Source organism: Budorcas taxicolor, chromosome 15 (assembly GCF_023091745.1).
Source record: "Budorcas taxicolor isolate Tak-1 chromosome 15, Takin1.1, whole genome shotgun sequence".
NCBI lineage: Eukaryota > Metazoa > Chordata > Mammalia > Artiodactyla > Bovidae > Budorcas > Budorcas taxicolor.
Genome location: NC_068924.1, coordinates 15,511,326 through 15,572,273, shown reverse-complemented (window position 1 = coordinate 15,572,273; position 60,948 = coordinate 15,511,326). Strand labels below are relative to the sequence as shown.

The 60,948-nt window shown below is 42.8% G+C and overlaps 2 protein-coding genes across 2 annotated transcripts; both read left to right on the top strand.

Annotated features, from left to right (window-relative positions):
* The first annotated feature begins 2,837 nt into the window (after positions 1-2,837).
* Positions 2,838-28,322, top strand: C15H11orf97 (chromosome 15 C11orf97 homolog). The gene is made up of 4 exons (XM_052653009.1): positions 2,838-2,979; positions 8,496-8,600; positions 21,286-21,411; positions 28,081-28,322. The coding sequence occupies exons 1-4, from the start codon at positions 2,838-2,840 to the stop codon at positions 28,320-28,322; spliced, it is 615 nt and encodes a 204-aa protein (XP_052508969.1).
* Positions 28,323-55,324: 27,002 nt separating this feature from the next.
* Positions 55,325-57,385, top strand: FUT4 (fucosyltransferase 4). The gene is given in 3 exon segments (XM_052653008.1): positions 55,325-55,622; positions 55,709-55,845; positions 55,847-57,385. Coding segments are annotated over 3 exon segments (1,878 nt in total). The 3' UTR covers positions 57,290-57,385.
* Positions 57,386-60,948: the final 3,563 nt, after the last annotated feature.

Below are 60,948 nucleotides of genomic sequence, written 5' to 3'. Positions count from 1 at the left end.
ATTCTGAAGGAGATCAGCCCTGGGATTTCTTTGGAAGGAATGATGCTAAAGCTGAAGCTCCAGTACTTTGGCCACCTCATGCGAAGAGTTGACTCATTGGAAAAGACCCTGATGCTGGAAGGGATTGGGGGCAGGAGGAGAAGGGGAAGACAGAGGATGAGATGGCTGGATGGCATCACCGACTTGATGGACATGAGTCTGAGTGAACTCCAGGAGATGGTGATGGACCGGGAGGCCTTGGGTGCTGCGATTCATGGGGTCGCAAAGAGTCGGACATGACTGAGTGACTGAAATGAACTGAACTAAAGGACATGAAAACTCTAACAAATTAGCAAGTCACCTAGAGATTATCATATTAAGTGAAGCATGTCAGAAGGAGAAACATAAATATCATATATCACTTATATGTGGAATCTAAAAAAATGATACAAGTGAACTTATTTATGAAACAGAAATAGACTCACAGACATAGAAAACAAACTTATGGTTAACAAAGGGGATGGAGGGGAGTTAAATTAAGAGTTTGCAATTACAGAGGCATACGACTATATATAAAATAGGTAAACAACAAGGACCTACTGTGTAGCATAGGGAACTATACTGTATATCTTGCAATAATCTATAGTGGAAAAAATCTGAAAAACAATATATATGTATATATTATAATACATGTAGTGTTATACACTACATATACGCATATACATAAACCAAGTCACTATGCTGTACCCTTAAAACTATCAAAACACTGTAAATTAACTATCAGTTCAGTTCAGTTCAGCCGCTCAGTCATGTCCGACTCATTGCGACCCCATGAATCGCAGCACACCAGGCCTCCCTGTCCATCACCATCTCCTGGAGTTCACTCAGACTCATGTCCATCAAGTCGGTGATGCCATCCAGCCATCTCATCCTCTGTCTTCCCCTTCTCCTCCTGCCCCCAATCCCTTCCAGCATCAGGGTCTTTTCCAATGAGTCAACTCTTCACATGAGGTGGCCAAAGTACTGGAGTTTCAGCTTTAGCATCATTCCTTCCAAAGAACACCCAGGACTAATCTCCTTTAGAATGGACTGGTTGGAGCTCCTCGCAGTCCGAGGGACTCTCTACAGTCTTCTCCAACACCACAGTTCAAAAGCATCAATTCTTCTGTGCTCAGCCTTCTTCACAGTCCAACTCTCACATCCATACATGACTACTGGAGAAACCACAGCCTTGACTAGACGGACCTTTGTTGGCAAAGTAGAAAGAAGTGAAAAAAAAGAACAAGGCAACTATTAACTCCAAGTAATTTTAAAAGTTATGCAAATGAAAAAAATGACCCTAGGGTATTAGGTGGTGGATAAACTTGTCTGCAATTAGAGTTTACTTCGGAGAAGGCAATGGCACCCCACTCCAGTACTCTTGCCTGGAAAATCCATGGACGGAGGAGCCTGGTAAGCTGCAGTCCATGGGGTCGCTAAGAGTCAGACATGACTGAGCGACTTCACTTTCACTTTTGACTTTCATGCATTGGAGAAGGAAATTGCAACCCACTCCAGTGTTCTTGCCTGGAGAATCCCAGGGACGGGGGAGCCTGTCTTCCCCGTCTTTCGGGTCGCACAGCGTCGGACATGACTGAAGCAACTTAGCAGAGTTTACATAACCATAGTAATGAAAAAACACTAGGAAAAATTTCAGTTTATCTATATTCAGAGTCTGAAAAATATAAAAAGCAGCAAAGTAAGCATTTGGTTATGTGTTGTAGATACTAAATTATCAGCCCAAAGACGTGAAAAGTGGAGTAAAATGCAGGTAAAATGGAGGCAGTTGCATTGGACTACATTCCTTGCAGAACTTTTTAATTCTGCACATTTAGCTTTCATAAAAGTAACACCACAACATTGTTTTAAATAGCTGCAAAAACAAAAGCAACCTCATACTCCAAAAACCCTAGAGTTTCCTATTTGCTATTCAAATTAAACTTTGAGTTTGACTTCATCTGTAAAATCAGTTATTATATGGATTGAAATAGATTGTGAATACAAAAGTGCTTGGACACTACAAGAGTTGTTTAACAACAAGAATTTACAATCCGGAAGTTAGGAATCCTTAACATTGATTTATTCCATCATGTTGTGTGTGTAGCAAGAAGCCAGGACACGACAAACATTATCACTGCGTGAAACCAGTGACCTTGCCTGAACTCACGTGTCCAGTCCCTGTTCCCGCTCTTACCTGTTCCAGGTGGCTATCTACTCTCTGGCCTCTGGGACCAAACTTTTCTGAATTCGGATTCCAGCTTGTGCCACTTCTGGTTGCCGAACTCCAGGCAATGTTCTTAGCTTTTTGAATCTCAAATTCCCTACCAGGCAATAGTAAAGCCTCTCTTGGCAAAACTGCTGTGACAAACACACGAGAAATTAACAGAAAGTCCTTTGCTTTGGTGGGTAAGTAATCGGAGAAGGCACTGGCACCCCACTCCAGTACTCTTGCCTGGAAAATCCCATGGACGGAGAAGCCTGGTGGGCTGCAGTCCATGGGGTCGTGAAGAGTCGGACACGACTGAGCCACTTCACTTTCACTTTTCACCTTCATGCATTGGAGAAGGAAATGGCAACCCACTCCAGTGTTCTTGCCTGGAGAATCCCAGGGATGGCGGAGCCTGGTGGGCTGCCCAGCTCCCCAACTCCAGCGTCTCTCTTCCTGGGCGCGCGGGACACAGGAGACGCCAGCGCAATAGAGCTGCTAGGCGCGGGGAGGATTCCGTCACCATGGCAACCAGAGACGCCTAGCGTTCCCTAGCTGCCCGCGGCAGAGCCGAGAAGGCCAGACAGCGGTCGGCCACGAAGACCCCGGTGGCATGAGAGGGGAGGAGGCAGCGGCAGCTGTGACGGTGCCTGAGGCGGGCCGCGATGGCGAGCAGCCCCGGCCTCCCGCAGGCTTGGGGTGCGCGGTGCGAGGAGAGCCGGGCGGCGGCGGTCCTCAGGAGTCCCGCAAGCAGTGTGAGTTCCCTTCCAGCCGTCGACACGGTGGGAGGGACGTGGGCGAGGGGAAGCCGCGATAGGCGAACGGAGGAAACCGCGGTGGGACTAGCTGAAGCCACAAAGGTTTTGGAGGGAGGGATTGGAGTTGCTGTTTTGGCAAAGCTAAGGGCCGAAGGTATCTGGTCCATTTATCCAAGCCCTCCTTCATTAAAGGTTATCTGAGCCCAGGTAGCCTCCAACTTAATGGGTAGTGGCATTGGCCTGGAAGGTATTGAAAAAAATTGTGCACGTGTGAATACACATACATATAGTATTCAAAATATTAAATTACAAAATATATTTTAATTATAAAATGTGTAAAATATATAAATTTGTTTTTACAAATAAAATATGAAATTAATTTTTATATACATAAATTATATACACATGCATGGAAATACAGGTATCATTTTTGTCAATTCCTTCGTTTTACAAACCGGGAACTGAAAGTCTAGACTAGCGGAAAGGACATGCCTTGCCCACTATTACTCAGTGCAGAAGAAGGCCTTCAAACACTTAAACTCCTATCTCTTGGATTCTCCGTTCATAAATTATGATTACCTGACCCTTTTAGTAGAATCTCACAATTATGGGCCACATGTTAACACACTGCTGCTGTTTCCTCCTGCCCTGCCAAACATAAAAACAACCTTGCAAGAAGTAAAAAGCAGTTCTGGTTCACAACCAACATAGTTGAAAGTTGAGTCCGCCAGGTCGAAGCGCTCATCCATCTTGTTCCATAAATTTACAGATATTTCCCAGCCTCGTGTGCCCCACATGTCTTCAGTAGGTGCTAAGGAATGATGAAGATGAAAATAATAGTCTGAAGAAGGTGAGCAATTCCCAGCCATTCTGCAGAGCCTCGCTGATTACCCCTCTAGAGAGGAAGGGTTGGGCAGAAGCAGCTCGACTTGCACTCCCCCAGGGACCACACACCCCCTCTTGGGAGCCCGAGACCTCCCAAGGAGCCTCAGAACTGCTGTTGCCTGCCTCTTTCCTCAGCGTCAGTCACAATATACCTGATTATGATGCCTCATTCTTGTTCTTGTCAACAGTACGCAGAGACCTGATTTAGAACAACTAAGTTCAGTGTATATGTAAGTATTCAGTATATTTAAGGAATTCCTTACTCTGACTTGAAATTCTACCTGGAAATTTTCTCATAAGCGATATTAGAATTTAGAGGTTCTTTATTCCTTTTGGCTGTAGGAGTAAAAGGTGGAATTAGTCATTTGCTTGTCAGTTGAACAAATATTGAGTCCTGATTGTGTGCCTGCCATTGGGCAGTTGCTGGGAAATGAGTAATGAATTAAGCCTGGTGTCCAAACACTCAGGAGCTGACAGAGACAGGGTGGAAACATATGAAAAGTGCCTGCCTCAACCTTCCTGAGCTCATTGTTTAGGGCCTCAGCTGAAGTAGAGACAGATTATTCACACCTGCACAAGTACCCATTTAATTTTCAAATTTTTTTTTTTTAAGTCTTCAGTCTCTATTTTTTGGAAAGGTCCTCAGTGTCTGTACAGCTTCTACTCCCTAATCACACATCTGCTCCCAAATATACACAGATAAAATGTGGTCCTTTCCCCCTGAAACATTTTTGAATTATATAATGGTGGCTATTTGAGCCCCACCAAATCTTTTATCGCCTCAGTGTTACCTTTATTTATTCATTTTAGTGTTATCTTTAAAATAATTTGTAGTGCTCTCACCATGCTGGCAGAACTATCCCAATATTCTCCATTTTATTAAATTACTGAATCCAGTATCCTAGGTACCATCAGATTAGGGTAGTGTGGTGGGACCATAACTTCCCTTGATCTGAACATTATACTTCTATTAAGTGAATCTATATAAATTCACAATAGCTGTTTAGGCAGACACATTAGATTATTTACACACGACAAATGCAATCTATGACATCCTTAGTTTCTCTTTTCCCGTTTGTCCAATTGAAAACATTTGACCCAGGCCTTTTCTGTCCTATACTTATGCAGTTCCTCTGTTTGGTTCTAAATGCAGGTTGTTATATTATCCCCATCAATACCATCCTGTGGATATGAACACTTCAGTCCAAGTGTGAAAGGCCCTTTGAGTCCTGAGTTTGCCATTCAGCACGTAAACCATTCACCAAGTCTGTGTCATTCTCACATTTGGTGAGTTTGCTGAAAGTTCCTATATTCAGATTAACTAATTAAATGGTGAACCCCACAGTTCAAGTAGAGTCTCTGGAAGCCCGTGATCTGATCTGTCAAGTAGCATCTTTGGGTGGGCACACTGCCTCCTATATGAATGCACTTTATCAAATGTCTTGCTGAAATGCAAATACTATAGTATGGCTGCATCTCCTTAATCTAGCCAGTTTAGTAACTTGCTTTGAGAGGGTCAGCCATGTTGTTCAGTCACTAAATCATGTCTGACTCTTTGTGATCCCATGGACTGCTAGCATCCCAGGCTTCCCTGTCCTTCACTATCTCTTGGAGTTTGCTCAAACTCATGTCCATTGAGTCAGTGATGCCATCCAACCGTCTCATTCTCTGTTGTCCCCTTCTCCTGTCTTTTCCAAAGAATCAGCTGTTCGCATCAGGTGGCCAAAGTATTGGAGCTTCAGATTTAGCATCAGTCCTTTCAATGAACATTCAGGGTTTATTTCCTTTAGGATTGACTGGTTTGATCTTGCTGTCCAAAGGACTCTCAGAAGTTTTCTCCTGCACCACAGGTTGAAAGAATCAATTTCTTTTAATTTTTATGACTAGTTTTTTTGAAACTTACCTTCTCATCCATAAGTGAAAGTCGCTCAGTTGTTTCCAAACCTTTGCTACCACATGGACTGTAGTCCATGGAATTCTCTAGGCCAGAATACTGGAGTAGGTAGCCTTTCCCAATCCAGGGATTGAACCAGGTCTCCCACATTGCAGGCAGATTCTTTACCAGCTGAGCCATAAGGGAAGCCCCTCTTCCATAAAGTAGGAATAATTTTACCGTCCTATAGGCTGATTGTCAAGAAGAAAGATAGTATACATAAGATGCCTAGGGCATGGTAGCATTCAATAAACCGTAGCAATTGTTAGTAGCCAGCTTGTTTGCTTCCTTCCTTTCTTTGTCTTTCTTTTTGTCTTTCTTAGAGCAAGGAACATTTGCCCATACTAGCTCTTTATGAGTTTCCCAGGGGGCACAGTGGTAAAGAATCCACCTGCCAGTGCAGGAGACATGGGTTTGATCCCTAGTCCAGGAAGATCCCCTGGTAGGAAATGGCAACCCACTCCAGTATTCTTACCTGGAAAATCCCATTGACAGAGGAACCTGGTGGGCTACAGTACATGGGGTCCCAAATAGTCAGACATGACTTAGTATGCACGCATGTGCACACACACACACACACACACACACACACACACACACAGCTGTTTACAAGTTTGTCATTTTTCATAGTTCCTTGAAACCTTTGATGATTTCTTCTGTGAATTCTTGTGAGAGAAGGGCTGAAATTTGTCAAAAGACTTGAAATTATAGCAAGTGATCTCTTCCTTTCTACTGAGCTATTATAGGCTTTTCCTCTTAGCCAAATTTCTCAAACCTTTTTCTGCCTGAAGATCATGATTTAACAGAATTTTAAACCAGAGTTACACTTGAGTAATGCTGACCCACATTCATCTCTCATTCGTATGACTCTGAATTTGGGGGAAAACAAGACCAGATCCAGAAAGTATCTCACTCTACCTTGTTCATGTCTGAGGGTGTGTTTGGGTCACACAAGCAGGAATAACCCAGACCCACAGCTAGAAGCACTGGATCTCTTGCCCCATTTGCGCCAGTCTGAACACAAGTCAAATTTGTTCTTTATCAGTTAGTCTGGAAAAGATGACACCTGCCATATCTTTGCATCAGTCATTGAGATTCTCCATGGCTCCCTGGATTGAGCTTTCAAAAAACACCAGGATTAGAGCTACTGGCTGCCTGCTGTTCACAGGGCTGTGTGGGCAGACACACACATAGAGGAATCTGCGCTCCACCTAACTGAACAATGCTTTAGTTCCACTTGAACACATACTTGTTGAGCATCTATTATTTTTTTAATTTGTATTTATTTTTGGCTGTGGTGGGTCTTTGTAGCTTCATGCAGGCACTCTCTAGCTGTGGCAAGAGGAGGCTACTCTCTAGTGTGCCGGCTTCTCACTGCCATGGCGTCCCTCACTGAGGAACACAGGCTCCAGGCTCAGCAGTTGTGGTGCACAGGCTTAGCTGCCCCGAGGTATGTGGGATCCTTTGCACTGGCAGGTGGGTTCTTAAACACTGGACCAGCAGGGAAATCCGGTTGAGCATCTATTATTATGTCACACTCTGTTCTAGGACTCTGATGAGCTGAACAGACAACACCTCTGCTCTCATGGTATATAGCCTGGCAAGGGAGACATACGGTACTAATAGTTACACAAATAAAACTGTACATAAAGTAAATGAGGCTTCATATACATTGCAATAAATCAAATGAAAGCAAAGAGAATACTATGAGAAAAAGTAACCAGGACATTGTGGAGCCAAGGAAAGTTTCCTTAAAGAACTGACATCTCAGCCTAGACCTGACATTCAGGTAGAAGTTACCCAGGCAAAAATAATTATGAGAAAGACAGTTCGGGCAGAGAAAATAGAATGTACAAAAGAGACAATGTGTGGGGATGGACAGAAAGGCCATGTGGCCGGAGCTCAGAGAGCAAGAGAGAAAAGGGCTGACAGGAGAGTCTGGAGAGACAGATGGGCTCAGATGACTCCCTGGGCTGAGCAGAAGAAATGCAGCTAAAGAGTTTAGAAAAAATAGTCCATCCTCAACTATAGCTGTGAAGTCTTGTGGGGCCAGGTTTGGGGGACAGGAAAAGGTCGTATGTCCATTAGAGACACTCCACTACAATGCAGGTTTATTCTTTAAAAAAGATGATGAAATACTGCTAGACTGTTCTAGATCATGTATCTGGATTGTAGGCTCTATGCATGAAAGTGGAAGTTGCTATACAGTCTTTGGAATTCTCCAGAATACTGGAGTGGGTAGCCTTTCCCTTCTTCAGGGAATCTTTCCTACCCAGGGATCGAACCCGGGTCTCCCGCATTGCAGGCAGATTCTTTACCAGCTGAGCCACCATATATCTTTATCATTCACTGCTGCGTCCTCTGCCCCAAATGCCTGGCACAGAGTATGTCTTTAATAAGAATTTATTGAATAAATGACAGTTTTCTTCAAGTTAATGAAGAAAACTTCATCTATTACTTCATAACATTTAAAAGAAGTTATCTGAAACTTAACCGCAAAATATAAAGTTCTCCCCCCGGCAAAGCTAAAGGTTACACTGGAAGGGATCTTTCCAAAATAGAGTCTGCAGGATGAAACACCTGCTGTTTGTATGGAAGGATTTGTCTCTTTAAAAGACAGTTATTTATGTAAATAATGGCTAGAAGTTTGGGCAGAATTTATGAAAAGTAACCAATTTTGTTAATACCTTTACAGGGAAGGAGTTTTTATATTGTGAGCCACATAAGAGAATTAAAGAAGTACTTGAAGAAGAACTTTATATTAAAAGAGATGAATGCCGCATTAAACATCCACCTGCAGGTAATCTCAGTGACAAATGAAGTATATTTACAAAATGGATATAAAATTGCCTGTTTGATGGCAGTGATTATTTATTTATTGCAAAACCATGAGTATTAAAAGAAAAACAGCCCCCTGGGAGGTTCTTGGTTAATTTTATAATTATTTTGCCTTTGCCCAAATAAACTGCTGTATTTACATTGCTGTCCCACATTTTTGGTGGATTTATTTCTATTTAATGATAAGTAGAATTTTTTCCAAGTGTCTGGAAAGCACAATAACATCCTCAATCTTTATCAATATAAGTAGTACCAATAACAGCAATTCTCAAAGTATTGACTGCATCAGAATTATCTAGGAATTACCTGTTAAAAGCAGATAGCTGAGCCCCAACTATAGAGTAACTGGCTTAGAAAGTCTGGGGTGGGGCCCAAGAATTTGCATTTGTACCAAGTCCCAAGTTGATGATGCTGGTCCAGAGACCCCACTTTGCAAATCACTGACTCAGAAGAATCTAAGTCATTTAAATACGTCAATTCATCCCAGGATTTTATCTCACATACACATAGTATATGGGTTACATGGTCTGGGCGTTGATAGCTCATACTGATGATTCATTTGAAAAAAGATATGCTCTAAAGAGGGTTTCCCTGGAGCTCAGAGATAAAAAATCTGCCTATCCATGCAGGAGATTCGGGTTCGATCCCTGGGTCAGGAAGATTCCCTGGAGGAGGGCATGGCAACCCACTACAATATTCTTAACCTGGAGAATCCCTGGGCAGAGGAGCCTGGCAGGTTAGAGTCGCACAGAGTTGGCTATGACTGAAGCAACTGAGCACACACACATGCATGCTCTAAAGAATCCCTTCTAGACATAATTTTGAAACTGCTGGAGCTCCTTATTTTTTATAGTTCCTTCTCAGTGATTACTAGGTGCATATTTCATGATTTTATTGAAACCCTCCTGGATAGCTTCCCTGGTGGCTCAGAGATTAAAGCGTCTGCCTGGAATGCGGGAGACCCAGGTTTGATCCCTGGGTCTGGAAGATCCCCTGGAGAAGGAAACAGCAACCCACTCCAATACTCTTGCCTGGAAAATCCCATGGACGGAGGAGCCTGGTGGGCTACAGTCCATGGGATCTCAAAGAGTTGGACACAACTGAGTGACTTCACTTTCTTGGATACCAGCAGTTGCTTGAAGATATAAAAGAAATGAGACATGACTCCTGTACACAGAGAACTTGACATTTTCCGAGGAGAACTGTTGAACAACAGGCTGTGCTGTGCTAAGTTGCTTCAGTCATGTCTGACTGTTTGCAACCCTATGAACTGCAACCCACCAGGCTCCTCTGTCCATGGGATTCTCCAGGCAAGAATACTGGAGTGGGTAGTCATTTCCTCCTCCAGGGGATCTTTCTGACCCTGGGATCGAACAGGTCTTAGATCTCCTGCACTGGCAGGCATGTTCTTTACCATTAGTGCCACCTGGGAAGCCCAGGCTAGTGGGACCCAAACTAGAGCAGAGGCTGCAGGCCCAGAGGTACAACTTTTCAGACTCTGACACAGTTTCACACTTTATGGGGTTTTTCCTATTTCTTCACTCCCTGTTCTGTCCTGTTGATCTGTTTATTGATCTTAATACCAAGGCCACATTGATACTACAGGTTTTAATAATGTCTTCTTTTTGCTTTAAGAATTGTTTTCCCCCCACTTTACATTTTAAAACCAGCATAGAAATGCCTTTTAAGGTCTTCTGTATCACCCATTCTTATGGAAAGAGAGGCCAAAGGAATGGCGAATTTTGTTCATACAGTGACTTGAAGGAAAGTTTAAAGTCTTAGAGTTTGAACTCTATGGATGGATACAGAATGACCAACTAAATTGTTTCTCTGAAATCCAATCTACATATACTATTTCCCTGGTGATTAAAAAAAAATATTTAAGTCTATGCAATTGTATTTGGGCCCCCTTCATTTCAGAGATTACATAAAAGCTAATTTATACACTATTTGGATGGTGTGTTGATTCTTAATGGATAAATTTATTTATGTCAGTCTGAATAATTAGGAAAAATCATTTGGTTTATAAAAATTCATTTTTCTAGGCCATCTTCTTAAATATTGAAAGTGAAAGTGGCTCAGTCGTGTCCAACTCTTTGCAACCGCATGGACTATACAGTCCATGGAATTCTCCAGGCCAGAATTCTGGAGTGGGTAGCCTTTTCCTTCTCCAGGGGATCTTCCCAACCCAGGTATTGAACCCAGGTCTCCCACATTGTGGGCAGATTCTTTACCAGCTGAGCCACAAGGGAAGCTCGAGAATGCTGGAATGGGTAGGCTATCCCTTCTGCAGAGGATCTTCCCGACCCAGGAATCCAACTTAGGTCTCCTGCCTTGCAGGTGGATTCTTTATGAACTGAGCTATCAGGGAAGACCTCTCACATATTTTTCATACAAAATGAAGACCGCATGGGGTGCCGCATTTTTTGTAGCATCCACCAGAGGTCGCACAGAGGTGCTATTTTAGCCTAGAAAATATCTTTCAAAGCTGAGAATTGCTTCTGTAAGGTTAAGTTTTAAAGGGCTCTAATGATGAAAAACGGAAGCCTACTAAATTTTTTCTTTTTTGTTTCTTCTCCTTTTCACGGCTGAAAGCCCCATGTGGACCAGAATAGGAAACTAGCACCTAGGGAGAGTTCCACACTCTTCCAGCCTAGCCCCAAGAGCTAAGGCTGGCAGCGTGCACCAGCTACTGTAAACTGGAAGGTTTACAGTGACAAACTCTTTTAAATATCAGAAGAAAGATATGGCCTCTCTTGCTGGAGGACACACCTTGCCACACACACCCAGAATTCTGCATAAAACTCTTAGGGACTTTTAGGGGCTTAAATGTAGTCTTCCCAGGTAGTGCAGTGAAGAATCTGCCTGTGAATGCAGGAGACGCAGGAGACAGGGGTTCGATCCCTGAGTTGAGAAGATCCCCTAGAGGAAGGCATGCCAACCCACTCCAGTGTTCTTGCCTGGGAAATCTCATGGAAAGAGGAGCCTGATGGGCTACAGTCCATGGGGTTGCGAAAGAGTCAGACACAACAGCAACTGAGCATGCACGCACCTGGCTTATAAACAGCCATCCCTAGATGATAGAAGTAAGCACACTTGACCCATTATTTCTACTTCTTCACTTATTGGCTCTGTCACCCATCCCCATTAGGCCTTTGCTTCCACACATGCAAGGAAATTGTTCTTTTCCAGATTGCAAATGACCTTTGTTGTTAAGGTCAAATGTAGTGATCTTCAAGGTCAGATCCAATCCACAAACTCAACTTCTCCACAGCATATGACATAACCATTTACTCCCTCCCCGGGAAACACTTTCTCAGCTCAGCCTCCAGGTCACCATGCTCCAGTCTCCTGGTTTCAGTTGTACCACCCCTTCTCAGAGTCCTTGCTGACTCTGCTTCTTCTATGCTCTAAAATGAGTAAAACTCAGTCATAGACCTTTTTCTGTATCCATACTCCCTCCCTGCAGATCACACTTGGCCCTCTTGTGCTGACAACTCCAAAATTTATATCTCTGGCCTCTGATTTTCAAATTCCCAGAAGCCTGGTTGGCTTGGATATCTAAAGGCTTCTCAAATTTAGCATGACTGGAACAGAACACAATAAAAATCTTTAAAAATTTTTTACTATGGACCATTTTAAGTCTTTATTAAACCTTTTATAATATTGTTTTTGTTCTATGTTTTGGGTTTTTGGCCACAAGGCATGCAGGATCTTTGTTCCCTGGTGGTAGTGTTTTAGTTGCTAAGTTGTGTCTGACTTTTGTGACCCCCGTGGACTGTAGCCTGCCAGGCTCCTCTGTCCATGGGATTCTCCAGGCAAGAATACTGGAGTGGGGTGCCATTCCCTTCTCCAGGGGATCTTCCCAACCCAGGGATTGAACCCGGTCTCCTGTATTGCAGGCAGATTCTTTACTGATTTAGCTACGAGGGAAGCCCAAGTTCTCTGACCAGGGATCAAACTTGCACCCTCTGCATTGAAAGGTGAAATCTTAACTACTGGACCACCAGGGACGTCCCTAAATCCCAGCTTTTAAAACCCCACTCTTCAGTGGGTCTTCCCTATCTCAAGAAATGGTACCACCATTCACTCAGTTGATTAGGCCTAGAAGGCAAATCCTCTCTCCATGGTCAGTCCATCAGTGAATCCTGTGAAATCTATATTTGAAAGATATTTGTAATCTCCCCACCTTGCCCAGCTTGCCCATGGAGAAGGCAATGGCACCCCACTCCAGTACTCTTGCCTGGAAAACCCCATGGAGGGGGATGCCTGGTAGGACACAACTGAGCGACTTCACTTTCACTCTTCACTTTCATGCACTGGAGAAGGAAATGGCACCCCACTCCAGTGTTCTTGCCTTGAGAATCCCAGGGACGGGGGAGCCTGATGGGCTGCCATCTATGGGGTCGCACAGAGTCAGACATGACTGAAGCGACTTAGCAGCAGCAGCAGCACCTTGCCCAAGACATCTACTTCTGCCTCATTGACTGTGCTAAAGCCTTTGACTGTGTGGATCACAACAAACTGTGGAAAATTCTTTAAGAGATGGGAATACCAGACCACCCTACCTGCCTCCTGAAAAACCTGTATGCCAGTCAAGAAACAACAGGTAGAATTGGACATGGAACAACGGACTGGTTCCAAATTGGGAAAGGAGTATACCAAGGCTGCATATTGTCACCTTGCTTATTTAACTCACATGCAGAGTACATCATGCAAAATGCTGGGCTGGATGAAGCACAAGCTGGAATCCAGACTGCCGGGAGAAACAGGGAGAAATATCAATAACCTCAGATATGCAGATGACACCACCCTTATGGAAGAAAGTGAACAGGAACTAAAGAGCCTGTTGATGAAAATAAAAGAGAAGAGTGAAAAAGTTGGCTTAAAACTCAACATTCAAAAAATGAAGATCATGGCATCTGGTCCCATCACTTCATGGCAAATAGATGGGGAAACAGTGAGAGACTTTATTTTGGGGGACTCCAAATCACTGCAGATGGTGACTGTACCCATGAAACTAAACAACACTTACTCCTTGGAAGAAAAGCTATGACCAAACTAGACAGCATATTGCCATCAAAGGTCAGTCTAGTCAAAGGTGTGGTTTTTCCAGTAGTCATGTATGGATGTGAGAGCTGGACCATAAAGAAGGCTGAGCACTGAAGAACTGATGCTTTTGAACTGTGGTACTGGAGAAGACTCTTGAGAGCCCCTTGGACTGCAAGGAAATCAAAGCAGTCAGTCCTAAAGGAAATCAGTCCTGCATATTCATTGGAAGGACTGATGCTGAAACTGAAGCTCCAATACTTTGGCCACCTGATGGGAAGGGCTGACTCATTAGAAAAGACCCTGATGCTGGGAAAGATTGAAGGCAGGAGGAGAAGGGGATGACAGAGGATGAGATGGTTGTATCGCATCACTGACTCAATGGACATGAGTTTGAACAAGCTCCAGGAGATGGTGATGGACAGGGAAGCCTGGTGTGCTGCAGTCCATGGGGTCACAAAGAGTCAGACATGGCTAAGCAACTGAACAACAGCAACCACTTTGCCCACAATCACCTTCCCCAAACCCCAGTCATCTCTTGCAGGCTCAGCAACAGCCCCCAATGACAATTTCTACTCCTTCCCCCTGCAGTCTATTCTCTTCTCAGAAACCAGAGGCATCTCTGACAAACATAAATCTTTGCCCATCACCGCCATGCTTAAAGCTCTCCAATGCCTTCTTATTTTCCTTAGGCTAAATTTCACTTTTGTTGTGTGGCCTGCTCACCTCTGTGAACTCCTCTCCCATACTTTCTGACTCCACTTTAACCACACAGTTTTTCTTAAAATTCCCTTGAAAGTCTTCTCCAGCACCACAGTTCAAAAGCATCATTTCTTCAGCACTCAGCCTTATTTATGGTCCAACTCTCACATCTATACATGACTACTAGAAAAACTAAAGCTCTGACTATACAGACCTTTGTCAGCAAAGTGATGTCTCTGTTTTTTAATATGCTGTCTAGGTTTGTTGTAGCTTTTCTTCCATGGAGCAAGTGGTAGAGATAAGAAATAAATTCTTTCTGTGGTATCCATGCCTCCAATAAACGTAGAGAAAGAAAAAACTGGGAGAGCCAATTATTTCTTACCTCCAGCCTCCTCTACTTACTTATATTATTTGCCTGGCCCTTTCTCTCTCTTTTTTAATGTGCATATACACATATGAATATATATTTTTATTTGAATTTAAGCAATATATACTGTTCCTTATATCCCAAGCCTATCTAAATTCTGGGACTCGTTAACTTACTGACCTCACTGGGCCTCACTTCTAGCATTGTTTTATTGTTTGGAGGCATGTCTCTTGCTCTTGTTACATGTGGTTGTTGCTAAACAAGCCTACTTGGTTTTGTTGTTAAGCAAGTGTGCTTCCTTGAGTTATCATTAACTTACAGGAGTCTCCTATACCTTTTACTTTACGTATGGCCCCCAGTGGGATTAGCTATTTAATCTCCTACTTTGTCCCTTTACTCTTTCCCTATCACTATTCTTCCCATTTTGTAGCTCTAGAAGCTGAGACTAGGGGGAAGTACAGTAACTGTTGTCACTCGGTGGAATAACTGATACATGAATGTAGGTTCACCTGAAGCTGATATCTTTGCTCTTTGTCATTGGGTTATACTTTATAAGATTATATTTTCTTAGAGGGAAAAAAGATTTGAAACTGCATTGGTAGCAAATAGTATTCTTTTCAGTTAACACAATGTTGTCATGATCTTATCCAGGTTCAGGTTCAAACCTGAGATAGAACAGGTTTCAGAGGCTTTACACATTCTGTCAGATAAGCCATTGGGCCTGGATCTACAGAAGCTCATCATCCTGAAAAAAAGAAATGCAATTTTCTGATCAGCAGTGCAGGAGACCATCTGTAAAACAGAAGTGTGTGTGTGCTCAGTGCTCAGTTGTGTCCGACTCTTTGTGACCCCATGGACTGTAGCCCACCAGGCCCCTCTGTCCATACGATTCTCCAGGCAAGAATACTGGAGTGGGTTACCATTTCCTTCTCCAAGGGATTTTCCCAACCCAGGGATCAAACTCAAATCTGTTACATCTCCTACACTGGCTGCTAAGTTAAGTCGCTTCAGTCGTGTCCGACTCTGTGTGACCTCATAGACGGCAACCCACCAGGCTCCCCCATCCCTGGGATTCTCCAGGCAAGAACACTGGAATGGGTTGCCATTTCCTTCTCCAGTGCATGAAAGTGAAAAGTGAAAGGGAAGTCACTCGGTCGTGTCCGACTCTTGGCGACCCCATGGACTGCAGCCTACCAGGCTTCTCTGTCCATGGGATTTTCCAGGCAAGAGTACTGGAGTGGGGTGCCATCGCCTTCTCCGTCCTACTTTGGCAGGCAGATTCTTTAGCACTACCACCACCTGGGAAGCCCTGTAATACAGGAGATGTGGGTCAATCCCTGGGTCAAGAAGATGCCCTGGAGAAGGAAATGGCAGCCTACTCCAGTGTTCTTGCCTGGGAAATCTAATAGACAGGGGAACCTGGCAGGCTACAGTCCATGGGGGTCTCAATATTTGGACGTGACTTAGCAACTAAACTGCTGACCACCACCACTTATCCCTTCTGGATAAGTAACAATTTAGCTAACATGATAATTCATGTATTTTTAGTGGTTCCCTGAAATTTTTCCCCTCCTTCCAATTTTTTTAAAAGAAAAGGTAGGTTTATGAGGTATGCATAATGGGACTATTGCATTCATTTTGCCATTTATTTTAAAACAATATCTACATTTCAAAAAATTCTGTAAGAGGACCACACAGAAGTAAATTAATGTACTAATTTAATGTTTTTAAATTGCTAGGATTTTTTGTATTTTTCTGGCTAAAACTAGCAGAGTTTATGGATAAGGTCGTGAAAAATTTGATGAATGAAGTTTACTAGTTTTCTCTTACACAACATTCTATTTACCAATTAATTTTGGGAGTGTGCTACCAGACACATTCATTTATGTCTATATGTGCCTGAATGCATGCAAACTTAACTTTGAGTCTGGTTTATTATGTTTAGTATAAATTTAAGAAATGTAAAATGTTATCCAGCAATTGCGAATATTTTTGCTATTCGTTAACACATTCAACAAAAATGTTTTTTTACCTGCAATATACAAGGAACTTACTAGACACCAAAAGCACGTTAAAATAATTACCAAAAAATAAAGATAGTTACAGAGCTCAGAAGTCACCAAACATAAGTGTAAATGACTTGAAATTTTCTTCCTCTGACCATGTTTACACAAAGGAAGCATAGATAATATGTTTCTAAGCTAGTTTTTCAAGGTCTAATGCTCATCATTCACAGTCTGGAGACAGCTGAAGGAAACAAAAATATTTTTAAAGGGCAGCTTTCTCTGTCGGACCAGGTCAGATCCCATCGGCCAAAATTTTCAGCATAAAGACTTTGTTCTGTAACTTTAAATTCAGGATAAAAACACACCTAAAAAGATTTCTGAGTATAATAGGGTTGGAGGCAAGAAAAGAGGAGAAAGAAAAAAATCTCTATAATATTCCTACCTTCCAGAAAGGACTTAATTATTTTCTCCTGGCTTCTCTCTGTGCCTGCTTCTCTTTTCAGGTTAAGCTGCTGGCATTGAGGTCTCTCTGGCCAGCTCCACCCCTCCCCCTCCTTGTCTTCCTTTCTCCACCTGGAAAGCATTTGCCCAGAGCTGAGATGCTGAAGCTCCCCTTAAAGATGCCGCTGTTTCAAAGGGTATTCATACTTCTTGCTAGTCCTCTTTTCCTCCAGGACAATGTATCACTTTCCGTAACATTTTCATCCAAAAATATCCTATCCGCTCAAAATCATGCTATTTATCCCAGCAGCCTCTGTCCCCGAGTACAATAAATGCTTGTGCCTAACGATTCATGGGGTCGCAAAGAGTCGGACACAACTGAGCAACTGAACTGAACTGAACTGAGCAATATTTTGCTTTGAGAGTTTTCTTTTTTCCCCCAGGTGTTTCTGGGCATATGCATTTGTGCTTCAGGTACTTTCTCTGTGAGGGCTTTCCCGTTGGCTCAGCAGTAAAGCATCCTCCTGCCGATGCAGGAGATTCGGGTTTGATCCCTGGGTCGGGAATATCCCCTGGAGAAGAAAATGGCAACCCACGCCAGTATTCTTGCCTGGGAAATCCCAAGGACAGAGGACCCTGGTGGGCTACAGTCCACGGGGTCGCAAAAAGTCAGACGTGACTTAGGGAGTAAACAACAACAGCAACAAATTTTTTTCTATCAAGGCGTGCTTGCATCCGAAACAGCAAACGAAATTAGATTGGTACAATCTTTCTATCTAATTTGAGATGGGTTCTCTACAGAGTTTTGCCCCCAGATCTTTTTTTTTTTTCTTCATATTTATTTATTTAGCTGTACTGAGCTGCATATGAGCTCTTAGTTGTGGCATGTGGGATCTAGTTCCCTGACCGGGGATAGAACTCAGCCGACTGCACTGGGAGCATGGAGTCTTAGCCACAGGACCACCAGGGAAGTCCCTGCCTCTGGATTTTTAACTGTTTTCTATTTACCAGACCTTCCCACAATATGGAATAAATCTGAACCTATTTCCCTGGTCTCACATAAGGTGTCACAGAGAGTATTGGATAAATGTTTGTGGACTCCTTCATCTGAGAGTGTATTACCCTTTTCTATATCTAGACAGGGCAGAAGAGGAAACTGGCTTGATCAGTTAAGAGAAGATTTGGGCAGCTTGAATTTTGTAAGGTCTTGGCAGAAGGAGGTTGTGGAGGCTTCCTCGAAGGTCTTTAGAAAGGAGGGGGGAACTAATCTTGACAGATAGCATCAGCCACTCCATTAGGAGCAGAGAAGGAGTCAGTTCAGTGAGTCAGTTCAATGACTATGCATGTGGAAACAGTCTCAGTCCATGCTTGGACAGGAAAATCATTGTCTCTGTGAAAAAAAAAAAAAAAGCTACTGTTTATTGGGTACAAAGCACTTATGTCTGTTTCACCCAAATGCAATAACAATCCTTCAAGTTATATATTACTGTCATCCCCATGAGAGGACTGACACATACTGAATTAAATGACTTGCCCAAAGTCATAAAACTGGTAGGTGGTAGAGAAGGGACTGAAACCAGATCGCCTCGGATCCCAAAAGCTGTGCCCCCAGTCATTACATGCTATAGACTCCTTTCAGGAGGGGTCATGTCAGTGTGTTTGCCATGGGCAACCTTACATCTATGGAGAATATTGGATATTAACACTTGTAGCTTTAGAAATGGGAAAACCAACTTATGGCACTTACCTGAATTCACTTCTTTAACTTGGATCACAGTTTTCTACACAGTAAATTCTCACTAAATACTTAACTGACTCCCCAAATCAAAACATGTGATTTTAAGATAGAGAGAAAAGCCCAGTGCAAATCATTACTAAGCCAACACTTATTGACAGTATCAGGATTTAGGACTATAATTTGCCTTGTGCAACAAGTAGACATTCAGTTCAGTTCAGCCCCTCAGTCATGTCTAACTCTTTGCGACCCCATGAACCACAGCACACCAGACCTCCCTGTCCATCACCAACTCCCAGAGTCCAACCAAACCCATGTCCATGGTGTCAGTGATGCCATCCAGCCATCTCATCCTCTGTCGTCCCCTTCTCCTCCTGCCTTCTATCTTTCCCAGCATCATGCTCTTTTCAAATGAGTCAGCTCTTCACATCAGGTGGCGAAAGTACTGGAGTTTCAGCTTCAACATCAGCCCTTCCAATGAACACCCAGGACTGAGCTCCTTTAGGATGAACTGGTTCGATCTCCTTGCAGAACAAGGGACTCTCAAGAGTCTTCTCCAACACCACAGTTCAAAAGCATCAATTCTTCTGTGCTCAGCTTTCTTCACAGACCAACTCTCACATCCATACATGACCACTGGAAAAACCATAGCCTTGACTAGACAGACCTTTGTTGGCAAAGCAACGTCTCTGCTTTTCAATATGCTATCTAGATTGGTCATAACTTTCCTTCCAAGGAGCAAGTGTCTTTTAATTTCATGGCTGCAGTTACCATCTTCAGTGATTTTGGAGCCCAAAAAAATAAAGTTTGACACTGTTTCCACTGTTTCACCATCTATTTCTCATGAAGTGATGGAACCAGATGCCATGATCTTCATTTTCTGAATGTTGAGCTTTAAGCCAACTTTTTCACGCTCCTCTTTCACTTTCATCAAGAGGCTTTTTAGTTCCTCTTCACTTTCTGCCATAAGGGTGGTGTCATCTGCATATCTGAGGTTATTGATATTTCTCCCAGCAATCTTGATTCCAGCTTGTGTGTCTTCCAGCCCAGCGTTTCTCATGATGTACTCTGCATAGAAGTTAAATATCAGGGTGACAATATACAGCCTTGACGTACTCCTTTTCCTATTTGGAACCAGTCTGTTGTTCCATGTCCAGTTCTAACTGTTGATTCCTGACCTGGATACAGATTTCTCAGGAGGCAGGTCAGGTGGTCTGGTACTCCCATCTCTTTCAGAATTTTCCACAGTTTATTGTGATTCACACAGTCAAAGGCTTTGGCATAGTCAATAAAGCAGAAATAGACGTTTTTCTGGAACTCTCTTGCTTTTTCGATAATCCAGCGGATGTTGGCAATTTGATCTCTGGCTCCTCTGCCTTTTCTAAATCCGGCTTGAACATCTGGAAGTTCACAGTTCACATATTGCTGAAGCCTGGTTTGAAGAATTTTGAGCATTACTTTACTAGCGTGTGAGATGAGTGCAACTGTGAGGTAGTTTGAGCCTTCTTTGGTATTACCTTTCTTTGGGATTGGAATGAAAACTGACCTTTTCCAGTCCTGTGGCCACTGCTGAGTTCTCCAAATTTGCTGACATGTTGAGTGCAGCACTTTCACAGCATCATCTATTAGGATTTGAAATAGCTCAACTGGAATTCCATCACCTCCACTAGCTTTGCTCTTAGTGATGCTTCCTAAGGCCCACCTGACTTCACATTCCAGGATCTCAGGCTCTAGGTTAGGGTGGGTGATCACACCTTGATGATTATCTGGGTCATGAAGATCTTTTTTGTACAGTTCTTCTGTGTATTTTTGCCACCGCCTCTTAGCAGACATTACGTTACAAATATTTTGCAGTAATATTTTCCAGTTAGTTTACTGTTTCTTTCAAGGGGAAGATTAACCAGCATCTAGTTTAAAAGATTGTAGGATCTATTGGAGGAGTTAATCTGGTAACTTTGGGTTATGTTATCTTTGGAAATATTTTGTGCTTCTAGAAGTTAAATCAGAATCAGATAAGACTGACCGATGAAGTCCACATATTACCTATTATGTATTCCTAATTTCTCTGTGTTTTGCTGTTGGTTTCTTTTTTGACTTTTCATCTCTTTCTTTAGGGGAAGTTAAATTAGTAGCACTGTAGATGTTTAACTGCATAGGAAATAATTGAACAAATGAACTGGAATTACACATTAAGCAAATGCTAAAGTCTTTGGGTAGTGTAATTAAGTCAAATAAGTCTCCACCCAAATCTGAGAAAAATAATTGCCAGGTAAACAGTTTAAAAACACTTAGTGCTAAAAACAGTAGAAACTAACAATCATTATCTTGCTTTTGAAAATATTGACAGTGGCCCTGGAAGGGATTTGGAGCATTAAAAGGAACCTCCCTGTGGGAGGCTTGAAGCCAGGACTGCCGAGCAGGAACAGCTTACTGCCACAAGCCAAGTACTATTCAAGGCATGGAGGCCTGAGAAGTAAGATCCTGATACCCTTGATATCCCCCTGCTCCCTGGTGGCTCAGACGGTAAAGAATCTGTCTGCAGTGAGGGAGATCTGGGTTCAATCCCAGGGTCAGGAAGATCCCCTGGAGAAGGGCATGGCAACCCACTCCAGTATTCTTGCCTGGAGAATCTCATGGACAGAGAAGCCTGCTGGGCTACAGTCCCTGGGATCACAAAGAGTTGTATACACTGAGCGACTAACTCTTTCTTTCATACTTGATTTCCAAGCCCAGTGTGGAGGGTGCTATTGCTATGCTGTCCTAAGTCACTTCCATTATGTCCGACTGTTTGCAACCCCATGGATTGTAGTCCACCCGGCTCCTCTATCCAAAGGGTTCTTTCTCCAGGCAAGAATACTGGAGTGGGTTACCATTACCTCCTCCAGGGGATCTTCCCAACCCAGGGATCAAACCTGCATCTTACGACTCCTGCATTGGCAGGCAGGTTCTTTACCACTAGTGCTGAGCAGTTTATAAACCAGTGATGTGATTTATGTATAGTTCTCAGTCAAAATCCAAACTTCTTTTGACTTGCTTCTCTCAGGTTACTTGTAGTTTAGCAGTTCAATTCATTGCCTTATTGTGGAACTTGAACAGTTACAGTTCAGGTAACCAATTTACCCCAGGGATACAATAGAAGTTCACACTCCTGAGTTACACCCTTGACTCTTTCTATCCGTGGCACACTTTGCAGCCCACAAACTCAGCGGGTAGGAATCTTGCACTGTCCTCTTCTTGTAGATAGATGATCTGTGTTTACTAGTGGCAATGAGGAAAGAGAGATGAAGAAATTCAGGAAGAATAACGTAACTGCTTTGCTTGGTTCCATGAGTTTTACCCTGTTTTAGGTAGGAGGCCAACAGGCTGGCCCCAGTACACTGTTCCTCACAGACAGTATGTTTGGGGAAAAAACTATTACTCATTCCTCACTCTCCTGCCAGCGTCTGCCAGCAATATTTGTGGCAGGATGTGGAGAAGGCAGGGATTCTCACATGGGGGTATAAGCAGTGTCCAGACAGTGGAGGGACATGCAGTTAGGTCTGAAAACAGCTCTATGTTGAAAGGGAACCTTGGGCCGAGAAGGGAGAAGTGGGTAAGTGCCAAGCTTGGGTACTCTTTCCCTAAATGTGAGTCATACTGGCAAGTGCTATGGAGCGCTTTGTATTCTAGACCCTTTTTATGTAATTATCTATTAAATCTTCACAACAATCACATGAAGCAGGTACAGTTCTTTTCACAGATGAGGAAACTGAGGCCTAGGAAGCTTTAAATAATTTACCCAGGTCAGTCAGCTAGTGAGAAGAAGTGACTAGACACCAACAGCTCTGTGAGCCAGCAGTGCATAGGAGCTGGGCTGTCTGCTGAGCCTGGAGGCACGTGAGGGCTCAGCCCAAGTGCCACAAAAGAACGGGCTCCCAGGGAGGCAGCCTCTGGAATATGGATTCAGTAGGAGGAAAATACGGAGAAGGCACTGTTACAACCCACTCCAGTACTCTTGCCTGGAAAATCCCATGGGCAGAGGGGCCTGGTAGGCTGCAGTCCATGGGGTCGCGAAGAGTCAGACGTGACTGAGCAACTTCCCTTTCACTTTTCACTTTCATGCATTGGAGAAGGAAATGGCAACCCACTCCAGTGTTCTTGCCTGGAGAATCCCAGGGACAGCGGAGCCTAGTGGGCTGCCATCTATGGGGTCGCACAGAGTCAAACGCGACTGCAGTGACTTAGCAGCAGCAGCAGCAGGAAGAAAATACAGCCACTAAAGACTGACACACAAGGTGAAAAGATAAACAAAAACTTGTTACCTAAGGGATTCACGTAGCAAAAAGGAACCAATAATGGAGACCTGGGTTTGCTAATAATAACATAGTCATAAACACCATTTACAGTGTGCCAGGGATGGCAGTGGGTGTTTTATAGTTATGTAATCTGCAGAGTCACGCAAGATGAGGGTTTTAGTCTCCATATTCCAGGTGAGAAAATTGAGGCTTGGAGACTTTTTGCATTACCCAACTTCTTGTCTAGGGAGTAGTGAGGCCAGAACTATAAGCCCATGTCTGTCTAACTTCCAACACTATGCTTCAGCCTCTCTGAAACCACAGCAGAGAAATTCACACAACAAGGGCTGAATAGTAGTGGTTAAACAGGCTCAAATGCCAGGGCCATAGGAATGCAGGGTTAGGAACCTGGGAGGCAATTGAATGCAAAATCCACAAAGACGTGAGTGTCCTAAAGTAATGGTTGTTCAACCCAAGTCTGGGACACTTGCCCAGTGGGGACTGTTTATTTCAACTTTCCACCCAGTTAGTCAGGTCCCAACTCTAGAGGGTAAATCCAACATTCCAATAAAACTCACAAAGCAATTTATTTTAAAGGTGATTTTCTAAGGTCATACTATAAGACTGGTTTGAAGAACAAGTTACCTTCAGCTTAAGACATAGAAGTGCAACAGATTCCCTGACTTATCAATTAAAGGCATATAATAAAAAACATATGTTTGATTTTGACTATAATTACAATACTTTCACCCATACAGTTTAGGAGAAACTTGTTCACGGCTCCCACTCATTGATACTCATCCACACTACCTTCCTAGCGGCCTTCAGCCCTCTATCTCCAGCCCACTGTCAAGCTCTTACAGCTATCATGTTACAGTAGCTGTTATTGTTGAATGTTTTTGCTTCAACTCTGTGAGTTACCAGCTGCATTTTGCCATCTAAAATGCTTCTATCTGCTATACAAATCATAGCTGATGAACCCATAAGAATCAGTTGATAATTGATAGCTAAGAATCACTGTCTGCAGTGTAGTGATCCCTGGAGTTGTGACTCCTCCAACATTTAACACACGCTATTTAAAATTAGAATCCTTTTTAGTTCTAGAATCAATTGTAGTTCTAAATTCTAAAACACTTTGGTTAGACAAAAATACTCAACCCAGCAAGTTCAGATTTGATGGAGAAATCAAAAGCTTTCCAGACAGGCAAAAGTTAAGAGAATTCAGCACCACCAAACCAGCTTTACAACAAATGCTAAAGGAACTTCTCTAGGCAGCAAACACAAGAGAAGAAAAAGGCCTAAAAAAAAAAAACCAAAAGTAATTAATAGTAATAGGATCATACATATCAAAAAATACCTTAAACGTAAATGAATTAGATGCACCAACCAAAAGTCATAGACTGGCTGAGTGGATGAAAATGTGTGCATGTATGCACTTCCGCCTACGACATCAGTCTACTTAACTCCCCAAATTGTACATAATTATGTTAAATTGTTAGGTTAATCATGTTTCTATTATGCAATTGAAATTATCTTTTATTTTTTTGTCTGGCTATTGATTGTGAAAATTGATAAACATCTTTTGCTACTGTGATTATATAACTATTATTCATTTTAATACCATTGTATCATGATTGGTCAACAGAAAATAATAGAATTCTATATCACTAAAACTACCATTTAATAAAAACAAAAACAAAAACAAAAAAACCTGTAATCACTTTTTGAAATCCAAAAGCACATTAGAATTATCTTGGAATTTTTTGAAAAAAACAAATGCCCAGGTACTGTTTTTTTTCTCCAAAATTGCAGATACATTTCTAAGGAGCAGCCATGTTTAAAAACAACCGGACTCTATGATGATATCTTACTTTTATCTAGTTTGTTTTACTCTTTTTATTTCAATTCAATGCTTTCATTTAGTTTATGTTTTCCAATTTGTGTCTTTTTTGTTGTTGTTGTTCTTTCTCAAGCCTTTATCAAATGTCGTAGAAAAGCTTTTGCATACATGTGTTATAAATGGAACTTCCTGGGTAGCTCAAACAGTAAGTAATCTGTCTGTAATGCAGAAGACCTGGGTCGGGAAAATCCCCGGGAGAAGGGCATGGCAACCCACTCCAGTATTCTTGCCTGGAGAATCGCATGGACAGAGGAGCCTGGTGGGCGACAGTCCATGGGGTCTCAAAGAGTCAGACACAACTGAGCGACTTACACACACACACATGTATGTATAAGTAATATGCATAATATAATATATATATTTAAAAGATATCAACTTTTATATGCTTAAAATAACTCAAGAAGGACATAGAAACTGGTTACAGAAGTTGTCTCTAGGGATGGGAAAGACGCTAAAGGAGAGACCTAAAAACTGAAGCACAATATACATACAAATAAGTTCACATATTGTAGGTGTACGGCTCAGTTTTCACAAATTGAGCACATCTGAGTAATCAGCACTTAGAATAGGAATCAGAATCTTGTCAGCATCCCAAAACCAAAAAGGGTATCCCTTTATCTTTTATGTTTTGGCTGTGCTGAGTCTTCATTGCCATGTGGGCTTTCTCTAGCTGGAGAGAGTAGGGGCCCCTCTCTGGTTGCAGTGCTCGGCGAGCCTCTCGTTGCAGCGGCCTCCCTTGTTGCAGAGCATGGTTTCCAGGGCTCACAGGTTTCAGTAGTTGCTGCTCTCCTGCTCAGCAGCTGTGGCCCACAGGCTTAGTTGCTTCACGGCAACTAAGGGATCAGGGATCCCTTCCTGGACCAGGGATCCCTTCCTGGACCAGGGATCCCTTCCTGGACCAGGGATCAAACCCATGTTTCCTGCACTGGCAGGTGGATTCTTCACCACTGAACCACCAGGAAACCCACTTCTGTTGTTTATGTTCTGGTTTTTTTTGTTGTTGTTTTGGCCATGGGGCCTGTGGGATAGTCTGACATTTTAATTATGTGTCTTGGTGCGGGTCTCTTTGGGTACATCTTGTTTGGGACTCGGTGCTCCCTGGACTTGGTTGTCTGGTTCCTTTGCCAGATTAGGGAAGCTTTCAGCCATTATCTCTTCAAATAGGTTTTCTGGGGCCTCTTTTATGTGAATGTTCCTCCCCTTGATGTTCTCTCAGTGGTCCCTTTACTATCCTCACTTTTGTTTTCTTTTCTTTCATGAATCTCAAGACGTTTAGAGATTTTACTGGTTGTTTTGAGGATCAGGACACAGACAGTTCAATTTGTACACAATTCTTAATGTACATACCAAAAAATCTAAAAAATCATGTAGATGCGATTCTTTCTGAATAAGTTATTCCAGTGACTTTCCAGCTGAAAAGGTGGAGGCAAATTTTCCTCAACAGGATACAAGTACCAATATTCTCAAATGTTGATGTATTGTTATGTCATAAGTCCCACTAATTCACAATTTGATATTATATACAAAACCTACTCAAGTGTTTCGAGTTTTTGATGAGCTCACAGCACATTAACAAAGTTACTGGGAAAATTGGACTACCATGACCAAAGAAAGACGGCACAGAGTGCACAACATTCCGACCAGGATCGCCAAGATCAAGGAGCGGTTTGTTTTAGGAAACAGTTCTACCCAAATCAACATGGGAGGAGAAGTAAAGTGCTCAGTGAGACTTCCCTGGTGGTCCTGTAGTTAAGACTCTACGCTCTCATGAAGGGGGCATTGGTTCAATCCCTGCTCGGGGAACTAAGATCCTGCATGCCATGTGGCACAGCCAAAAAAAAAGTGTTCAAGACATTCAATGCACAACTGACTCCAAACTGTCATTTGGTATTCTTTGTATCATAGGATATAGAAGCTATCCCATCTATGGAATATTAAGCTGACACCTAACACAATCAAAATTTCCCATATTCAATATCCCACTATTTCTTTTTTTTTTCAGATTTTATTTTATTATTTTTTTTTTTACTTTACAACTGTACCAAAAAAAAAAAAAAAAAGAAAGAAAACAACTAGCAAATTGTTTACAACAGCAACATGGATGGACCTAGAGATTGTCATACTGAGTAATGTCAGACAGAGAAAGACAAATACCATATAATATCACTTATATGTGGAATCTTTAAAAATGGTACAAATAAACTTATTTACAAAACAGAAATAGAGTCACAGATGTAGAAAACAAACTTATGGTTACCAGGGGGTAAGGGGGGAACATATTGGGGTTGACAAAGACACATACTCTATATAAAATAGATGACTAATAAGGACCTACTGTATTGGAGAAGGAACTGGCAACCCACTCCTGTGTTCTTGCCTGGAGAATCCTAGGGACAGGGGAGCCTGGTGGACTGCCATCTATGGGGTCACACAGAGTCGGACACGACTGAAGTGACTTAGCAGCAAGGAGCTACTGTATAGTACAGGGAACTCTACTCAGTGCTCTGTAATGGCCTATATAGGAAAAGAATCTAGAAAAGAGTGGATATATGTATATATACATATACACTGATTCACTTTGCTATACATGTGAAACTAACACAATAGTGTAAATCAACTATACTCCAATTAAAAAAAAAGCGCTTACACTTTAAAAATGAATGAAGTGGGATTCCCTCTTTCTTAAAAATGCTGCCAGAACTACTAAAAACACTTGCATTTACAAACTAATTAATAAAAATCTTCATCTGGATTGAACAAGAAGGTAGGCAGGGACCACTGATAGGACCCGGTGCGTGATGTTAACCACACATAGCTTCTGTCTTTCCTGCTTCCTCAGAGTCTGGGCTCTCCTCGTCTTCAGTTTCTCCATTTTATGCAGGTAAACCTCCAACCAGAGGTTTAGTCACTTCTGCCTGTTTTCCCTTTGCTCCCCTTTTCCGTTTTGTTTGCACTTTTCTGTCTGAAGATTTATCCTTTCCTGGTGCCTTTTTTGGCTCTGTTTCCACATTTGGAGGAGCAGGTTTAGATGGCAACGTCCAGGATCTCCTCTTGCGGTCCTCCGTTGCTGTCCTCTATGTGGAGCTGCCCTTCTCGAGCATGCTGGTGGCAGGGCGGGCGCATGCTGGGGGTGCTGAGAGAAATCCAGAAGCTGGACTGCCTGTCCACTGCTGCTTCTCCTGCTGCCAGAGGAGCTGGGACCCCTCATGAGCCCTCTTATTTCTTTTGTTTTATTCTCTTTCCTTTTTGCTATTCTGATTGAGTGACTTCTACTATCCTTGTCTTCCAGATCACTGATCTGTATTTTTTGTTTTTTTGTATTCTCTGATCTCCTGCTGGTTTCTGGTAGTGTATTTTTTTGCATCAGTTAATGAATTCAAAACTGTGAAAATTTTCTTTTTTATCTCTTCTAGCCCTTTGGTGAAAGAGGCTTATAATCCTTTTAGCCTTTTGTTGATTCTCTCCCTGAATTCATCCAGTTTTCTACTGAGTCTGATAAGCATCTTATGATTGTTACTTTGAATTCTTTATCAGGTAAACTTTATCTCCTCTTTCTTTCAGTTCAGTTCAGTTCAGGTCAATCACTTAGTCATGTCCAACTCTTGCGATACCATGAATCGCAGCACACCAGGCCTCCCTGTCCATCACCAACTCCCGGGGTTCACTCAAACTCATGTCCATCGAGTTGGTGATGCCATCCAGCCATCTCATCCTCGGTCGTCCCCTTCTCCTCCTGCCCCCAATCCCTCCAAGCATCAGTCTTTTCCAATGAGTCAACTCTTCGCATGAGGTGGCCGAAGTACTGGAGCTTCAGCTTTAGCATCATTCCTTCCAAAGAACACCCAGGTCTGATCTCCTTTAGAATGGACTGGTTGGATCTCCTTGCAGTCCAAGGGACTCTCAAGAGTCTTCTCCAACACCACAGTTCAAAAGCATCAATTCTTCAGCACTCAGCTTTCTTCACAGTCCAACTCTTGCATCCATACATGACCACTAGAAAAACCATAGCCTTGACTAGATGGACCTTAGTCGGCAAAGCAATGTCTCTGCTTTTGATTATACTATCTAGGTTGGTCATAACTTTTCTTCCAAGGAGTAAGTGTCTTTTAATTTCATGGCTGCAATCACCATCTGCAGTGATTTTGGAGCCCCAAAAGATAAAGTCTGGCACTGTTTCCACTGTTTCCCCATCTATTTGCCATGAAGTGATGGGACCAGATGCCATGATTTCCATTTTCTGAATGTTGAGCTTTAAGCCAACTTTTTCACGCTCCTCTTTCACTTTCATCAAGAGGCTTTTTAGTTCCTCTTCACTTTCTGCCATAAGGGTGGTGTCATCTGCATATCTGAGGTTATTGATATTTCTCCCAGAAATCTTGATTCAAGCTTGTGCTTCTTCCAGCCCAGTGTTTCTCATGATGTACTCTGCATATAAGTTAAATAAGCAGGGTGAAAATATACAGCCTTGATGTACTCCTTTTCCTGTTTGGAATCGGTCTGTTATTCCATGTCCAGTTCTAACTGTTGCTTCCTGACCTGCATACAGGTTTCTCAGGAGGCAGGTCAGGTGTCTGGTATTCCCATCTCTTTCAGAATTTTCCATAGTTTACTGTCATCCACACAGTCAAAGGCTTTGGCATAGTCAATAAAGCAGAAATATATGTTTTTTTCTGAAACTCTCTTGCTTTTTTGATGATCCAGCGGATGTTGGCAATTTGATCTCTGGTTCCTCTGCCTTTTCTAAAACCAGCTTGAACATCTGGAAGTTCACAGTTCACATATTACTGAAGTCTGGCTTGGAAAATTTTGAGCATTACTTTACTAGCTTGTGAAATTAGTGCATTTGTGCAGTAGTTTGAGCATTTTTTGGCATTGCCTTTCTTTGGGATTGGAATGAAAACTAAACTTTTCCAGTCCTGTGGCCACTGCTGAGTTTTCCAAATTTGCTGGCATATTGAGTGCCGCAATTACACAGCATCATCTTTCAGGATTTGAAACAGCTCAACTGGAATTCCATCACCTCCACTAGCTTTGTTCATAGTGATGCTTTCTAAGGCCCACTTGACTTCATATTCCAGGATGTCTGACTTTAGGTGAGTGATCACACCATCGTGATTATCTGGGTCGTGAAGATCTTTTATGTACAGTTCTTCTGTGTATTCTTGCCACCTCTTCTTAATATCTTCTGCTTCTGTTATGTCCATACCATTGCTGTCCTTTACTGATCCCATCTTTGCATGAAATGTTCCCTTGGTATCTCTAATTTTCTTGAAGAGATCTCTAGTCTTTCCCATTCTGTTCTTTTCCTCTATTTCTTTGCATTGATCGCTGAGGAAGGCTTTATTATCTCCTCTTGCTATTCTTTGGAACTCTGCATTCAGATGCTTATATCTTTCCTTTTCTCCTTTGCTTTTCGCTTCTCTTCTTCTCACAGCTATTTGTAAGGCCTCCTCAGACAACCATTTTGCTTTTTTGCATTTCTTTTCCATGGGGATGGTCTTGATCCCTGTCTCCTGTACAATGTCAGGAACCTCAGTTCATGGAGAAATAACTCCAGAAAGAATGAAGGGATAGTTCATCAGGCACTCTATCAGATTTAGTACCTTAAATCTATTTCTCACTTCCACTGTATAATCATACGGGATTTGATTTAGGTCATACCTGAATGGTCTAGTGGGTTTCCCTACTTTCTTCAATTTCAGTCTGAATTTGGTAATAAGGAGCTCATGATCTGAGCCACAGTCAATTCCTGGTCTTGTTTTTGCTGACTTTATAGAGCTTCTCCATCTTTGGCTGCAAAATCAATCTGATTTTGGTGTCAACCATCTCATGATGTCCATGTGTAGAGTTTTCTCTTGTGTTGTTGGAAGAGGGTGTTTGCTATGACCAGTGCGTTCTCTTGGCAAAATTCTATTAGCCTTTGCCCTGCTTCATTCCACATTCCAAGGCCAAATTTGCCTGTTACTCCAGGTGTTTCTTGACTTCCTACTTTTGCATTCCAGTCCCCTATAATGAAAAGGACTTCTTTTTTGGGTGTTAGTTCTAAAAGATCTTGTAGGTCTTCATAGAACTGTTCAACTTCAGGTTCTTCAGCGTTACTGGTTGGGGCATAGACTTGGATAACTGTGATATTGAATGGTTTGCCTTGGAAACAAACAGAGCTCATTCTGTCATTTTTGAGATTGCATCTAAGTACTGCATTTCGGACTCTTTTGTTGACCATGATGGCTACTCCATTTCTTCTAAGGGATCCCTGCCCACAGTAGTAGATATAATAATGGTCATCTGAGTTAAATTCACCCATTCCAGTCCATTTTAGTTTGCTGATTCCTAGAATGTCAACGTTCACTCTTGCCAGCTCCTGTTTGACCACTTCCAATTTGCCTTGATTCATGGACCTGACATTCCAGGTCCCTATGCAATATTGCGCTTTACAGCATGAGACCTTGCTTCTATTACCAGTCACATCCACAACTGGGTATTGTTTTTGCTTTGGCTCCATCCCTTCATTCTTTCTGGAGTTATTTCTCCACTAATCTCCAGTAGCATATTGGGCACCTACTAACCTGGGGAGTTCCTCTTTCAGTATCCTATCATTTTGCCTTTTCATACTGTTCTCAAGGCAAGAATACTGAAGTGGTTTGCCATTCCCTTCTCCAGTGGACCACATTGTGTCAGACCTCTCCACCATAACCCACCTGTCTTGGGTGGCCCCACAGGGCATGGCTTAGTTTCATTGAGTTAGACAAGGCTGTGATCCTAGTGTGATTAGATTGACTAGTTTCTGTGATTAAGATTTCAGTGTGTCTGCCCTCTGATGCCCTCTTGCAACACATCCTACTCCAGTACTTTTGCCTGGAAAATCCCATGGACAGAGGAGCCTGGAAGGCTGCAGTCCATGGGGTTGCTGAGGGTTGGACATGACAGAGCGACTTCACTTTCACTTTTCACTTTCATGCATTGGAGAAGGAAAATGGCAACCCACTCCAGTGTTCTTGCCTGGAGAATCCCAGGGATGGCAGAGCCTGGTGGGCTGCCATCTATGGGGTTGCACAGAGTCGGACATGACTGAAGTGACTTAGCAGCAGCAGCAACACATCCTGTCTCACTTGGTTTCTCTTACCTTGGATGTGGGGTATCTCTTCACGGCTGTTCCAGCAAAGCGCAGCCACTGCTCCTTACCTGGGACGAGGGGTATCTCCTCATGGCCATCCCTCCTGACCTTGCACTACTCCACATAGCTCCTCTTGGCCCTCCTGTGCCCGCACAGCCACAGGTCCTTGGACTTTGGGGTTGCTCTTCTCGGCCGCCGCCCCTGGCCTCAGGCGGTGGGTAGCTCCTCCCAGCCACCGCCCCTGACCTCGGATGTGGGGTACCTTCTCAGCTGCTCCCGCGCTGTCACAGCCTGGCACTCTTGGCCTCCACCCCTGACCTCAGACACGGGGTAGCTCCTCTTGGCCGCACTTGTACACCGTGGCAGCCACCCATGCTTGTGCCTGCCTCTTCCTTTAGTTTTTTTTCCCCCTGATGTTTTATCTTGTTCTTCCCTTTGAAAGATATTCCATAGTTTTTTCATTAATTCCATTTCAAACCGAACATGGAAAAACGGACTAGTTCCAAATTGGGAAAGGAGTAGTCAAGGCTGTATATCATCACCCAGCTTATTTAACTTGTATGTAGAGTACATCATTCAAAGTGCTGGACTGGATGAAGCACAAGCTGGAATCAAGATTGCCAGGAGAAATATTAATAACCTCAGATATGCAGATGACACCACCCTTATGGCAGAAAGTGAAGAGGAACTAAAAAGCCTCTTGATGAAAGTGAAAGAGGAGAGTGAAAAAGATGACTTAAAGCTCAACATTCAGAAAACGAAGATGATGGCATCTGGTCCCATCACTTCATGGCAAATAGATGGCGAAACAGTGGAAGCAGTCAGACTTTATTTTTTGGGGCTCCAAAATCACTGAAGATGGTAACTGCAGCCATGAAATTAAAAGACACTTGCTTCTTGGAAGAAAAGCTATGACAAAGCTAGACAGCATATTAAAAAGCAAAGACATTACTTTGCCAACAGAGGTCCATCTAGACAAAGCTATGGTTTTTCCAGTAGTCATGTATGGATGTGAGAGTTGGACTAAAAAGAAAACTGGGCACTGAAGAATTGCTGCTTTTGAACTGTGGTGTTGGAGAAGACTCTTGAGAGTCCCTTGGACTGCAAGGAAATCCAACCCGTCCATCCTAAAGGAAATTAGTCCTGAATATTCATTGGAAAGACTGATGCTGAAGCTGAAACTCCAGTTCTTGGGCCTCCAGTGAGAACTGACTCACTGGAAAAGACCCTGAAGGTGAGAGGAGAAGGGGATGACAGAGGATGAGATGGTTGGATGGCATCACCAACTCAATGGACATGAGTTTGAATAGGCTCTGGGAATTGGTGATGGACAAGGAAGCCTGGTGTGCTGAAGTCCATGTGGTTGCAAAGAGTCAGACACTGCTGAACTGACTGACTCTTGAACTCTGTTTCTGCATATATCAGCTTCATCACCCAGTCTTGAAAGGGTGGCCTTATATAGGAGGTGTCCTATAGGGCCCAGTGGTACAATCTCCCCTAGTCAACCCAGCCAGGTGCCCCAGGGGTATCCCCTGTGTAGGCTGCGTGTGCCCTCCTGTGATGAGTGGACAGCAGTTGTTGTGGGTGTGCTGGTGGGTGAGGTTGGTCCCCAGGCAGGCTTCCCCGTGACTGCGGCAGACACCCTAGTAGGTGCGGTTGGTCCTTGGTCCAAACGTCCACAGACCTGGCTGTGACTGCTGTAGGGAGGGGGCATTGGTGTGTAGGCCTGGCCTCTTGGGTTCTCCGGAGAAAGGAGGGCCAGAGCAGGTAGTGTTAGTTAGGCTGATGGAGACTGATAGAAACAGTGCTCGCTAGCACCAGATCAGCTACGTGGGAAGAAAGTGAAAATGAACGAAGATCTGCAGGTACTTCTGCCCCCAGAGGAAGTTCCACTGGACCCCTGTCAGGGGACATTCAGCTTTAAGGGATCCAATATATTATTCTTTTCTTTTGGGTGCCGTTTCTCAAGGATTCTCTATTCCTTATCAGTTCCTGGAAAACAGGAATGGGCAGAGCTGCACGCAGTTCTCAGGACTGAGCTCACGAGAAGGGGCACCCGCTTGGATTCCTTTCAGCGCCTCCCTTCAGTTCAGTTCAGTTCAGTTCAGTTCAGTTGCTCAGTCGTGTCCGACTCTTTGCAACCCCATGAATCTCAGCACGCCAGGCCTCCCTGTCCATCACCATCTCCCGGAGTTCACTCAGACTCACATCCATCGAGTCCATGATGGCATCCAGCCATCTCATCCTCTGTCGTCCCCTTCTCCTCCTGCCCCCAATCCCTCCCAGCATCAGAGTCTTTTCCAATGAGTCAACTCTTCGCATGAGGTGGCCAAAGGACTGGAGTTTCAGCTTTAGCATCATTCCTTCCAAAGAAATCCCAGGGCTGATCTCCTTCAGAATGGACTGGTTGGATCTCCTTGCAGTCCAAGGGACTCTCAAGAGTCTCCTCCAACACCACAGTTCAAAAGCATCAATTCTTCTGTGCTCAGCCTTCTTCACAGTCCAACTCTCACATCCATACATGACCACAGGAAAAACCATAGCCTTGACTAGATGGACCTTAGTCGGCAAAGCAATGTCTCTGCTTTTGAATATGCTATCTAAGTTGGTCATAACTTTTCTTCCAAGGAGTAAGTGTCTTTTAATTTCATGGCTGCAGTCACCATCTGCAGTGATTTTGGAGCCCAAAAAAATAAAGTCTGACACTGTTTCCACTGTTTCCCCATCTATTTCCCATGAAGTGATGGGACCGGATGCCATGATCTTCGTTTTCTGAATGTTGAGCTTTAAGCCAACCTTTTTGCTCTCCTCTTTCACTTTCATCAAGAGGCTTTTTAGTTCCTCTTCACTTTCTGCCATAAGGGTGGTGTCATCTGCATATTTGAGGTTATTGATATTTCTCCCGGCAATCTTGATTCGAGCTTGTGCTTCTTCCAGCCCAGGGTTTCTCATGATGTACTCTGCATAGAAGTTAAATAAGCAGGGTGACAATATACAGGCTTGACGTACTCCTTTCCCAGTTTGGAACCAGTCTGTTGCTCCATGTCCAGTTCTAACTGTTGCTTCCTGACCTGCATACAGATTTCTCAAGAGGCAGGTCAGGTGGTCTGGTATTCCCATCTCTTTCAGAATTGTCCACAGTTTATTGTGATCCACACAGTCAAAGGCTTTGGCATAGTCAACAAAGCAGAAATAGATGTTTTTCTGGAACTCTCTTGCTTTTTCCATGATCCAGTGGATGTTGGCAATTTGATCTCTGGTTCCTCTGCCTTTTCTAAAACCAGCTTGAACGTCAGGGATTTCACAGTTCACGTATTGCTGAAGCCTGGCTTGGAAAATTTTGAGCATGACTTTACTAGCATGTGAGATGAGTGCAATTGTGCGGTAGCTTGAACATTCTTTGGCATTGCCTTTCTTTGGGATTGGAATGAAAACTGACCTTTTCCAGTCCTGCGGCCACTGCTGAGTTTTCCAAACTTGCTGGCATATTGAGTGCAGCACTTTCACAGCATCATCTTTCTGGATTTGAAACAGCTCAATTGGAATTCCATCACCTCCACTAGCTTTGTTCATAGCGATGCTTTCTAAGGCCCACTTGACTTCACTTCACTTGACTCCCTTCAGTGACCTTACTTAAATGTAATCTATTCAGTTATGCCCCTCTTACTCAGGGTATGGAATGCTTTCTGGCCCTTTGAAGATTATTATTTGCTTGGCTTTGTTTTTGCTCAGTTTTTTTGTTTGTTTGTTTTACTGCCTAAAGCTGCCTTGTATGAAGATATATAAACATGCATTTCTGCAAATAAAGCACACTTGTTTCACTCGAGACTTGGGTCCCCTGCGTCCCTCTTCCCGTCAACTCCAGTCCCCATGTCCAGGTCTACAAAGACCATGACAGACACCCCCCCCCCCCACTCTAGGCCCCAAAATGAGTCAACGACTCCCCGTCTGGTATGGCCCGGGGGCTTTTCAAGCTGCTGCCTCTGTGCTAGGTTTGGAGTGAGTGAGTTTCTGCGAGGAGTCCTTTAAGAGTGAAGTCTCCGTCCTTTCCCAGGGCACCCTCATCCTCGTCCCCCCAGCCCCACTCCCCCAGATTTAATCCTTGCTGGTTTTCAGAACCAGCTCTTTTGGGGACTCAGCTTCCCAGTTAGGTCCTGGTGCTGGGGAGCATGATGTGGGACTTGGCCCCCTGGCTCCTCAGGGGGTACCTCTGTGGTTGTGATGTCTCTTGGGGTTGTGGGTTGCCTCACAGGAGTAAAACCAAGGTTTGATTCTGCACCTCCTGCCTTTTCCTTATACCCTTACTCGTAGAAAGTCTGTTGTGCTAGTCTTCAGGTCAGTCCTGAGAGACAGTTGTTCTTTACGAGGTTGTAGTTTCGGTGTGTCCCTGGGAGGAGGTGAGCCCAGGGTCGTCCTACTCCACCAACTTGACCCGGAATTTGTGCAAGGCGCTACCCTAAGCCCTTGGCCCAGCCTGGCTCTGCTGCTAAGTGAGCAGTTCCCTGCCCCAGTGCTCAGTTTCTGTATCTCCAATTCCCAGATGTAGGGACCTGCCCCTAAAAGATCTCAAGAGAGTAGCAGAAAGGAGTACCTTTACTCTGTCAGAAACTCTCTCAGATGCCAAACCCAGAAAAGCCAGTTCCAGAGTGATCCTGCTGCCCCTCACGGCCAGCCACCTTCAGATCTGACATAATATATATAGCTTAGGAAACTCATGAAAAAATTTATGACATTTTGGTTCCACTTCTTTGATTAAGTATGAATTGAATGCTAGATTTCTAATTTATGTTCACTCAAAACTTTGATATAGTTCCATTTATTCTGGCATCTAGTATTACTGCAAAAAGTCTGGACAGCTTATTATCTTAATAATGTTTTTTTAAAAAAAAACTTTGAAGCTTGAAACTTTTAATCCAATTCTGAGGATACAAAGAAATACTAAGCTGTAAAAATAAAGAAAAGAAAAACAGGAAATTAACATGTGATACAGTATTATTAACTAAAGTACAGCTTTGTTCAAATTTCACAAAATTTTATGTTAGTTTCCATTATTTGTTTTCATACCTATCCAAGATTCCACATTGTATTTAGTTGCATTGAGCAACTTCAGCTGCATACAACAAACTCTGGTAAATTATTTTCATTTTTATTCTGTTACAATTATTTTCTAATTTTTTTTGTTATGGCTCCTTCATACACCCATCATTTAAAAGTGGACATTTAATTTCCAAATATATGGAATTTAAAAAATATCTTTGATATCAATTTCTCATTTAAGTGTTTTCTTCTCTGCAATCTGTGTTTTTTCAGTCTTTTAACTTTACTGAGGCTTTCAATGACTAAGTCAAATGTCTCTCTTGGAAAATGTCACATTGCACTTGGAAATATGTGGGTTATTTTCAAATATCTTTTGATATTGATTTCTAACATAATGCCTCAGTGAGAAGAGAACAGACTCTGTATGATTTCAATACCTTTAGACCATGAAATTTTTGCACCTTGTTTTATGTCCCTGGATATGTTCTAGTGTCTTATAGTTTATAGTCCATGGGAACTTGAATAGAATTTGTATCCTGCTGTTGTGTGAAAATTGTATAAATCTTAGTTATGTTGAATTGGTTCATAGTGCTTTTCAGGTTACTTTTCTGTCTATCCACTCTATTAATTTTTGAGAGTTTGATATTGAAACTCCAGCTAAAAATCTTTATTTTTTTAAGTTGAAGTTTTTGGTTGGAGTTTCAATATCAAACTCTCAAAAATTAATAGAATGAATAGACAGAAAAGTAGAAGGATATAGTAGACCTGAAAAGCACTGATACATGTTGATGTATGGCAGGAATCAACACAATATTGTAAAGCAATTATTCTCCAATAAAAAATAAAATAATAAAATAATTGTAATATATAGTGGGACTATATGTAACTTTGTTCTGTATTTTCCAAATCTCCTGTGAATGTGTTATCATACTTTTATAATTTAAAAAATTTTTAAAAACCACTTTAATTAGAGACTGTGAAGTATCTCCTCTTTCATTATACTAATAAGATTGAGTTATTTACTTTTATCATTTCCTTCATATTCTGTGGCATGTAACTGAACAACAAAACAATAATAAAAAAGCTATCTAGCCCAGTTCTTCTCAGGCTTTAATGTGCCTGTCAATCACATGGGTATGTTATTAAAAAGAAGTTTCTGATATAGTCAGTCTAGGGTAGGGTTTGAGATTTTGAGTTTCTAACCAGCACCCAGGTGATGGTGCTGGTGCCCGTCCAGACACTATGCTCTGAGTAAGGGGGATCTAGAAGACTGAGGTTTCTCCTGTTACTTGAAGCTCTTGGGTGATTTACATGCTTTTACATGCTGCTCTGCCCAGTGAAACACTGTTGAAAACATTAAATAAATTTTAGATTAAAATGGGGTTGGGACTAGACATTTCCCCCAAAAGATAAACTTGCTTATTTGTCCACTTATTCCTTTACTCTAGGATAAGACGAACAACTTTTCCATTGAGAAGAAACTTCTTTCTCCTGATGTCTGAAAAACAGAAGAAACTGAAGCTTGTTTCACATTTTAGATGAGTTCAAAAAGATTATATTAACCTGTAATTCCTATTATCGGTATTAGTTCCTATCTGTAAATTAATCCAAAGCAATGAAAGATTATTGGTAAAGTTTGCTAAGCACCTGAAAACAATGAAGGTAAATATTATATTTATTTTTAGTTGTCACAGTTGGAATACATTGGATGTCTAATTCAGCTTATTTTATTAAACATGCCAAATATGATAAGAAACAAAGGCATTTTATTGAGTCCTCAAGGTAAACATTATAAATGTTAACCTTTCACTGTAGTATAATTGTGGTCATCCATTAAAAAGAATAGTTAGTAAATGAATGGCAAAGATGAAAAGCCTCTGACTCAGAGACAACCATTTTAATGCTAGCCTTGGTAGAGCTCATCACTTCTCTAAAATTTGTCCACTAAAGAGTAAGGACATGGGAAATTCATGAAGTGATCTTGAAAACAAGAGTGGGGGTGAGAGGTTTTACAGATGCTCAATATAATACTACTGGGCTAAAAAGAGGTTAAAAAGGAGGGGAAAAAACAAAAAACAAAAAACCCTAACCTTCCTTTCCCCCACAATTGTCAAAAGTAATATATATACCATATAGAAAAACTGGAAAATAAAAGAAAAAAACTCATCTGTATTTCATTTCTAGAAATAACCACTGATAACATGCTGATACAGTTTTATTCTTTTTTCCTATGCATGTTTTATTTCACATGTTTGAAATCAATTGTATGGTATATATGTTATCCCTTTTTAACATATCATTCCTATTCATTAAAATATAACTGAATAATTATATTAAAAATCTGTATATGTTTGGGTTTTTTTGCATTTATTACTCTACTTTTTGGATATTTGGCTTTTTCAGAAAGCATCTCCTGCATCTCTTGCATTGCAGGTGGGTTCTTTATTGCTGAGCCACCAGGGAAGCCCAATTTACTTACAGCCTTCCCCTCAAATTTAAAAAAGTTCTTTATCCTAGTCTTGTGATTATACAACTTTCATTCACCTTCCTCTCTCAAGCTCATCTTAAAACTTTCTCCAGTTTATAGTTCTCAAGTCCATTTCTCAGATTTAATGAAATAAATCAGCTCAGGTCAACAAAGCTTTGTTGACTGGGTATGTCCCTTCCCTACTTAAAAATATTTATGCTATGAAACAGTCAACAACCTCTTGAGTCAAAATCCAAACTTTTCCAGATTTAATATAAAAATTTCCACTTAGTCAATTAAGAGATTCTACATGTAAGCCAGTTCCAGCTACCACCATGTTTATGGAACTCTCTCATCCCTGGATACTTAAAAAACAGTGTTGTGAGCCAGTGGCTAAAATTGGAGAGATTACATCTTCAGAGAAATATAACACCAAAAGCTACCTGGAGTTGGGGTAAAGCATTTACTATTCTTACAAATCCACAATCTTAACCTTATCAAAATTCTTACCATCAACCTTTCTGCAACCTTTCAACATGTGTGTGTGTGTGTATATATATACTACTTTTACTAATGTGCTCCAAGGCATAAAACATAGATTGCTATGGTTAGTATTCAGAAAATGAATGATGAATGTGACTTTATTCCTACTTATCATTACTGGCATCATTGCTTTGTCAGTTACCTTTTATTCGTTATTTACTAAGCTCCAGGCATTGGGGCAGGTTTTATTTTCTTGAATAAAGGAAAGGAAAGTGAAGGTGCTCAGTCATGTCCACCTCTCTGCGATCCCATGGACTGTAGCCTACCAGGTTCCTCCGTCCATGGGATTTTCCAGGCAAGGGTACTGGAGTGGATTGCCATTTTCTTCTTCTCTTCAATAGCAAGATTTTATTTAACAATAAATACATTGCTAATCTCATGTTACAAATCACATATACATATGACAAGACAGCCGAGACTGAGTATTTAAGTAATTTGCCCCAAATTCCAAAACTTGCCCTAATTCACAAGATGACATAAATGCCAGATGATTAGACTATCCTCTATAAATATTGGCTGAATAGATTTGAATTTTCATGACAAAATAGGGAACATCCTTTTATTTCTGATTAATAAACATGTTGTGTAAGGAAAGATTAGAAAAGAACTTCGAAAACTGTTTTCCTACTGTAATAGAAAAAATGGTTATTAGGTACTCAAGTACAGATACAACACCAGACAGTAATACTCAGAGATTTCTGGGCTCATATACCTTTCCACGTGGCCGCAGGCAAAAGGGACCTGGAATGACGTTGTCCCAAAGGGAGCTGGCTGGTAGTTCCATCTAGGCAGCAGCAGGGCTGCTCTTAATGCCAGAAGTCTGAATCTTGTTTCACTATAAGAATGATAGCTTGGTTTCTATTGGTGCTACCTGTAGAGCAGATACAAGCCTTGCTGTTAGCTCACAGACCCCAAGTGGGACTCTGTAGGTGACTGACTTTTATTTGCAAATGCTGCTCAGTCATGTCCAACTCTTTGGAATCCCATGGACTGTAGCCGGTCAGACTCCTCTGTCCATGGGATTCTCCAGGCAAGAATACTGGAGTGGGTTGCCATTTCCTCCTCCAGGGGATCTTCCCCACCCAGAGATCAAACCTGCGTTTCCTAAGTCCCCTGCATTGGCAGGCAGATTCTTTACCACTGAGCCACCTATTTTTAGAAATGATGTCCTCTTTGACTAGAAATGATGTCCTCTTTGCACTTGGGCTTTCAGGGTGGCTTTAGAAATATCCTTCCCCATGTCTGCTCTACTCTTGCCCCCAAACAAGCTCCCTCCAGTTCATCCTCAGCTTTGCGGTCCAAACTGGGGGCTCCCCAGCAGCCTCTCCCTTCCGGACCAACCACTAGCACACACGGCAGCCTTCCCCCTCGGGACTGATGTCACAGCACTATTTCCTTGCTAGGACTGCTCTCTCTTTTCCACTTTGGGGCCTTAGTCCTTTTGGGATCAAATTCTGTTCTTCACTGCCCCACTGCACAAATCGGTTTCATGTACAGGGTTTTTCATGCCAGGATTATTTATAATAACAAATAATGTAGATGATGATTTTTAAAATTACTATATAATAGGATGCCTCTTGTTATTTTTCTTTTTTAAATTTAAAAAGCACTTTTAAAAGAAACCTCCTTGAAAGCCAGGGTTATAAGGACATTCTTTCAAATGATAAAAATCTATAGCAATCTTAAACCAATGGCTCTTTTTATTCTTGATGAAACACGACAGAAGCATTCTTTTCGAGGAGAGGACAAAAGAAAACTGCTTCTTTCCTAAAGATGCTTGGATCTTGCCCACTTTCCTCCTTCATTTTATCTGCTCCTGGGTCTGGAATTCCTGTGCTTCCTGGGTTCAAGCCAGGGACAGTTGCCATGGGGGTGCTGGGTGACTTGAGTTATAGGGCTTCACCCCCCTTCCTAATTTGGCCAAAGAGTCTGTCTCTCTCTGTTTCTCTCATTTCTCCCCTGTTATACTCCCTCTCCTTTTCCTTTCTTCTTTCTCACCTTTCTTTCCTTTCTCTGTTTTTTTCTTTCTGACTATCTGTCTGCCTTCCTTTCTTCCTTTCCCATGTAGCCTTTATTTCTTTATGCTCTGGCCAGTTTCAAAGAGAGATTTATCACTTCAGTTTCCTGTACAATGAGATTTTTAGTCTCCCTACTCTAGGCGTGCATGAATCATTAAAAGCTATGTCTTTTTTCTCCTGATCCTGATCTTTACTTCACTATATTCTTTCATTTAAATTCTAATTTAAAGTTTATCAAGTTTGATCCTGGTAGCCAATATTGAAAGAAAATCCTGATAAGTAAAATAATATTGTTCATAACATTTTAAAAAACTCCCCGGTTTGAATATACATTGGATTGTGTCTCCACAAAAATTTTATGTTGAAAACTTAACTCCTAGTACCTCAATAAAGTTGATTTTTTTAAAACGCTTAGATTAAAAAAGAAACCAGGGCTCCTTGGAAAAATGTCTGATTCTAGACCCGAGGCAGGAAATCTCCAGGGTGAATTTAGAACATCTTGTTGTACCAGAAAATAGGAAAGTTTCCAAAATTAATAGGTCACATCCAAAGCACTTAGGAGTCACCATAAAGCAGTCCTCTGTCCAAAGATGGGGAAATTTGAGCACAAAATAAATGACACACACTGAATATATAAAGAGCCATGAGTTCATATGGACATTTTTTTAAATGAGAGAGAATGAAGGCAAACAGCAACAACAGAAACAAAACCCAGCTTCACTAAATACCAATCAAGATTCCAAAGACATTAATTCTTATTTACAAAGGTAGTAACTGAAAAGAAAGAATCATCTATGATCTTACCTTTTCTGAGCAATTTGGTAATTTAGGTACCTAAGAGCCCTAGTAGATTAAGGGATATCCTCTTTACAGAATTTCAGTTAATAAATGAAAGAATGAGAGATTAATGAAACCATCATTTTATAATCCACCAAGTGTTGACTGACTCTACTCATCAGTGGATGAAACCATTAGAAAGTGTTGATGAGAGATTCCTCATTGGGAGGGAAGGCTGGGCACCACCAGAATCTGTAATTTATCTTCACTAGACACAAGTGCGACAATGGGACACTGAGTGTCACTTGGTGTCAAGTTACCCGTGGCTTGATTAGATTCATGAAATTCCTTTTGAGTGAGTAGACTTTGTAGGTGGCACAGTCATGAAGGAGTGAAATGATATGATAAATGAGATTTACTTGAAAACATAAAAAGAAATAAAGGGAAAGTGGTTAAATGGAGCATATGTGGGTAATCAATAATTGCTGACTCTTGATGAAGGGAACTAAGGGGCTCATCACCCTTTTCTTCCTAAGTTTGTATGTGTTTATAATTTTTCATAATAAGTTGTTTTACAGTAGACATAAGGAAGCATTTGTTTATGGAAATAATAGACTGAGAAAGTTTCTTCCTTGGTCATTTGTTTAAAATAAAAAGGAAAACAAGAGTCAGACACCTCTTCAGAACTGTTCAGCTCACACAGGTGTTCATTTCTCTGAGAACTACCATCCCCACTCCCTTCCCCAGCCCACCCACTGACCACCACACCTCTGGACCCTATGCCAGACGACAGCTAATTTCACTAGGTGAACACCACACCCAAGATAGTCCGGTCAGATTCTTGTTGCCAAAGACTTAAAATTGAAAGTCAAAGTTGCTTGTCAGACACTGCTGTTGGAGAATCATGGAGCTATGGAGGATTATGTTCTGCCCAGCAAACGGGAGAAACACAGAAAGAGCTGATGGGGGTGGCGGGGTGGAGGGAAAGAAGCAGATGTAGAATTCTGACAGCGTTCTCTGCCCCACAGTCCTCCTTCTGGACTTTGAAACCCCTCTCACAAGAGAGTAACTTTTGTTCAAGTGAGCCCACTGTCACAGATTAGCTTTGGGTGCAGGACACCAAGGCCTTAGCTACCCATGAGTGTCAGGTGAGAGTCTGGGAGCCAGTGGACTTGCAGGCATCACTGGACACTGTCCCTCAGTGGAGGGGCCTTTGGCCTCACAGATGGCTTAAATCTTTGATCATTTAAGGAAATTTCTGCTGAGTGACTCTATAACTTAATTACACTAGCTTTCTTACTATCACTAATAAAACTCTTCAACTCTTAAAAAAATAAAAAAGGGGGGTCACTATGAGACCTACTTCTTACATAATAGTAAATTTTGTCCCCACCCTTTTCTTTTTTGTCAAAAGCTGCCTCTAGCAGGTCACTATAATTGCAACCAAAAGAATCCTCAGTAGTACTGTTAGGGGAAGCACACTGATTGAAACCGCCCACCCTGGCCAGGCACCATAGTAACCATTTGCATGAGTTGTTTTATGACAGGACATCCTGATAAGGAATATGGAACTAATAAGCCACCACCAACCGGAAGAGTTCGGGAAAGGTTGAAAGGAGACACCACGTGTCCGTCCACTTCCCAGAATCCCTCTCTCTAGCATCCATCTCAGCTGAGTGATGCATGCAGCACCAGAAAAGACTCTGAATTAGAATGATTGGCCAAAGACCACCCAGAAACTAATCCCATCACCATAAAACCCAAGACTGCGAGCCACTCAGCAGAGCAGTTCTCCTGGGTTCCCTTACCCTACTGCTCTCCACCTGGGTTCCCTTTCCCAATAAAATCTCCTGCTTTGTCAGCACATGTGTCTCCTCGGACAATTCATTTCCAAGTGTTAGACAAGAGCCCAGTTTCAGGCCCTGGAAGGGGTCCCCCTTCCTGCAACAGTACAACTGCTTTTAGTTTTATCTGTCTTAAGTATAGTGCTTCCTTGAAGCACACCTATGGGCTAAATAGCTTCCTTCCAGTTTATATTTCCACATCTCTATAACTAAAGGTGAGAGAGCAGAAACTTTGGGTGGAGAGACCCATGTCTACACCCCGCCCCTCACAAATCCTAGCTTCCCTTTAACCTGAAAAATTTATTTGACAGTATGAAAAAATCTTGCTTAACTAATTATAACTGGATATGAAAGAGTTGCAGAAATAGGTGTCTAAAAGAACTTTCCACTCTGATGGTGACACTTGATTAATGCAAAATTACAAAGGACAAAGTGACAAGGCGATCAAGGAAATCTTGCTTGAAGAGGCAAATGGGTAGGGTTACCAAAGGCCTAACACATCACAGCTTTTTTTTTTACAGTTCGGTTACAGCTCAAGAGTTTTATCCAGCAAACAAAGAATCGTACAACCTCCAGGTGTGAGGGTAGGCGGACTCCAACGGAGAGGCCTCAATGGGTTTTGGCTCCCTCTTTTTATAAGTTTTTGTCTCCTCCCCAGTGAGCCTGCCCTATGCAAATTAGGGCTAGCCAGGGAAGGGGCATGTTTTTTCACCTCACATAATAGCTTCTGAAGTCTACTTTTAGATTCTTCAAGTCTGAAATTTCTCTCAAGCTACAGTTCACAGAATGGGTTGAATGTGACAGTTAGCATGTCCCACAGGGGTAGAAATGTTCATTTGTTTGTTTGTTCAGATATATTTCACATGCCTGGCACACGCTTGACATCCAATAAGTGTTACTGCATGAAGTTATAGCTTTTGCAAATTTTTAAACCCAAACAAGTTCTGACCCTAATGTAGCCCTGCAAATATGGAGTTGCCCAAAAAGTTTGTTTGGTTTTAAACCAACCCAATATCAATACAGAATGATTCTCAGTGCTATATGGCTTGGAAAACACTTTAGGAATAGCTCTACAAGCTGATAATGTCAAAATATATCAAAAATAAAGGAAAATCACAGCATTTTATCTTTTAAAGGAACACAGATAATCCTGAGGTCATCATACCAAAATCTGACAACAATCCCTAAAGTTCTTTCTCAAACTGTGGATGGGGAAATGGGTCCTTGAGAGCCTGGAGGGAACCCAAGAGGCAAAGCATCTTTGCAGTGATGAAGAGCAGGCTCTGTGAATGGTGGTCAGACAGCATCTCCAGTCTTCAATCACATCGAATTTCTCTTCTCTGACTTTAAGAGGGGCAATGGCACCCCACTCCAGTACTCTTGCCTGGAAAATCCCATGGACAGAGGAGCCTAGTGGGCTGCAGTCCATGGGGTCACTGAGAGTTGGACACGACTCAGTGACTTCACTTTCAGTTTTCACTTTCATGCATTGGAGAAGGAAATGGCAACCCACTCCAGTGTTCTTGCCTGGAGAATCCCAGGGACGGCGGAGCCTGGTGGGCTGCTGTCTATGGGGTCACACAGAGTCAGACACGACAGTGACTTAGCAGCAGCAGTGCTCCTTCTACTGTCTTAGATGCTCCTGGAAATTGTCTTTGAACAGTGACTCATGCAAAGAAGTTTCCCTTTTTTTTTTTTTTTTTTGCAGAGTTGTATGGTGCTGCAAGGCCAGAAATATTTCCGGCAATGCAATCAGACAGTTGGGGCAGTGTTTAATCACCCGTAGAATCTCTTTCTCCTGAGATCAAATGTTTGTTGAATCCGGTTAAACATTGCTATGGCTTCCTAGGTGGTGCAGTTGTAAAGAATCCACCTGCCAATGCAGGAGACTCAAGAGACGCAGGTTTGGTCCCTGGGTCCAGAAGATCCTCTGGAGTAGGAAATGGCAACCCGCTCCTGTATTCTTGCCTAGAAAATTCCACTGAAAAAGGAGCTTGGCAGTCCCTAGTCCATGGGGTCGCAAAGAGTTAGATACGACTGAGCATCCAGAAACATTCTAAGGGTAAATTCAGACCCAAAGGTTCTTTCTGGAGTGATTGAAAATAATATAACCAGCATTTTTATGGTGATTTCACAGCAGCAAATCGTGCAAGATTTCTGGACTGTGGTTTATTTGACCACAGTAAGCTGGTCATAAAAAATGTTCCCTTGGTATCTCTAATTTTCTTGATGAGATCTCTAGTCTTTCCCATTCTATTGTTTTCCTCTATTTCTTTGCATTGATTGCTGAGGAAGGCTTTCTTATCTCTCCTTGCTATTCTTTGGAACTCTGCATTCAAATGGGTCTATCTTTCCTTTTCCCCTTTGCTTTTTGCATCCCTTCTTTTCACAGCTATTTGTAAGACCTCCTCAGACAGCCATTTTCCTTTTTTGCATTTCTTTTTCTTGGTGATGGTCTTGATTCCTGTCTCCTGTAAAATGTCACGAACCTCCATCCATAGTTCATCAGGCACTCTGTCTATCAGATCTAGTCCCTTAAATCTATTTCTCACTTCCACTATATAGTCATAAGGGATTTGATTTAGGTCATACCTGACAGAAATGGTAGGGACCTAACAGAAGCAGAAGATATTAAGAAAAGGTGGCAAGAATACACAGAAGAACTGTACAAAAAAGATCTTCATGACCCAGATAATAATTATGGTGTGTTCACTCATCTAGAGCCAGACATCCTGGAATGTGAAGTCAAGTGGGCCTTAGGAAGCATCACTATAAACAAAGCTAGTGGAGGGGATGGAATTCCAGCTGAGCTATTTCAAATCCTGAAAGATGATACTGTGAAAGTGCTGCACTCAATATGCCAGCAAATTTGGAAAACTCAGCAGTGGCCGCAGGACTGGAAAAGGTCAGTTTTCATTCCAATCCCAAAGAAAGGTAATACCAAAGAATGTTCAAACTACTGCACAATTGCACTCATTTCACACGCTAGTAAAGTAATGCTCAAAATTCTCCAAGCTAGGCTTCAGCAATAAGTGAACCATAAACTTCCAGATGTTCAAGCTGGTTTTAGAAAAGGCAGAGGAACCAGAGATCAAATTGCCAACATCTGCTGGATCACTGAAAAAGCAAAAGCATTCCAGAAAAACATCTATTTCTGCTTTATTGACTATGCCAAAGCCTTTGATTGTGTGAATCACAATAAACTGTGGAAAATTCTGAAAGAGATGAGAATACCAGACCACCTGACCTGCCTCTTGAGAAACCTGTATGCAGGTCAGGAACCAACAGTTAGAACTGGACATGGAACAACAGACTGGTTCCAAACTGGGAAAGGAGTACGTCACAGCTGTATATTGTCACCCTGGTTATTTAACTTATATGCAGAGTACATTACGAGAAACACTGGGCAGGAGGAAGCACAAGCTGGAATCAAGATTGCTGGGAGAAATATCAATAACCTCAGATATGCAGATGATACCACTCTTATGGCAGAAAGTGAAGAGGAGCTAGAAAGCCTCTTGATGAAAGTGAAAGAGGAGAGTGAAAAAGTTGACTTAAAGCTCAACATTCAGAAAACAAAGATCATGGCATCTGGTCCCTTCACTTCATGGCAAATAGATGGCGAAACAGTGGAAACAATGGCTGACTTTATCTTTTTGGGCTCCAAAATCACTACAGATGGTGATTGCAGCCATGAAATTAAAAGACACTTGCTCCTTGGAAGGAAAGTTATGACCAACCTAAACAGCATATTGAAAAGCAGAGACATTACTTTGCCAACAAACGTCCATCTAGTCAAGGCTATGGTTTTTCCAGTGGTCATGTATGGATGTGAGAGTTGGACTGTCAAGAAAGCTGAGTGCCAAAGAATCGATGTTTTTGAACTGTGGTGTTGGAGAAGGCTCTTGAGAGTCCCTTGGACTGCAAGGAGATCCAACCAGTTCATCATAAAGGAGATCAGTCCTGGGTGTTCATTGGAAGGACTGATGTTGAAGCTGAAACTTCAATACTTTGGCCACCTGATGCGAAGAGCTAACTCATTTGAAAAGACCATGATGCTGGGAAAGATTGAGGGCAGGAGGAGAAGGAGACGACAGAGGATGAGATGGTTGCATGGCATCATCGACTCAATGGACATGGGTTTAGGTGGACTCCGGAGTTGGTGATGGACAGGGAGGCCTGTCATGCTGCGGTTCATGGGGTCACAAAGAGTCGGACACGACTGAACGACTGAACTGAACTGAAGCTGAAGCTGGTCATGGAACTATAAAATGTGGCTGCCCACTTCTTTGGCAATAATTTTCCCTTGCCATGCATGAGCAACATGGATTAGCCTTCCATTCTCGTATGCTTTCAAAATCATTTGTATGTCACTAGTTTTGTTGACTTTAATCCAGCAAGTATTTCTTAATATTTCAAGTACCTCAGACTCCTTTTAGAAGAAGAATCACAGGATCAAGTGTGATGGAATCTGATCTGACTACTTTTGTGTTCTCAGTGGTTGCTTGAGGGAAATTTGCTGGTCAAGGCGAACTTCCCTGACTTCCATGGAAAATGCATCTCCTCTCCATTTTCTGTAGTGAGGTGTGTGCCCTGGGTCTGCGTAAGAACTGGGGTCAGGACAGGGGAAAGGTGAGGGGATTCACCATCCCTTCCTCCAACTGTAAAGAGTTGGGCTCCCTTCCTGAGTTCGGGTCTTGTTTTGAGTTAGGGTCTGATTGCCTTGAGTATGGAGCCGGTACCATAGTAAACCCAGATCAGACCTGTTTGTGATCCTGAGACTGTACAGGATTTGTGCTAACTCATGTGACCAAGGACCCAAATAGACTTCAGGTGAGGTATGAAGATAGTGCTGGTGAACATGAAGAGGACTTGGGGAAACCAGTATGATACTCCACGTTTTTACCCTACACTTGTGCTATATTATTTATCTTAGTCATTATTTTTCAGTCCAATGTCTTTTACATACTCTTCATGAATGAATAAAGTGAACTGTTTCATAAGTGCTTCATGAAATGTAAAATCACAAGTAGGCATTTCCCTGGTGGTCCAGCGATTAAGATTCTGCACTTCCACCTCAGTGGGTGTGGGTTCAATCCCTGGTCAGGGAACTAAGATCCCACATACTGAGTGATGCGGCCAAAAAAATAAAAAAAATTAAAAGTGGTGTTCAGTCATTCACTCATCTATTCACTTATTTAACAAATATTTATTATACACCTTGCATGTGCCAGGCACTGCACTGTGTGATATTAACATGTTCATTGCAATGCCAACATAATTTTCTATTTTGGGGGGAGGTAAGAAGTGGGTTTATTTAGAGAGAAACACATTCCACAGACAGACTGTGGGTCACCTCAGAAGGCCAAAATAATTTTCTTTTGTGTAAGTCTTGTATTCCATAACTTGTACATGTGACTGCAAGTACACCCTAAGAAAGAGTAGTTTAACAAGGAGAATGCAGATGTAAGCCCTACAAACATTTTGAATATGATATAAATATTTCTGACTGTAAACCAGAATTTGACAATGTACCTTTTCCTGAACATCCAAAATTCTTGCATTACCTGTTCAGTCAAGTAAGAATACAGAAAGGACTTGAGTGCATAAGAGTTAAAATCCTAAAGTAAGTGTAATACATTCTCATATTGACTATTCATCACAATCTCTTAGGGGCAGTAAAATTTTGCACTGAGATAAAGACGAACAACCTTAAAAGTTGGTGCTAATTTTATTTTTCTATCAAGGACTTAATAGGGCAATGAACAATAACTTGTGGATTGTTATGGAACTTACACAATCCTTAACAGTTATTAACTAAGTAACTCCATAATCGTCAGCCCAATTATGCACAGGAAAAAAACCATATCTGACAAAAGAAATAATCACCTTTCTGCATACGAGTTAGCTTTTCCAGTTATACCTGCTGACTGGTTGCTCCCCATTTCCTAGTAAGTATGTCATCCTGGGAGGAACTTTGCCCTTTTCTGTCTTCAATGGAAAAAAAATTGAAGTATACTTAGCAGGTCAATGTTCAGTTACAGGCATCTCAGATCTAATAAAAAATAGCAACCCATCTGAGGACAGTCTGGCTCTCATGGACCCAGGCTGACTGTGAGCTTGGTGCTCATGGGCAGACCCAGGGCAGTCACAACACATTCTGAGGCATCTCTGGAAAATAGCAGCTGTCTCTGGGAAGGAGCAGTGTGTGTGTGTGCTCAGTCACTTAGTTATGTCTGACTCTTTGTGACTGTAGCCTGCCAGGCTCCTCTGTTCATCGAATTTTCCAGGCAAGAATACCGGAGTGTGTTGCCATTTCCTACTCCATGGGATCTTCTCCACCCAGGGATGGAACTCATGTTTCTTACATCTCCTGCTTTGGCAGGCAGGTTCTTTACCACTGCACCACTTGGGAAGTCCTGAGGACTTAAAATGAACTCTTTCCATGGAGAAGAACAAAGCATGAGTTGAATTTTTAGGAGCCTCAGTTGGCCTGGTTCTTGCCCCCAGAGACCTCCAGTCCCTATAATCAAATTTTGGAACTGAATACACAATCCTCGGTCCCATTCTTGATGAAGTGAGCCTTGAATTTTGGAGCTCTCCTCTAGTTTGTACAAACCTTTAGTCAAAATTCTTTATTGATACCTGACATTGTCATCATGCTTATGACTGAAATCCAGTTCTTCTTGTGTAATATTTTGTGGAAACTAGGAGGTCTTTAAATACATACAAAAGAAGCATTTGCTTATTGTTACAAAGTTAAAAAGAATCATAGAATGTTTAAAGTTCTAAAGTGATTTAGAATTTATTTAGAATTGCACAAGGCTGGTAGACACGTGATTTTGGTCTCTGTCACTGTCTCTTCTCTCTTCTTAAGGTAAGAGCACTTCACTTTTTCCTTTGGGGAATTACCTTTCCCCCATTGTTAGTCCACAGTCTTTATATGAGATTGATTCTACCCCCTAGACCCAGAAGAGGGTCTGAAGGGAGTCCGCATGCCCTGACCACAGTGATTCTTCAAGCATAAGTGCCTAGTCCAGGTCATGCCAGTGAGACCCAGCCTAATTTGATGGAGTTTCTGATGACTGCCCTCAGGGTCCTGATTAATATATGTATAGCATTTACCACTGAAAGCCTAAGGAACTACTTAAAGTCACAACAAGTCATTCAGATAGCCAGTTTCTCCTGATACTTGCCCACTTTCTAGTTGGAGATCAGTGATATTAACAGAGCATTTTAATAATACAATAAGAGCATTCATTCATTCATTCAACAAGTATTCATTGAGATGATGAATACAACTAGATGCCTGGTTCTGTGCTAGGGATAGAGTTTGACAGAAATAGCCATGATCACTGCCCAATCATGTTCTGAAAGATATATATATAGGTACACACAGGAGGGGCATGTGACCTACCCCAGATGTATGCATATGGATGTCCAGGAGGGCTTCCTGGAGAAAGAGACTGGCCTGCTACATATCTTTGAACTGATTCTCCTTTAAGTTTAATTTAATCTCATTCTCACAGCTACTATCTTATTTCAGGCTCTCTTGTTTCACATCTGAATTATAGCAAGAGCTTTCTAACTAGACTAGATACTTCAACTTTTATCTTGGTCCCTAATACCCAACTTCCCTGGTGGCTCAGATGGAAAAGAATCTGCCTGCAATGCAGGAGACCTGGGTTCAACCCTTGGGTTGGGAAGATCCCCTGGAGAAGGGCATGGCAACCCACTCCAGTGTTCTTGTCTGGAGAATCCCCATGGACAGAGGAGCCTGGGGGGCTACAGTCCAAACAGTCAGATACAACTGATGACAGAATGATTTGTTTCTTAGCAACATTTTATTGACATACTATACATACATAAAATTACATATGTAAGCATACGGTCTGATGAAGTTCCTCAACCAAATACACCCATTAACCAGTGCCCACATCAATAAACATGGCCAGCATGCCAGAAGCCCATCTCATGCGTATATTCATCTCCTTTCACAAGTGAGCTTTTAAAAATACTAATCTTGATGGACATGTATACACATCTATATTTAAAATGGATAACTAACAAGGTCCTATTGTATAGCATATGGAACACTGCTCAGCGTTATGTGGCATCCTGGATGAGAAGGGAGTTTTCAGGAGATTGGATACATGCATATATGTATGGTTGAGTCCCTTGTTCACCTGAAACTATCACAACATTGTTAATTGGTTATGTTGTTGTTTTTCAGTTGCTAAATCATGTCCAACTCCATGACCCCATGTACTGTAGTCTAACAGGCTTCTCTGTCCATAGGGATTTTCCAGGCAAGAATACTGGAGTGGGTTGCCATTTCCTTTTCCAGGGGTCAAAACACTTGCTCCTTGGAAGAAAAGCAATGACAAACCTAGACAGAGTATTTTTAAAACCTAGACATCATTTTGCCTACAAAGGTTCGTTCTAGTCAAAGCTATGGTTTTTCCAGTATTCATGTCTGGATGTGAGCTGCTGCTGCTGCTGCTAAGTCACTTCAGTCGTGTCCGACTGTGTGATCCCATAGACGGCAGCCTACCAGGCTCCCCCGTCCCTGGGATTCTCCAAGCAATAACACTAGAGTGGGTTGCCATTTCCTTCTCCAATGCATGAGAGTCAAAAGTCAAAGTGAAATTGCTCAGAGTCCGACCCTCAGCGACCCCATGGAGTGCAGCTTTCCAGGGTCCTCCGTCCATGGGATTTTCCAGGCAGGAGTACTGGAGTGGGGTGCCATTGCCTTCTCCCTGGATGTGAGAGTCAGACCATAAAGAAGACTGAGCTCTGAAGAACTGATGCTTTCGAACTGTGATGCTGGAGAGACTCTTGAGAATCCCTGGACAGCAAGCTCAAACCAGTCAGTCTAAAGGAAATCAACACTGAATATTCACTGAAAGGACTGATGCTGAAGCTAAAGCTTCAATACTTTGGCCACTTAATGCAAAGAGCCGACTCATTGGAAAAGACCCTGATGCTGTGAAAGGTTGAGGGCAGGAGGAAAAGGGGGCAACAGAGGATGAGATGGTTGGATGGCATCACCAACCCAACGGACATGAGTTTGAGCAAACTCTGGGAGATAGCAAAGGACAGGGAAACCTGGTGTGCTGCCATTCCACGGGGTTGCAGAGTCAGACATGACTGAGCGACTGAACAACAACAAGGGAAAATTGAATAAATAAGCAAGCAGATTAACATTTACCAAATGCCAGACACAATGTTAGGCTTTATCTATGATGTCTCATTTTACTGAAGTTGGGGAGAGAGGATGGGCATAAAGGTATAGATTTCTGAATCATATAAAAAAAAACCCCAACATGCCCTTTCCTTCCTTTGAAAGGAAGTTATTCATTCATTTACAGCTTTTTCTTTCTAATTAAAAATAAACTGAAGAATCACTGAGATATCTTATTTCAAAGCCTATTTGTTTAACTATTAATAGCTTGAAAAGTGATTCTATGGGAAGAAAAACATTCTAAAAAGTTTTGGTGTAGGAGAAAGTATCACTAGGTTGATGGGTATAGCCAGAGCACCTAACACTGTTCATTCAGCTTCCAAACTGTCAGTGCAGGCAGGCAGGAAGTGCCACCTGAAACCATTTTTATGGAAGCTTTTACAATCTGTACTTGGTTTTCAATGAAAAAGTTCTTCACAATAAATCCATACGGCATAACATCAAAAACACCTGTCAGGTTGGCCACTTCCCAGCAAGTCTATTTCTTCCCTAACATCTTGTAACTTACCTGGCAGTGGGCTGGGACATCACCCATGCACCGCTGGGCTCTAAAAATTCTCTCAAAACTGCCTGCTCTTCTCAGGTCAGCAGCCTGCCCATGCCCTATTTAGAAATTTGCTGAAGAAAAATTTAGTTACATAAATGAAGGTCAAAATCCAGAAATTCAAAATCAAGCCATAGAGAAAAAACTCCTTAAGTCACTGTGGAGGTAGATGCCTCGGTCGCTTCGTTGATCAACCAGAAGGTACCACTGTGATACTTATCCTTTATACCCTATACTTGGATGCTATGATATTTATCTTAGTCATCCTTTTATAGTCCTATGTTTTGAATTATCTTCCTATTCCTAAATGCAGATAAGCCGTTTCTTGAGTGCTTAGAAGAAAAAAAAATGATGGCATTCATTCATCCATCTCATTGAATAGGCAGGAATTTCCCTGAGGACAATGGCCTCAAGGGCCACATTTTTACGTTTCATTTATGAGTTCTCCTAACCCTGGTATAAAGAAAGCTTTGAGCCAGCAGGCAGAAGCGTTCATTCAGTGGCGGAGGGAAGAAACAGAACAATTCCATTGTTTAGAAACAATTCTCTCTCCACTGCTGGAGCGATAGGCAAAGCTAAAGTCTTTTTGACAGAAGGCTTTCTTGGAAAACTTGGTTTCACAAAATGCACCACCTCTGTGGGCCGCGCCGAAGAGGCCGAGTGCAGGACCTGCGGGGTCGGCGGCAGGTCACAAGGTCAAGGCTGCCCCTCCGTCCGCTCCGCACCTCGGCCTCGCGGGCTCCCTCCCTCCCGCAGGCGTCACCGGCCCTGGACAGCACAAGAGGAAGGAAGCGGTTCCCCGGTCCCACCCCCAGGCTGCCTTTCTCCGGTGCCCGCCTCCTCTCGCGCCGCCAACGCGGCTTCTGGAGGGTCCACGCCGCCTGCCCGCGCCAGGGGTTGAACCCGGCTCTCACCCTGGAAGGCAAGCGTCTGGGCCGCCGCGATTGACGGCCGGGGCGTAGCTGGGAGGGAATATTCCGGGCCGAGGCTTGGGGTGTGCGGAGAGAGGCATCCGGAGCCGCGGGTGGGGCGCGACCGGGAAATCCAGGAACGCTGGAGGGGCGCAGGAGCGGACGGAGGTGCCGCAGGAGGCGCCCGGGGCCTGGCCGCGCCGGTCGGGCCGGGGACGCGGTGGAGGGGAGGGACCCAGCGGCGCCAGGTTGGGCCGTCGGGTCCGCCCCCCTCGCCCTGGAACCTCGCCGGGAGGGGAGCGGCGGGGAGGAGAGCGGGACCCGCCGGTCGTCAGATCCCGGGACCGCCCTCTCGCGCTCCAGGGCGGGAGGCGAGCGCCTAAGAAGGCTGGAGCCGCCGCGGCAGCATGAGAGCGGGCGCCGGCGCTCCACGCTCGCGGCCGCGCGGCGGGCGGCGGCGGCGGCTCTGCCCGCGCTCGCCATGCGCGCGCGCTGGGGCCGGCGGGGCTCCCGGCGCGGAGGTCTGGGGCTGCCCGGCACCCACTTGGCGCTGCTGGCCGCCAGCCTGCTGTCCACCACCCTGGCCATCTACGTTTGCTGGAAGCAGCTGCCGCCTCTGCCCTGGGGCTCCCCCAGCCCGCCGCGGCCGGTGAACGTGCTGCTGTGGTGGGAGCCCTTCAGGGGCCGACACAACCCCCGCAGGCCGCCCCCCGACTGCCAGCGGCGCTTCAACATCAGCGGCTGCGTCCTGCACACAGATCGCGCGGCCTACGGGGAGGCCCAGGCGGTGCTCTTCCACCACCGAGACTTGGTGAAGGGACCCCCGGACTGGCCCCCGCCTTGGGGCGTCCAGATGCCCCCGGCGGAGGAGCAGAAAGGGCTGGTGATGGACGACGTGGGGCAAGAGGATGAGGCCGAAACCCTGGGCGCCTTGGGCCCCCGGCCCCCGGGCCAGCGCTGGGTGTGGATGAACTTCGAGTCGCCCTCCCACTCCCCAGGGTTGCAGGGCCTGGCAGGTAACATCTTCAACTGGACGCTCTCCTACAGGGCCGACTCGGACATCTTCGTGCCTTACGGCTACCTCTACCCCAGGACCCATCCCAGCGAGCAGCCGCCGGGGCTGGTCCCCCCGTTGGCCCGCAAGCAGGGGCTGGTGGCCTGGGTGGTGAGCAACTGGGACGAGCGCCAGGCGCGCGTGCGCTACTACCGCCAGCTGAGTCAGTACGTGACCGTGGACGTGTTCGGCAAGGCCGGGCCCGGGCAGCCGCTGCCCGACGCGGAGCTAGTGCACACGGTGGCCCGCTACAAGTTCTACCTGGCCTTCGAGAACTCGCAGCACCTGGATTATATCACCGAGAAGCTGTGGCGCAACGCCTTCCTGGCGGGGGCCGTGCCGGTCGTGCTGGGCCCCAACCGTACCAATTACGAGCGCTTCGTGCCCTCCAATGCCTTCATCCACGTGGACGATTTCCCTTCTGCCTCCTCCTTGGCCGCCTACCTGCAGTTCCTGGACCGCAACCCAGCTGTCTATCGCGGCTACTTCAGGTGGCGCCGGAGCCATGCTGTGCATGTCACCTCCTTCTGGGACGAGCCCTGGTGCCTGGCCTGCCAGGCTGTGCAGAAGGCTGGGGACCAACGCAAGAGCGTCCCCAACTTGGCTGGCTGGTTTCAACAGTGAGGTCACTGTCCCCCCGGGTGTGACCCTGGAGGCCATGTCTGGATACTCTACGGCGCCTCTCCTTGACGGCCGAGTCGTGGGACTGCATTTCCTAAATACCCGTTTTTAATCTATGGGAACAAGTTGATTTATCAATTAATATCATTCAACACAAAGACTGGGTGGGAAGGATCCTGGGTGCTCTTGGTTTTTGCATAACTTGCGGTTGTCGGAGGGCATCCAAGCTCAGGGATGAAGAGGGGGACGTTTCCTCCTCCTTGTAAGTTGAGGAAACAGCTTACCTACAAGAAACAATGGTCCAAGGCTCTGAATTTCCTCATCTGCCACAGGCTATATTTGTGACCTGTGCCGAGTCCAGATTTCACTAACTCCTCCACTCACATATCCCTGGGCCAAATGCTGCAAAACCCTGGTTTTAGAAGGAGACTTGTTGCAGGATAGCGAAGGGACTGTGGCCACCAGTGTGTCTTACTCCTTGTACCTGGATTCCTCAAAGCCTCATCGCCTAAGAAAGGTGAGGAGGGCAGTCCAAGACTCCATTGACTTCAGTAACAACTACTGTTGTTTGTTCCCCTGCTTTATGAATGGAAACAAGATGCTGGACTGTCCTTGGAGAAGAGGGAGAGTGCATATTTGGTGTACCTCGCTTTATACAAATGTATTCCTGAAAGGCCGCCTTTTAATCAAATCCACTGTTATAAGAGAGCGCAGTGTTTAATGGAACCCTGTGGAGAATCCCTTTACAATGTGAATAATCATCTCCTGATTTCTTCTGTATCCGTTTTTCTATAACCTGGATTTTTAAAAAAGCATAATTATAGATGTGAAAATAAAGCAGAAGCAACCTTCTTCTCGCTTCATCCCAGAAATCCAACCTGTTTACATAGAAAAGGAAGCCATACTATCATTTTCCACGGAATTATTTATTTTTGTATCTTTACAGGAGCTGAAATTTAAACCCAGAATGTCAGTCCTCCGGGGGTGCTGGCATTACCCCTCTGCAGAACAGCGAGTGAGATTGCACTGTATTATGGAATCATGCAAAAGGAAAAAAGTCTGGCGGCTGTTAATGGCAGTTTTTGACTCATGTCAGTTTGAAGTTAAATGTTTAGTTGCTAGGGAATAGAACTAAATCTGTGCCTGCAGGAAAACTTTATCTTTTGTTACAAAAATCTGCAGTTCTCCCTGGGACCATGTACGAGCTTAGTTGCTCAGTCATGTCTGACTCTTTGTGACCCTATGGACTGTAGCCTGCCAGGCTCTTCTGTCCATGGGATTCTCCAGGCAAGAATACTGGAGTGGGTTGCTATTCCCTTCTCCAGGGGATCTTTCTGACCCAGGAATCAAACCCAGGTCTCCTGCATTGCAGGCAGTTCTTTACCATCTAGATACAAACATTTCTGTGGCCCTTGAGACTGTGCTGTGGGACCAGCTTTGAAAATATACCCATTGACTGAAAACTGTCGAATGAACAGCATGTTAGGTGTCACCATGTACCTGCACTGTGTGAAACCCTGAGTGTGAGAAAGACAGAAATATTTAAGACAAGGTCCCTATCATTAAGGCTCTTGAAATCTACTTTTGTCAAAAAGCAATTGGCAGAACTTATTTTTTAAAGTAACATTCTTTTTTTTTTAATGAACATATTGTTGATTTACAATGTTGTGTTTCAGGTATACACCAAAGTGACTGAGTTTTGTATATATAATATACATATATTATCTATGCATGCTAAGTAGCTTCAGTCCTGTCCAACTCTTTGTGACCCTATGGACTGTAGTCCTACAGGCTTCTCTGTCCATGGGTTTCTCCAGACAAGAATACTGGAATGGGTAAACATTCCCTTCTCCAGGGGCTCTTTCTGACCCACAGACTGAACCCAAGTCTCTCATGTCTCCTGCATTGGCAGGCCAGTTCTTTACCACTAACGCCACCTGGGAAGCCCCACATTCTCTATAACATATATTATAGGTATATATATTCTTTTTCAGATTCTTCTCCACTATAGCTTATTACAAAATATTGAATGTAGTTCTCTGTGATATACAGTAGGTCCTTGTTACCTGTTTTACATATAGTAGTGTGTATCTGTGAATCCCCAACTCCTAATTTGAAGAGCAGGAATAAATTAGAAGTAAAGTGACATTAATAGTACCGTAAGAAAGCCAGTTGATTTAAAGCCTAAAATAGTGGGGTCTTTTTTTCCTCCTTGATTTAATAAGCACCCTCAGTGACTAATTATTGCGGATGAGGTCCAACATTAATGAGGTTTATACAGAATTCTGCTGTAAACAGTAATTTTGCATTTGATTAGTACAATGAGCCGATTCATCAAGTAACTTTTGTCTGTAAGCATATGTTGCAGACTTGAAAAACTCACTAAAATCTAGGTGCTTCAGTTCTTCATTTCCCTTAAAAAGAGAAATTGAAATCCCTGGATAAAATTTCCTCATTAAAATATTATAGTATAGGCAGAATTACAATATGAAAGTAGAGTCATTCAATAAAGAAGGAAAAATTCTACTTTTTAAATAACTATCTATGACTTATTGGCCAGTGATCTTGAGGTTATTGGAAATCTACATGGGGACAGTTGGGGGATAGTTTAGATTTTGAAGGTACTCCAGCTTAGATTTGAATTCCAGCCATGTGACCTCAGGCAAATTAGTAATAACCCTGGACCTCAGTTTTCTCATCTGTAAAATGGAGCAGGAATTGGCTTCATAGCAGCTTATGAGCTGTTCAGAGAATAAACAAAAAGATGTCTAACACATAGTGATGACTCAATTGGTGACAGAAAAATAGGGTTTTTTCCCCTTGGAGTGATTTCAAGGTGCTTCCATATCCACTTATATGGATTATGAAATTAAATCTCAAGATATGTTACAGAATATATCTGAAATAAAAAGCAAGTCACCTCATATCATGTATTTCAAATGAATCCCTAAAGCTAGCCATACTTGCTATTCAAGATGCATCATTGCTATTTAGATTGAGCTTTGAATTTGCAGGGTAGGAAGAAGCACCTATGCTTTCTTTGAAAAATATTTTAAGTTTGTTTTGTTAAGTTATATTAAGTTTTTGTTAAGTTATATTAAGTTTTTGTTAAGTTATATTAAGTATTATTTTACTAATACTCTCTTTAGTATTAAGTCTGTTTAAAACTAACCATGTATTTTTTTTATTGCTGAGCATGAGGAAGGTATAACTGCAGTTTTATTCATGGGAAACTCCTAGGCAAGGAAAAAAACAATGTATTTTAAGACTAATCTCATTAAATAGCAAGAGAAATGGGCAATTGCTCATTTTATGTAATTTCATTTTTCAAGTCATTCTAAGTTGAGCAGTTTAAAATTTCATATATATTAGTACAAAAATACATAGAAATACATCACATATTCCAAAATGGCTTTCTTAAACTTTTCTTTCCAATTTATTACAAATTCAATTTACTATTTTTAGTGCTCAATGACTTTAATTACGAGTGCATCTGGAATGATATTGACAACAGGAAGACAGTCTGACTCACCTTCAGTATTCACAGGTCTTTTCCAGTTTCCAAACCCTTCCTTAGCAGTAATTTAGAGAAGACAGGGTAGCTTCATGGAAAGAGCTCACAATCTGGAGTCGAAACCTGGGTAATGTGGTTCTGCCACTGC

Coding starts and splice junctions, on each gene's coding strand:
- C15H11orf97 (XM_052653009.1), top strand. CDS start 2,838: ATGAGAGGGGAGGAGGCAGCGGCAGCTGTGACGGTGCCTGAGGCGGGC. Junction 2,980..8,495: donor TCAGGAGTCCCGCAAGCAGT/GTGAGTTCCCTT, acceptor ATACCTTTACAG/GGAAGGAGTTTTTATATTGT. Junction 21,412..28,080: donor AAGGCATGGAGGCCTGAGAA/GTAAGATCCTGA, acceptor TTCTGTCTGAAG/ATTTATCCTTTCCTGGTGCC.